The sequence below is a fragment of the Caloenas nicobarica genome, chromosome 14, assembly GCF_036013445.1.
Source record: "Caloenas nicobarica isolate bCalNic1 chromosome 14, bCalNic1.hap1, whole genome shotgun sequence".
Classification (NCBI taxonomy): Eukaryota; Metazoa; Chordata; class Aves; order Columbiformes; family Columbidae; genus Caloenas; species Caloenas nicobarica.
This window is the reverse complement of record NC_088258.1, coordinates 17,868,628-17,939,779: the sequence shown is the minus strand read 5'-3', so window position 1 is coordinate 17,939,779 and position 71,152 is coordinate 17,868,628. Positions and strand designations below refer to the sequence as shown.

General features: G+C 48.9%; 1 protein-coding gene across 1 annotated transcript; it reads left to right on the top strand.

Annotated features, from left to right (window-relative positions):
- Nucleotides 1-40,531: 40,531 nt before the first annotated feature.
- LOC135994166 (ral guanine nucleotide dissociation stimulator-like 1) lies at nt 40,532-70,821 on the top strand. The gene is given in 19 exon segments (XM_065644501.1): nt 40,532-40,673; nt 50,984-51,060; nt 51,146-51,321; nt 59,290-59,467; nt 61,106-61,314; nt 62,568-62,645; nt 63,085-63,269; nt 64,136-64,260; nt 64,914-65,129; nt 65,555-65,658; nt 65,992-66,132; nt 66,515-66,611; nt 66,913-66,945; nt 68,203-68,324; nt 68,567-68,656; nt 69,086-69,224; nt 69,749-69,946; nt 70,411-70,522; nt 70,703-70,821. Coding segments are annotated over 19 exon segments (2,541 nt in total).
- Nucleotides 70,822-71,152: the final 331 nt, after the last annotated feature.

Genomic DNA, 71,152 nt, shown 5'->3' with positions numbered 1-71,152 from the left:
TAGTAGTCCCCAGCAAGTAGAGCCCCTGAGCCCCCTAATCTTCTTTAAACATTTGCTCATCTTGCATACGCTCTCTACAATTTCTCCTCATGTGTCCCTTCTTTTGACAGTAAAAGCACTCGACTTGTCTTAAATCTCTTCTGCTGCCCTGGTCCCTCTGGGGTCTTTCTTGTGTTCTTTCCCTTCGCCCATGGGCACCACATCCCCCCGTGCGGGGCAGTGCACCCCACTGCCCCTCCCGGACAGCTGCCACCAAAAACCTGGCTTGTCTCTTCTGAGTTTCTTCTTCCCTCCTCACGTACTCCTTCTGAGCTTCCCTTAACCATTCATCTAACCCTCGTTCTTGCCAGTCTTCTAACTTTTCCAATTTCTTTCTTACATCTATCCATGATTTTGCTACAAACTGCGTTTTTAACAAGGCTTGCCCTACTTGAGAAGCAGGATCTAGCCCCGAGTAAAGCTGCAGGTTTTTTCGTAACCTTTCTAACCACTCAGTAGGGGTTTCATCTTTCTTTTGGTGTTCTCTAAATGCTTTATTAATATTCTGTCCTCGGGGGACAGATTCCTTGATGCCCTGGACAATCATAGTCCGCAAGTCGGCCACATGGGCTCTGTGTTCGACATTTTGGTTATCCCAATTGGGTCGCTGTAGCGGCCACTTCATGTCTGCGCCTGGACCATGCTGGTGCTGCTGATCCCAAACTCTCATCCCTGCTCTTCGAATCATCTCCCTTTCTTCCACTGTAAAGAGTATGCTTAAAATTGCCTGCAATGTATACACCTGCAGGTGTATACATTAGGACCTAAAAATTGATCCAACCTTTCAGATACTCCTAGAGGATCCTCTAACAGGTTCCCCATCTCTTTCTTAAATTCTCTTACGTCCTCTGAGTTCAGGAGTACTGACACAAACCCCGTGCCAGGCTGTGGACCTCCCACAGCTATTTCCCTTAAAGGATATAGCCCTCTTTCTGACTGTTCTTTTTTCCTAGCCTGACTCCTTGTGATTCTCTGTGTCTCCTCAGGGGAACTACGAGGGTCTAATTCTGGGTCCGGTGCTGTCGGGGAAGAGGAAGAGGACGGGATCGGGTCTGGCATAGGTACAGGAGGAACATAAGGGGGAGGCGAGAAACAGGAAGTTCCTCAGGGGTTTTATTCTTTTTCTTGAATTTGCTTTGACTTAAAGCAAACACATGGATTTTGGTGTCTGCCCTTATCCATAAACTGGCATATTCGCTTTCTTCTAGACTGAAGGGTTCCTTAGAATTCACATATATATTTAAAGCTTGACCTATCCAATCCTCAAATAACCCAAACCCAGGCCAAAATACGCGATCCTTTCTTATCTGTTTACCACCCCACACCTGCATACAATAGTGTGCCATCTTTTCCCTACTTTTACCTTGCCTAAATGGCCACTCATCCCAATGGGCAATCATTAATCCCAAGGGGGAATCCTGCGGGATATCGCGCAACCCTATCTTGGGACCCCCTCCCATGGAGTCAGGCGGCTTGCTTTTTTTTTTTTCTTTTTTTATTCCGAAGTGCCTTCTCACACACACACACGCGCACTCCTCGTTCATGGCTCATGCCCTCGCGGGTAATGAGAACCGCACTACAAGAGGGTCCGCACTCACTTCGCCCCTCTCGGGAGCGTCTAATTCATGCGCGCTTCGGGAGACCCACCCCGACCGAACGGAATCACCTTTTATACTCACTCTTCCCAGAGTCTTCGTTCGGCTCTTCGTGCACAGAAATTACGGGGTACTGCAGTAATCTTTTGCCTGTTTACCAAATTTAGGGTTCGGAAGTAAAGGTCTCGGAAAGGATATCTTTGACTCCGGGGCCATCCAAGGATGCGGTGCCCCGCTGGGGTCTCGGAACCCAAGCCAAGGAGCCTTTATCTGAGTCACGGCACGAAAATTGTTATAAACGAGGATCGCGAATCATATGCCAATCTCAATTATCATTAATCCAATTAGAATTTATTAAGCATGCAGTAAACAGGCAAAACAGCGCTGGGCGGCCGGGGCGTCTCAGCTCTACCAACAGCATGCAACCCACCCTCACAGAGTCCCTCCTTTTATAGATTCCTTGTATCCAGGTAGATTTCAAGCTGATACAGTCTTCTGCGGCTGCACGTCTGGTTGCCAGGGGGGGGTCTCCTCAGGCTCTCTGGTGGTCGCGGGACGGAGGCAACATTTTCCCTCCACACCGCAGGCGGCGACCCCACCCCTCCGGACACGCGCAGCTCACCTCACCCACACAACTCCAATACATTTCCCCAGTTGTACTGTTTCATAAATGTTTGCACAAGATAACATACCGGTTTGATTAACAAATTTACAACATGGGTTTATTACACCTTGTTCCACCCCATGGACGTCAGGCTCAGGTCCCACATGATCCAATACGTCCTCACCAACCACCGCTCCCCTTCCCGCCCGTTGATGCCACACACAGACAGTTGCCCTGAGTCCATGGGCCGCCCCTGTGAAACGTCCATAAAATGTCACAACTCCCCTGGAGTCCGTGGCTTTGGGCTCCGTCTGTTCCGTGGCCACTCCGGACAGCACAGGTGTCCGTTCCGTGGGATCACGGGCACCAAACCCAGCTCGGGTGGGAACCAAGAGGGTTCCCACATGTTCACGGCCCAAAGCGCCATCAGTAGCATCTGCCCGTCCTTTTGAGTGCCCAGAGCCTCCTTCTCGGGGCCCAAATCCTCACGTTTAGGGTCCCAACGTGTCTTCTATCACTCACGGCCTTTGTTCAGGGCCCAGAGTTTCATTTTGAGGTGGAGCTCGTTGCCTGGCAACAACCAGCCAGAAGTTGGTGGGGAGTCAGTGGACCCAGGACAGCCAATGGCATTTGAGGAGGCGGGGCAAGTCATGTGATTGATAGGTAAGCAGCCAATCAAACTTTGAGGCCTCCAGGAAAGGTGGAGAGAGTTGAACAACCTGGGCAGCGTTCAGGGGCGGGCTGTGCTGGCTGCACCAATCACGCCTGGTGGGAGTGCAGGACATGGATGATTGACACACAGTCTGCCCAATCACTTGATGGGCGGGCGAATGGGAATCCCAGACAGCCAATCAGAGGAAACATCAGTGCAGGGGAGGAGACTGACAGCCCTCCCGCCCAATGGCAGCGCAGCCCAAGCTGAGGAGGCGGTGGCTCTGCGGGCGGCCAGGCTGAGCTTTGCCGTGGTGCCCCTGGAGCTGCCGAAGGCTGAGCAGCCCCCGGGCCAGCCCTGGGGCCCTTTTTCCTCCAGCTGGGGCCCCGGAGACGTTGTTGCTGCATCGGGACTCCACGGTCTCTTCCAACCAATAGCTGTATTTCTGATCATTAAGTGGTGCTTCTAATCATTAAGAAATCACGGGATCTGTATAGCTTAGGAAAATCTAGGAGCGTAGCAAATTTTTTTCAGACTATCCAACCACAATGTTCTTTGTATAAGCAGAACTCGTACCCGAGGTAACTTTGTGCTTAGTAATTGCACCCTGTCGTTAGAATTGTCACAGATTTACGGCATATTCTTCTGAAACAAGACTTATTATTTAGAAATAGAACCTGGAGCAGGATGCTGATGTAATAATTAACCAATTAACCAATGTTGCTTAGTGTTGCTTAACGGACGAGCTTGTGTGAACAGATATTTACTGCATTTGTTCAAAGAGCTGCAAATGCGGAGAGTTCAGTGATGAAGATGAGAGACGGCCCCTGAGGAGGAAGAAACGGCCCCCAAAAGGGCCGTAACGCCCACAGAAAGGTGTTAGACGGCAGCAGAGACCGGAGAATATGCACATGTTTAATTAATTACATATTTATGTGATTAATTCTTGGAATAGGTGTGTGATATGTTAATGGTTTCTAAGAACTGTAACACATCTGTAATTTTTCTGTCAATATGAGACAAGTAAGAACAATCAGTCAGTGACGCGCTCAGGGAGAAGCATCCTGGTCCCAGTGCCGAATGTAAGGAAGGCTACTTTTAAAAACCTTAAAAAGTGGTTTTAAGAGATTATTAATTTACCGTTTTGACAGTATCACAACCAAAATTATTCTGTCTGGCTCAGGTGTGCATGGGCTGCTCTGGACTTGTTCTCCTGGGCGGGGGAAAGGGGCAGGGGGGCACTTGTTGGCTTTGGAGGGGAGCTGCTGCAGCTGGAGCTGGAAAGAGCAGGAGAAGGTGAAGCAGCTGGAGGATGAAGTGCAGGGGATCCCCACAGCTGCTGCTCCAGCTGCACAAGAGGCAGCTGCCCCTGTGGGTGAGGAAGGGTCCCTGTGAGCAGCCTCAGCAGAGCAGATCACAAACGTGCCCTGCGGGTCTGTGTGAGCGAGGAAAATTCCAGTGCGGCCATGTAGCGTGTGTGTGTGTCTGGGAAGCCTCGTGCTGTGAGAGCTGTGAGACACCCATGTGTTCTCTGTGGTGGAGGACGGGCGAGAGACTGGAGCTACAGCAGAGGAAGTGAGAAAAGGACAGACAGACACAGACAGGAGGGCCTGAGCTCCACAACTTGCCTGGCCATGCAGAGAGCAGGAGCTCTGGCGAGTCCTGGCCCTTGGGGTCTTGTCACCTCTTCTGTGTCCCAGTCCTTCCCTGCGCCCTCCCCTTTCCTCCTGCTCCCTCTCCCTCTTTCTGCCTCTCTTCCTCTTTCCCGGCTGATTCTTTTTGCATCTCCGTCCACATCCCTGTCCCTTTTTCCCTCTTGCTGTTCTTGTGTCCTTTTTTTATTTTCTGTCTTTCTTTCCTGTCCCCAGTCCTGTCCTTTCTCACTATATTCCCCTGTCCAGCTGGTGGCCCCTTCTTTCCTCATTCTCTTACTCTATTTTTCCTCTCTCCATCTCTTTGTCCTGCTGCCCACCATAGCTGTTTTTTTCCTTCACTGCTGTCCTGCCCCCTGTTCCTTTGCCTGTCCCTGTTCCCTGTTCTGTCACTCTGTCCCAGTCCCAGTGTATTTTAAAAATTTTTTTCATTTCATTTTCTTCTTTCTACTGCTTTGTCCTGCTCCCTGCCCCTGTCTTTGTCTCTCCTTCCCTTTGTTCTGCTGCCCATCTCATTTTCCCTTCTTGCTCGAGCTCTCTGTTCCGCTCCCTGCCCCTCTCATTCCCCCTCTGTTTCTCTACCCTTCTTCCTGTCTGTCCCCAACTCTTGTTTTCTGTCCTGCTCCCTCTGTAGTTTTTCCACTCTCTCTGTCACTCTCTCCTGCTCCCTGTCACTTTAATTTCTCACTCGATCTCTGTCCTACAACTCAAAGCTGTTTTTTGGTCTCCATCTCTGTCCTGCTACCTAGCCCAGGCTTTTTTACCTCTGTCTGTGCCCGGCTGCCTGTCTCTTACTTTTACCCATCTTACTGTTTGTGCTGCCTTCCTGACCCATTTTCCTGCTCCATGTCTTTGTGTTTCTCTGACAATCCATCTCCTGCTTCATTTCCTTCTCTGTTTCTCTCCCATGAACTTCCTATCAATATTCTCTTCTCTTCTCTTCTCTTCTCTTCTCTTCTCTTCTCTTCTCTTCTCTTCTCTTCTCTTCTCTTCTCTTCTCTTCTCTTTTATTCTCTCCTTTCCTCTCCTCTCCTCTCCTCTCCTCTCCTGTCCACCAGTCAAATATCAAAGAGACTGTTTGCCTGAAAGGACAGAGGGGTTTCAGTTCCAAAATCAATGTCAAGGACACATAACACAATGAATTTTATTTTCTTTTGTTCTTAATTTATTAATTTTCTTGATTTGATGTTATTTCATGTTATGTTTCTTCGTGTCATTTTTTTTCCCTTTGTGACTCTGTTTCAGAACCCAGGCTCACAAGCATTAGCTCAAACCCAAGTGTAGCCAGGAGTAGGCTGATGCATTCTTCAGTTTAGCATGAGAAAACATCCCTTGCAGGCTGGCAAAGGCAAGTCCCAGAGCTGCAGAGAGCAGCAGCAGGAATAGAGGCCAAGCTGTCTGCGGTTCCTGCAGAGGGAGAACCTTGACAAGGAGTTGTGGGACTGACCATGCACAAAAGAGGAAGAAGAAGAAGAAGAGGTGAGTGGTCCCGTGGCATCTTTTCCAAAGCGTGACACGTAGCGATGACGAGCAGACTTTTTGCCTTCCACAACTTGTTTGGCTGCTGTGCTTCTTGGGCAGGGATGCATGAGAAGCGCTCTGGTCCCTGCCAGGCGCTTGTATTGCCCGCAGGAGGAGCTGAGAAGTGGCAGCTGCGGCTGCCAGCATGGTGGAGCATGAGCAGCAGGCTCCCAGGCCAAATGGCCCAAAGAAACGGTGGCAAGGGGCCGTGCTGAGAAGTGCAGAGGAAGGCAAAAAGCCTCCGGGGACCAGTGCCAATGTGCCCCGGGAGAAAAAATTCCTTGCTGAGCCCAGTGCTGGCCATGGGCTGTTCCCTGAGCATGTGAGCCAGACCTGGCTCCTTGTCCCACAGGCTGCTCATGCTTCCCAGGAGCTGCCCAAGCCCTATCCTCCCTTGAGCTGGAGCTATGTCGCAGACTTGCAGAGTGCCCAAGTGCCTCTGAGCTGATGGACCTTGTGGGCAAGAATCCTTGCTGTCCCTGTGTAGGACACCAGTGGGTGTTCCAAAGCACTGCAAGCCCTTGCAAGCCCACGACATCCTATCTCTTACGACTCCTGAATGTTGCTCCGTAGGAGATGAGGATGGTGAGCTCTGCAGTGCTCCTCAAGAAGGAATTGCCTTGGTCTTGCCACTGCTATCCAGCTGAAAAGGATTTGCATCCATGAGCTGAGCTTGGAAGGTGGCCCTGCCAGCAGGTTGTCTTGCAGCGGAGAACCTCCAGCAGCCTCATGCAAGGTTTTGTTCCCTCAGGCCCTGGCCTGTGATTACAGCAGCTCCTCAAGTGCTTCCTGTCAGCTGTGTTGGGGCTGCCCCCGGGCCAGCTCTGGCAGTGGACACGGGAGGCTGCTCCTCTGGATCCTGCGTGGGGCCTGGTGCCCACTGCGTTGCCAGGTGCTGGCATTGTGACATGGGGGTGACACAGCCGCATATGTGCAGCCCTTTGGAGGAAGCCTTTGGGCTGCTGGCTCCAAATCAGTCCCTGTAGCTACAAAATAGGGGAGTAAGCAACCTAAGAGTGTCCCTTTTTTGCAAAAAGACAGTGTGGATTTGTTGCCAGCGCAGCCTTCCTTCCAGTAGCAATACCGCCTGTGGTATCATGTATGGAGGCCTCAGGGCTCGCTCAGGGCTTGTCACGCAGAACTGCAGGCCTGACAGAGCAGAACTGCTCTCCTCTCCTCTCCTCTCCTCTCCTCTCCACTCCTCTCCTCTTCTCTCCTCTCCTCTCTTCTCCTCTCCTGTCCGCCAGTCAAATATCAAAGAGACTGTTTGCCTGAAAGGACAGAGGGGTTTCAGTTCCAAAATCAATGTCAAGGACACATAACGCAATGAATTTTATTTTATTTTGTTGTTAATTTATTAATTTTCTTGATTTGATGTTATTTCATGTTATGTTTCTTCGTGTCATTTTTTTTCCCTTTGTGACTCTGTTTCAGAACCCAGGCTCACAAGCATTAGCTCAAACCCAAGTGTAGCCAGGAGTAGGCTGATGCATTCTTCAGTTTAACATGAGAAAACATCCCTTGCAGACTGGCAAAGGCAAGTCCCAGAGCTGCAGAGAGCAGCAGCAGGAATAGAGGCCAAGCTGTCCGCGGTTCCTGCAGAGGGAGAACCTTGACAAGGAGTTGTGGGACTGACCATGCACAAAAGAGGAAGAAGAAGAAGAAGAGGTGAGTGGTCCCGTGGCATCTTTTCCAAAGCGTGACATGTAGCAATGACAAGCAGACTTTTTGCCTTGCACAACTTGTTTGGCTGCTGTGCTTCTTGGGCAGGGATGCATGAGAAGCGCTCTGGTCCCTGCCAGGCGCTTGTATTGCCCGCAGGAGGAGCTGAGAAGTGGCAGCTGCGGCTGCCAGCATGGTGGAGCATGAGCAGCAGGCTCCCAGGCCAAATGGCCCAAAGAAACGGTGGCAAGGGGCCGTGCTGAGAAGTGCAGAGGAAGGCAAAAAGCCTCCGGGGACCAGTGCCAATGTGCCCCGGGGGAAAAAGTTCCTTGCTGAGCCTAGTGCTGGCCATGGGCTGTTCCCTGAGCATGTGAGCCAGAGCTGGCTCCTTGTCCCACAGGCTGCTCATGCTTGCCAGGAGCTGCCCAAGCCCTATCTTCCCTTGAGCTGGAGCTATCTCGTGTACTTGCCAGAGTGCCCAACTGCCTCTGAGCTGATGGATCTTGTGGGCAAGAATCCTTGCTGTCCCTGTGTAGGACACCAGTGGGTGTTCCAAAGCACCGCAAGCCCTTGCAAGGCCTTGCAAGCCCTGGACATCCTATCTCTTAGGGCTCCTGAGCGTTGCTCTGTAGGAGATGAGGATGGTGAGCTCTGCAGTGCTCCTGAAGAAGGAATTGCCTTGGTCTTGCCACTGCTATCCAGTTGAAAAGGATTTGCATCCATGAGCCGAGCTTGGAAGGTGGCCCTGCCAGCAGATTGTCTTGCAGCGGAGAACCTCCAGCAGCCTCATGCAAGGTTTTCTTCCCTCAGCCCCTGGCCTGTGATTCCAGCAGCTCCTCAAGTGCTTCCTGTCAGATGTGCTGGGGCTGCCCCCGGGCCAGCTCTGGCAGTGGACACGGGAGTCTGCTCCTCTGGATCTTGCGTGGGGCCTCGTGACCACTGCGTTGCCAGGTGCTGGCATTGTGACATGGGGGTGACACAGCCGCATATGTGCAGCCCTTTGGAGGAAGCCTTTGGGCTGCTGGCTCCAAATCAGTCCCTGTAGCTACAAAACAGGGGAGTAAGCAACCTAAGAGTGTCCCTTTTTTGCAAAAAGACAGTGTGGATTTGTTGCCAGTGCAGCCTTCCTTCCAGTAGCAATACTGCCTGTGGTATCATGTATGGAGGCCTCAGGGCTTGGTCAGGGCTTGTCACGCAGAACTGCAGGCCTGACAGAGCAGAACTGCTCTCCTCTCCTCTCCTCTCCTCTCCTCTCCTCTCCTCTCCTCTCCTCTCCTCTCCTCTCCTCTCCTCTCTTCTCCTCTCCTCTCCTCTCCTCTCCTCTCCTCTCCTCTCCTCTCCTCTCCTCTCCTCTCCTCACCTCTCCTCTCCTCTCCTCTCCTCTCCTCTTCTCTCCTGTCCGCCAGTCCAATATGTAAGAGACTGTTTGCCTGAAAGGACAGAGGGTTTTCAGTTCCAAAATCAATTTCAAGGACACATAACACAATGAATTTTATTTTATTTCCTTGTTAATTTATTAATTTTCTTGATTTTGTGTTAGTTCATGTGATGTTATTTCATGTCATTTTTTTTCCCTTTGTGACTCTGTTTCAGAACCCAGGCTCACAAGCATTAGCTCAAGCCCAGGTGTAGCCAGGAGTAGACTGAGGCATTCTTCAGTTTAGCCTGAGAAAAGATGCCTTGCAGGCTGGCAAAGGCAAGTCCCAGAGCTGCAGAGAGCAGCAGCAGGAATAGAGGCCAAGCTGTTTGCGGTTCCTGTAGAGGGAGAACCTTGACAAGGAGTTGTGGGACTGACCATGCACAAAAGAGGAGGTAGAAGAAAGAAGAAGAAGAAGAAGAAGAAGAGGAAGAAGAGGAAGAAGAGGTGAGTGGTACCGTGGCATATCTTCCAAAGCGTGACATGTAGCGATGACGAGCAGACTTTTTGCCTTGCACAACTTGTTTGGCTGCTGTGCTTCTTGGGCAGGGATGCATGAGAAGCGCTCTGGTCCCTGCCAGGTGCTTGTGTTACCTGCAGGGAGAGCTGAGAAGTGGCAGCTGCGGCTGCCAGCATGGTGGAGCATGAGCAGCCGGCTCCCAGGCCAAATGGCCCAAAGAAATGGTGGCAAGTGGTGGTGCTGAGAACTGCAGAGGAAGGCAAAAAACCGCCGGGGACCAGTGCCAATGTGCCCCGGGGGAAAAAGTTCCTTGCTGAGCCCAGTGCTGGCCATGGGCTGTTCCCTGAGCATGTGAGCCAGAGCTGGCTCCTTGTCCCACAGGCTGCTCATGCTTCCCAGGAGCTGCCCAAGCCCTATCCTCCCTTGAGCTGGAGCTATCTGGCGGACTTGCCAGAGTGCCCAACTGCCTCTGAGCTGATGGACCTTGTGGGCAAGAATCCTTGCTGTCCCTGTGTAGGACACCAGTGCGTGTTCCAAAGCACTGCAAGCCCTTGCAAGCCCTTGCAAGCCCTTGACATCCTATCTCTTAGGGCTCCTGAGTGTTGCTCTGTAGGAGATGAGGATGGTGAGCTCTGCAGTGCTCCTCAAGAAGGAATTGCCTTGGTCTTGCCACTGCTATCCAGTTGAAAAGGATTTGCATCCATGAGCCGAGCTTGGAAGGTGGCCCCGCCAGCAAATTGTCTTGCAGCGGAGAACCTCCAGCAGCCTCATGCAAGGTTTTCTTCCCTCAGCCCCTGGCCTGTGATTCCAGCAGCTCCTCAAGAGCTTCCTGTCAGATGTGCTGGGGCTGCCCCCGGGCCAGCTCTGGCAGTGGACACGGGAGGCTGCTCCTCTGGATCCTGCGTGGGGCCTGGTGACCACTGCGTTGCCGGGTGCTGGCATTGTGACATGGGGGTGACACAGCCGCATATGTGCAGCCCTTTGGAGGAAGCCTTTGGGGTGCTGGCTCCAAATCAGTCCCTGTAGCTACAAAATAGGGGAGTAAGCAACCTAAGAGTGTCCCTTTTTTGCAAAAAGACAGTGTGGATTTGTTGCCAGTGCAGCCTTCCTTCCAGTAGCAATACTGCCTGTGGTATCATGTATGGAGGCCTCAGGGCTCGCTCAGGGCTTGTCACGCAGAACTGCAGGCCTGACAGAGCAGAACTGCTCTCCTCTCCTCTCCTCTCCTCTCCTCTCCTCTCCTCTCCTCTCCTCTCCTCTCCTCTCCTCTCCTCTCCTCTCCTGTCCACCAGTCCAATATCAAAGAGACTGTTTGCCTGAAAGGACAGAGGGGTTTCAGTTCCAAAATCAATGTCAAGGACACGTAACACAATGAATTTTCTTTTAGTTTGTTGTTAATTTCTTCATTTGCTTGATTTGATGTTATTTCATGTGATGTTATTTCATGTCATTTTTTTTCCCTTTGTGACTCTGTTTCAGAACCCAGGCTCACAAGCATTAGCTCAAGCCCAAGTGTAGCCAGGAGTAGGCTGATGCATTCTTCAGTTTAGCATGAGAAAACATCCCTTGCAGACTGGCCAAGACAAGGCCCAGAGCTGCAGAGAGCAGCAGCAGGAATAGAGGCCAAGCTGTCCCCGGTTCCTGCAGAGGGAGAACCTTGACAATGAGGCGTGGGACTGACCATGCACAAAAGAGGAAGAAGAAGAAGAAGAGGTGAGTGGTACCATGTCATCTCTTCCAAAGCGTGACACGTAGCGATGATGAGCAGACTTTTTGCCTTGCACAACTTGTCTGGCTGCTGTGCTTCTTGGCCAGGGATGCATGAGAAGCTCTCTGGTCCCTGCCAGGCGCTTGTGTTAGCTGCAGGGAGAGCTGAGAAGTGGCAGCTGCGGCTGCCAGCATGGTGGAGCGTGAGCAGCAGGCTCCCAGGCCAAATGGCCCAAAGAAACAGTGGCAAGGGGCCGTGCTGAGAACTGCAGAGGAAGGCAAAAACCCCCCGGGGAGCAGTTCCAATGTGCCCCGGGGGAAAAAGTTCCTTCCTGAGCACAGTGCTGGCCATGGGCTGTTCCCTGAGCATGCCAGCCAGACCTGGCTCCTTGTCCCACAGGCTGCTCATGCTTCCCAGGAGCGGCCCAAGCCCTATCCTCCCTTGAGCTGGAGCTATGTTGCGGACTTGCCAGAGTGCCCAACTGCCTCTGAGCTGATGGAGCTTGGGGGCAAGTATCCTTGCTGTCCCTGTGTAGGACACCAGTGGGTGTTCCAAAGGACTGCAATCTGGAGGATTTTCTGAAAGAAAGAGGTCATGATTTGTCTGTCAAAGCTATGGACAAGCTGGAACTTGACTAGGGGGTAGGAATATAAGCCTTAGGCTGTACAAAGTTCGTGAGTTACCACAGGACAGTAAAGCGCTTACTAGTAATAAACAAGACCTGGCACGAATGGCGTTATCTTCAGCCTCATGAGAAGAAGAGCATTATCAGCACGGCGGGGGTGGGATGCATAACTATTGTAAAGTAACCAATTAACATGTAACCTCTCGGATAAGCATTGTCTAAAAGGGTATAAACTGATTGCTTATACTAACAGTAAACGACTTCGACATCATACTCATATTGAGCCTGTGTCTTTGTCCACCTCGGTTCATTGCCGGACTCAAAGAGACTCACCGTGCACTTTACCCTTCGTTCTCCACACTGCAACCCCTTGCAAGTCCTTGCAAGCCCTTGACATCCTATCTCTTATGGCTCCTGAGCGTTGCTCCGTAGGAGATGAGGATGGTGAGCTCTGCAGTGCTCCTCAAGAAGAAATTGCCTTGGTCTTGCCACTGCTATCCAGTTGAAAAGGATTTGCATCCATGAGCTGAGCTTGGAAGGTGGCCCTGCCAGCAGGTTGTCTTGCAGCGGAGAACCTCCAGCAGCCTCATGCAAGGTTTTGTTCCCTCAGGCCCTGGCCTGTGATTCCAGCAGCTCCTCAAGTGCTTCCTGTCAGATGTGTTGTGGCTGCCCCTGGGGCCAGCTCTGGCAGTGGACACGGGAGGCTGCTCTTTTGGATCCTGCATGGGGCCTGGTGACCACTACGTTGCCGGGTGCTGGCATTGTGACATGGGGGTGACACAGCCACATATGTGCAGCCCTTTGGAGGAAGCCTTTGGGGTGCTGGCTCCGAATCACTCCCTGTACCTACAAAATAGGGGAGTAAGCAACCTAAGAGTGTCCCTTTTTTGCAAAAAGACAGTGTGGATTTGTTGCCAGTGCAGCCTTCCTTCCAGTAGCAATCCTGCCTGTGGTATCATGTATGGAGGCCTCAGGGCTCGCTCAGGGCTTGTCACGCAGAACTGCAGGCCTGACAGAGCAGAACTGCTCTCCTCTCCTCTCCTCTCCTCTCCTGTCCTGTCCTCTCCTCTCCTCTCCTCTCCTCTCCTCTCCTCTCCTCTCCTCTCCTCTCCTCTCCTGTCCGCCAGTCAAATAGCAAAGAGAGTGTTTGCCTGAAAGGACAGAGGGGTTTCAGTTCCAAAATCAATGTCAAGGACACATAACACAATGAATTTTCTTTTAGTTTGTTGTGAATTTCTTCATTTGCTTGATTTGATGTTATTTCATGGGATGTTATTTCATGTCATTTTTTTTCCCTTTGTGACTCTCTTTCAGAACCCAGGCTCACAAGCATTAGCTCAAGCCCAAGTGTAGCCAGGAGTAGGCTGATGCATTCTTCAGTTTAGCATGAGAAAACATCCCTTGCAGACTGGCCAAGACAAGTCCCAGAGCTGCAGAGAGCAGCAGCAGGAATAGAGGCCAAGCTGTCCCCGGTTCCTGCAGAGGGAGAACCTTGACAATGAGGCGTGGGACTGACCATGCACAAAAGAGGAAGAAGAAGAAGAAGAGGTGAGTGGTACCACGTCATCTTTTCCAAAGTGAGAAGTGGCAACGGCGGCTGCCAGCATGGTGGAGCATGAGCAGCAGGCTCCCAGGCCAAATGGCCCAAAGAAACGCTGGCAAGGGGCCATGCTGAGAAGTGCAGAGGAAGGAAAAAAGCCCCCGGGGGACCAGTTCCAATGTGCTCCGGGGGAAAAAGTTCCTTGCTGAGCCCAGTGCCGGCCAAGGGCTGTTCCCTGAGCATGTGCGCCAGACCTGTCTCCTTGTCCCACAGGCTGCTCATGCTTCCCAGGAGCTGCCCAAGCCCTATCCTCCCTTGAGCTGGAGCTATGTCACGGACTTGCCAGAGTGCCCAAATGCCTCTGAGCTGATGGAGCTTGGGGGCAAGAAACCTGGCTGTCCCTGTGTAGGACACCAGTGGGTGTTCCAAAGCACTGCAAGCCCTTGCAAGGCCTTGCAAGCCCTCGACATCCTATCTCTTACGGCTCCTGAGTGTTGCTCCGTAGGAGATGAGGATGGTGAGCTCTGCAGTGCTCCTCAAGAAGAAATTGCCTTGGTCTTGCCACTGCTATCCAGTTGAAAAGGATTTGCATCCATGAGCCGAGCTTGGAAGGTGGCCCTGCCAGCAGATTGTCTTGCAGCGGAGAACCTCCAGCAGGCTCATGCAAGGTTTTCTTCCCTCAGGCCCTGGCCTGTGATTCCAGCAACTGCTCAGTTGTTTCCTGTCAGATGTGTTGTGGCTGCCGCCGGGCCAGCTCTGGCAGTGGACACGGGAGGCTGCTCTTTTGGATCCTGCATGGGGCCTGGTGACCACTGCGTTGCCACGTGCTGGCATTGTGACATGGGGGTGACACAGCCACATATGTGCAGCCCTTTGGAGGAAGCCTTTGGGGTGCTGGCTCCAAATCACTCCCTGTAGCTACAAAATAGGGGAGTAAGCAACCTAAGAGTGTCCCTTTTTTGCAAAAAGACAGTGTGGATTTGTTGCCAGTGCAGCCTTCCTTCCAGTAGCAATCCTGCCTGTGGTATCATGTATGGAGCCCTCAGGGCTCGCTCAGAGCTTGTCACGCAGAACTCCAGGCAGAACTGCTCTCCTCTCCTCTCCTCTCCTCTCTTCTCCTCTCCTCTCCTCTCCTCTCCTCTCCTCTCCTCTCCTCTCCTCTCCTGTCCGCCAGTCAAATATCAAAGAGACTGTTTGCCTGAAAGGACAGAGGGGTTTCAGTTCCAAAATCAATGTCAAGGACACATAACAGAATGGATTTTCTTTTAGATTGTTGTGAATTTCTTCATTTGCTTGATTTGATGTTATTTCATGGGATGTTATTTCATGACATTTTTTTTCCCTTTGTGACTCTGTTTCAGAACCCAGGCTCACAAGCATTAGCTCAAGCCCAAGTGTAGCCAGGAGTAGGCTGATGCATTCTTCAGTTTAGCATGAGAAAACATCCCTTGCAGACTGGCAAAGGCAAGTCCCAGAGCTGCAGAGAGCAGCAGCAGGAATAGAGGCCAAGCTGTCCGCGGTTCCTGCAGAGGGAGAACCTTGACAAGGAGTTGTGGGACTGACCATGCACAAAAGAGGAGGAAGAAGAAGAAGAAGAAGAAGAAGAGGTGAGTGGTCCCGTGGCATCTTTTCCAAAGCGTGACACGTAGCAATGACAAGCAGACTTTTTGCCTTCCACAACTTGTTTGGCTGCTGTGCTTCTTGGGCAGGGATGCATGAGAAGCGCTCTGGTCCCTGCCAGGCGCTTGTGTTAGCTGCAGGGAGAGCTGAGAAGTGGCAGCTGCGGCTGCCAGCATGGTGGAGCATGAGCAGCAGGCTCCCAGGCCAAATGGCCCAAAGAAACGGTGGCAAGGGGCCGTGCTGAGAAGAGCAGAGGAAGGCAAAAAGCCTCCGGGGCCCAGTGCCAATGTGCCCCGGGGGAAAAAGTTCCTTGCTGAGCCCAGTGCTGGCCATGGGCTGTTCCCTGAGCATGTGAGCCAGACCTGGCTCCTTGTCCCACAGGCTGCTCATGCTTGCCAGGAGCTGCCCAAGCCCTATCCTCCCTTGAGCTGGAGCTATGTCGCGGACTTGCCAGAGTGCCCAACTGCCTCTGAGCTGATGGAGCTTGTGGGCAAGAATCCTTGCTGTCCCTGTGTAGGACACCAGTGGGTGTTCCAAAGCACTGCAAGCGCTTGCAGGCCCTTGCAAGCCCTTGCAAGCCCTTGACATCCTATCTCTTACGGCTCCTGAGCGTTGCTCCGTAGGAGATGAGGATGGTGAGCTCTGCAGTGCTCCTCAAGAAGGAATTGCCTTGGTCTTGCCACTGCTATGCAGTTGAAAAGGATTTGCATCCATGAGCTGAGCTTGGAAGGTGGCCCTGCCAGCAGATTGTCTTGCAGCGGAGAACCTCCAGCAGCCTCATGCAAGGTTTTCTTCCCTCAGGCCCTGGCCTGTGATTCCAGCAGCTCCTCAAGTGCTTCCTGTCAGATGTGTTGTGGCTGCCCCCGGGCCAGCTCTGGCAGTGGACACGGGAGGCTGCTCCTTTGGATCCTGCGTGGGGCCTGGTGACCGCTGCGTTGCCGGGTGCTGGCATTGTGACATGGGGGTGACACAGCCGCATATGTGCAGCCCTTTGGAGGAAGCCTTTGGGGTTCTGGCTCCATATCAGTCCCTGTACCTATAAAATAGGGGAGTAAGCTGATAGAAGGAATTAACTAGTTATCACTTGACTAATCAATACTTAAAGAACTAACACTTAAGGAGCTAATGCTTAGAGATCAAACCCTTAACTCAGAACGCTTAGAACCCTTATCCCACGTTACAATTGCCTAGCTTTGCTTAGCCTTGTATATGATAAACAGAAGTTTATTGACGTCTTTATATGCCTTGCAGGGAGACAAGATCTTGGATGCATCCTTGGTGCATCCTTGGGTGGATTAGATAACCAAAACTTGGACACAGGGCAGGAGATATGCTAGCTCAGCAATCTGAGTCCCAGCCAACTCATAACACCAGGCCAGAGGTGAACATTTACAGAGAAGATGACCCCGATCCACGATCACTGCGCAGGCGCAACCAGGAGGGGCCAAGGGTGGAGACTATGGAAATGAGTTCCCAGAACTCATTGTAATAAGAACCGCCTTCTCAGGGACAGGTTATGAATATGTATAGGCGTTCCTAGAACTTTCATGAATATGTAACACTTTACAGTATTTAACTAAGCTCACAGTTACTGGAAATTTGCACACGTCTTTGGTGAAAATTATTTCCCCGTGTGTCCAGCGCTGAAATAAACATACCTGCTTTACAATCTTACAGGTTGTAAGGTCACTTTCCGCATTTCATTTGGCGAGCCAGCCAGGAGGGAGTTCTGCCTGGCTGCATGAACAGCTGAGAACGTATGACTTTGGCGCGCCCCAAAGCTTTTCTTTCGGAAGACCTCCGCTCCCAGCTGGTCATTGCAGGAGTAGACTGAGACCTCTGGCTTTACAGCGGGTAAGGTATGTTGCAATAAATTGCAATTGCATTTTAACGCGGGGAGCCAGTAAGTCGTAGTGGGACGCCTTATGCGTGGCCAAGGTTTCCGCAGTGGTGTACCCGGGAAGTGGTGGGGGTTTGCTGTCCGAGAGTCGGCCGCTAGTGATCCTGGGAGTGGATTGAGCAACCCTGAGATTCTGCATCCCGGTTTCGGGAGCCAGGACGTACCTCTGCTAATGATTTTAGCAAAGAGGAGAAGGGTAATGCAGAATCAGTTTTGCAGCTGCTGAGAAGTAATAGTCATTTTGTAGCTGTGTGTTATTTCTTGTAAGTGCCCGGGCATTCCATGCATTCCATTCTAAGCAGTATCTGAGATAGCTATCTGTCGTAAAATGAGCCAGCTGTTGAAAGTGTCTGTGTGTCTGTGTGAGTGTGTGTGTGCTAATTACAGTAATTACTGTTTAAATGTATGGTGGTACACTTTAGCCTGTGATCTGTATAAAGGGGAAGACGAGCTTTAAACACCTCGATTTAAGTCATGTGGCAAGAGTTAAATTACAGTGTGCGCGGTGTAAGAAAGTATATGCAGATATGTTTTTCACCCTCTGAAACCAGGGACTTAATAACAAAATGGGAACCGGTTCCGTTAAAATATTAAAATACCATTTTCCTCCCCTTAGGATGCATCCTTACACATTAGAGTAACTGGGGCAATCCTGATAAAAGAAAGTTTGAAACAATATTGTATTCACTTGTGGCTTGAATGTGGGATTATAGCAACTAGTGGCAATTAATGTTGTTCTGCAGAACTTGGGAAAAATAGGATGAAGTACAGTACTGAAGTTAATTTGCTCTTATCGTTATCTAATAATTTTGAGACCAGAAAAGGATTTAAGTTATTAAACTCTGATTCGTAGTGAATTTATGTGCTAGTCAGAGATATGGAAAAAACAACAAACTAAATGTTATGATGGATGTGAGCTTGGGAGAGGTTGTATTTAAAAGTGGTTTAAAAGTGGCTAGAATATGAACTGAATTGGATCTAGGAAAATGGAAGTAATGGACTTATGTTTAATATGCTGTTTTTCTGGCATTTGTAAGAAATTGCAAAAGGTAAATGGGACTGAGGAATGTAACTATTGCTGAGCTAATTGGAATTGCATATAAAGTGTACTATGACTGGAATTAAGTGGAAAAACAAAAAAAACACACACAGAAAAAAAAGAAGAAAGTGAAATATCCCAGGCCTGGGCTGTACAGCTTGAACATAAATTTCAGCCCTATGCCAAGCTGTAAGACAAGCTCAACCTCCTCCGTCCACGTGGCCTTGCCTTGTGTCTAAACTGCAGCAAGAAGAAAATAGAAAAAAAAAATAGAGAAACCGCTGCTAGAAGCGGCGAAGGTGGGGGAGGAATGCGGAGCATCAGGGAGGATGGGACCATGGTGGGGGCAGTCGGATACCTCTCAGGGTAGCCCTGTATCCTCTCACACCCGAAGCAAGGAAACATTGCAAGCTCCCCTCAGAGGGGCAGTGGCCCAGAGGGGGAGTCAGTCTTAATAAGGGTACCTTTCTCTTCATTTGATCTTGAAACACAGAAAACAGTAACCAAGAATTATCGGAGCAATTCTGTGGGGGTCACCAGACATTTCCAGTTTTTGATCGAACAACATAACCCCAATTGGAACGACATACAATTGTTATTGGAACGTATGACATAAACTGAAAAACAGCTAATATTGAAAACAACCCAAGAGCTGGCTATTAACCAGATTGGCGATGCAGGAAGAGATGTGAAAAACTACTTCCCTTTACAGGATCCCCATTGGGATCCAAATAGGGGACCGCACATGGGATTATTAAACCAATATAGAGACTGGGTTGTGAAAGGGATGGAACGAGCCATCCTGCAAACGATTAATTGCTCAGCCTTGTACAGTATCAGGCAAGGGCCAAAAGAAACCCCCACAGAACTCCTAAATAAGTTGCGAGATACCATGAGAAAACATACACCTCTTGACACGGTTTCAGAAGTAGGGATACAGCAGTTAGTGTCATTATTTACAGGTCATTCAGCAGATGAAGTTACAGAAACTGAGAGCAATAGGAAGTAGAAATTTGGAAATGTTGTTAGATGAAGCTTTATTTATTTAGTAACAGAGAAGAGTAAGGTTGTCGAAAGGATAACAGTAGGGAACTAAACAAGTTGGAAGGCTTTGAAAGCCTTTAGAGAGAGATCAACATACAGTGGGAAAACGAATGTCAGGGAAGGTACAGAGGAAGTAGGCAGAGAGAGAATTGGACAGTAGCAAGTTTTGAAAAGGACTGACGGGACGGGAACCTGGGGAACCTAGCGGATCCATTAGTTATAATGAAGCTAGGGAAAGAACAAAAACAAGTGGAATTTTTGGTAGATTGCCAATAAGTAACAATTACATAGTAGGTAAAGGGAGTCACTGGCCAAAGTGAAAAAGCATATTTTGTGAACCTCTGAAATACAAATTGGATAAACAAGTGGGCAGTCATAAATTTTTATATATGCCCAATTCCCTGAAACCTCTTTTGGGGAGAAATCTGTTGGAACAAATGGGTGCAGATTTGAAAAAGGAGAAATTACTCTGGAGGTAAATGATCAGCAATATGTGCAAATAATGAGCTTGCTTTTAGCAACTATTCCCACAGAGGGCAAGATTAATGGAGAAGTCGTGAACCAAGTGTATCCTGGGGTATGGGCTACTGATGTACCTGGAAGGGCCAAAATTGCTCCACCTGTCGAGGTAAAAATCAAAGAAGGACAAAAACCGGTAAGGATAAAACAATACCCTTTGAAAAGGGAGGGAATTCGGCTGGTGATAGAGAAATTCCTGCAAATCGGGTTATAAACAAAATAACAGAGGATCTTTACCCAGTGGTAGCAAACCCATGCACCATTCTGACTGTATTAACCCTGATTTGGTATACTGTTTTAGATTTAAAGGATGCCTTTTTTTTGCCTCCTTCTCCATGAAGCCAGCCAGACAATATTTACGTAAAACCCAGCTCACATGGATGGTGTTGCCACAAGGATTTAAGAACAGCCTGACAATATTTGGAAATCAACTTGCTAAAGATCTTGAATCTTGAGAAGCCCCGTCTGACGAAGGACAGATGCTACAATACGTGGATAATATTTTGATCGCTACCAGAATAAAGGAGATGTGCATAACCTGGACCTCACAGAACAGAAACACCTACAATGGAATAAAGAAGCTATGCAAGCCTTTGAAGAACTTGGTAAGGCTTTGATGTCAGCCCCTGCTTTAGGACTCCCAGATGTGAATAAACCATTTTTTCTATTCTCGCACGAGGAGCAGAGAATAGCCTTGGGTCTTGGCCCGTACCGATGAGAAGTGGCCTGGATGCCTATGGGCAGTTGCAGCGGTGGTACTGAACATACAGGAGGCCCGGAAATTTACCATGGGTCAGAAAATGACTGTGCTAGTATCCCACATGGTATCTACAGTTTTGGAAGCAAAAGGGGGACATTGGTTTTCCCCACAAAGATTTCTTAAATATCAGGCTATAATGGTGGAACAGAATGAGGTAGAAATCATCGTCACTAACATTGTCAACCCAGCTTCTTTCCTCAGTGGTAACATCAGAGAACCAGTTCATCACGGTTGCCTGGAAACCATCGAAGCAACATACTCCAGCTGACCCAATCTAAAGGACAATTCTATGGAAAACACTGAGGACTGCTTTACGGACTGAAGCAGCTATATCCTGAGCAGTGAAAGGCATGCTGGTTGTGCTATAACGACTAGCCACGAAGTGATGGAATCTGGACCTCTGCCTAGAAGTACTTCCGCACAAAAGGCAGAAATAATCACCCTTGCTTGTGATCTGGAACTAGCTCAAGGTAAAACTGTGAACTTTTATATGGACTCTAAGTATGCTTTTAGGGTCGTGCATGCGCACGGAGCAATTTGGAAAGAAAGAGGACTCTTGAACTCTCAAGGCAAACATATCAAACATGCAAACGAGATCTTGAAATTATCGGAAGCAGCAACTTCCTAAGAAGGTGGCAATCATGCATATCAAGGCACACCAGAAAGTAAGCTCAGAATTGGAAAAAGCGAACGAGTTGGCGGACAGAGAGGCAAAATTGGCAGCTAAGAAAAAGGTAAAAATAGAAAGTGCCCTAGTCCCTGACGGGCAGGTCTCTTTGGAAGGTAAGCCAGAGTATGCTAAGGAAGACCGGAAACTTCTTATAGATTTAGAAGGATCATATGATAAGGAAGGGTGGGCTCACACCCCACAAGGAAAACTTATTGTTCTCTCCTATTTAGTTTGGTCTTTAGTAAAGGAAGAGCACAGAAAGGGACATTGGGGAGCAGAAGCACTATATAAACATTTGATCAGAAAATAATAGCTAGAAATTTGTATACTACCATAAGACACAGCAATGTGATCTTTGCCTCCAGACTAATCCCAAGAATACACCCAAGCCAGAAATAGGTCAAATTGGGAAAGGAAAAGGACCTGGGCAACAATGGCAAATTGATTTTTCGGAACTCCCAAGAAAAGGGGGGTACCGATATTTGTTGGTACTGATTGATACCTTTTCAGGTTGGCCAGAAGCATTCCCTACCAGAACAGCAGGAGGTAACTAGAACATTAGCACAAGAAATAACACCAAGGTTTGGAGTTCCAGCTGTCATATTCTCTGATAGAGGGCCATATTTTATTTCAAAAGTTATACAGCAAGTCAGTCAGCACTTGGAAATAGACTGGCAGCTACATACCCCTTACTGTCCTCAATCCAGTGGCCAGGTAGAAAAAATGAATCATCTAATTAAACAACAAATTGTAAAACTGAGGCAGGAGGTGAACTTAGCTTGGCCTCAATCTTTGCCTTTGGCCCTCTTGCGTATACGAACAAGGCCAAGAGCAAAGGAAGGGTTAAGTCCTTTTGAAATCCTGTATGGGAGACCCTATAATGTACAGAAGCGGATGTCTACACAAATAGGGGATGAAATTATGGCTTCTTACATGGTGACATTGGGTAAACAACTTAACAAAATTGGGAAACGTGTTTGGGACTTGGAGCAGGAGTTTGGATGGGCCAGTACATAACATCCAACTGGGAGATTATGTGTATGTGAAGTCTCTTGCAGAAAAGACTTTGGAACCACAATAGGAAGGTCCATTTCAAGTCCTCCTGACATCTTTCACTGCTATCAATATTAAAGAACAGAATGCCCGGATCCATCATTCTGAAGTGAAGAAAGCCTGCAAAGCACCATGCAGGGTAACCCAGGTGCAACCTGGAAAATTGTATTTCTTATGGTCATAGCCTTAGCACGTGGGTGGGATGAAAATCGGCACGGGCAAAATCTGAATAAAACCATGGGGGGACACTTTAAATTGGTGCTTTGGAATCAAACCAATCAGAGTATATATGTTACATTGCCCACTTCTGCAGGAGAGAGTTTGTAAGGTTGTAAGGTCATTTACTGTGTGTCAATCTTATGTTGTTTTAGGATGTTCTTTGGCATTTCACCACGTTTCAGATGTCAGACCAGGGTCAATCAACACGCTGCCCAAAGTACTCTTGCTCTGAAACAGCTCGTAAAAGGCAGCATGTTTGCATTCGTTAGAACTTTCTCTTAGAATACATGCTGGGAGATGCAGACAAATGTCTGCAGGGGAAATTGGTGATTTGTGCATTAGAGCCTTTGTTCCAGCCCCATGAAAACATCTAACGCCAGCAAACCCTGCACAAGCCTGGAAAACACCGGCACAATCTGGGAACACAGGCACAACCTGGAAGCACAGGAACAACCTGGGAACACAGGAACAACCTGGAAACACAGGCGTGAGCTGGAAACACAGGAACAACCTGGGAACACAGGCAGCAGGAGCCCAAGACACGAGCGTGGAGAACTGCCCAGAGTAGGAGGAGGGGGCTCGGTGACCACAGGGTTCTGCTGGTGGCCAGAGGGCAGGGGTGGCCATCGGACAGGGCAGTATTCACAGGCCAAGGGAAGAGCAAAGTCTGGGTCCAAGCTCAAGACATTTGAGAACATCCGCTGCCTCAGGCACCTCTGGGGTAGAGACATCTCACCTGAGGTCGAAGTGCCTGTGGCTTCCACATTTCAGTTTTAAATTCCAGAGCTTAATAGGAAATATTTAAACATGTTTATATATGATATATATATTTAAGACCTGGAGGAATTCAGATGATCAGGGGAAAAGAAGAATTACAAATTGGAAAAGGATTCCTGAAAGTTTCCTTTGCAAAGAAAGGGCAGAGACCACTCAAGCCTGGATGAAGGGGGAAACTGTTCAGAGCCCAGACCAGCACATCCAGATGCTGAAGGCTGTTTCCCTTCCCTGCAGCAGCTGAGCTGTGTGGAAAAGCCTGTTCCAAACAGCTAAGGAAAGAAGGGCACAAGGACTCTGCCTTGGGCAAAGCAGCTCTGTTCCACTCCCCTCCACTGGCCTGGCGCTCAGCCCAGGCTGCTCTGCTCAGCCGCGTGTTTGCTCTGATGTGAAGGAGAAATTCCAATTGTAACCACTCGGCAGTGGTAATTTGTGACCAGGGAAGCTCTGCTTCTCTGCCTTTTTGCAACAGCAACTGAAGCTCCTCAGCTCTCCTCATGGAGGATGAGAAGGGGCCAAGCAGGCTGGAAGCAGGAATGGCAGAGCCAGAGGGGCTCCATGTCAGGGAGGGAGGTTTCTTTGGCTGGCAAGGGGAGAAGCTCAGCAGTTCTCCTTGTCCTGTAGCTGTGGTGCAATGTGGGGGAGCTAACGACACCTTTGGCCAGCAGAGCTGGCACTGGAGCATGGACTCTACACCAGGCTGAGGCACCCCATGCTGCTGCCCAGCAGATCAGCGTTGGTGCCGGTCTCTGAAGAACAGCCACAAGCAGCTTAAAGCTTCTTGTGGGTAAGAATCAGAGACCAAGTCAACAAAGGAAACCATGTGGATGGTGTCTACGACAGGCCCCCTGATCAAGGGGAGACTATTGATGAAGCCTCTTAGTCCAGCTGCAGGAGGCATTGTGCTTGCAGGCTCTTGTCCTGTGGGGACTTCAACCGTCCTGTCACCTGCTGGAAAAGTAGCATGGTGAGCTGTAGGCAATCCAGGAGCATCCTGGAGTGCATGGAGGATAAGTTCTCCAGCCAGGGAATAGCCCCGGGGGATGAAAGATTGGACATGAGCTGGCAATGCATGCTTGCAGCCCAGAAGGCTTGTTGTATCTTGGGCTGCACCTTGGGCTATGAGGCCACAGAGCTGTGCTGTGTCACGTCCTGATGTGCAGCGCTGTGCCGTGGCACCGCTCCAGCAGTGCTGGCAGTGGCGGCAGCAGCAGTGGTGGCAGTGGCTGAAACATTGGCAGCAGCAGCAGCAGTGCCATGCTCCAGACACAGGGGGCCGTAACCCCCACTCTACTCTTTTTCCTCCTCCTGGTGGCCCTGCAAGTCCAGGACGTCGGGGCTGCTCTGTGGCAAGGACGGGGATTAGGTAGGGGGCAGCAAGGGTCAGCACCCAGGCCTGGCAGCAGCTGGGGGTGACAGTGGGGCTGGGCTGTGGTGGGGCAGGGCTGGGAGAACATGGGCCGGGCTGGGCCAGGTGAGCCGTGGCAGCTCCGTGGGCAGTGGGAGGCAGATGCCCCGCAGAGAGGTCCAGGGGGCTGCAGCTGCTGTGGGGGCATTTTCCAGCTGAAAGGTGGGGCCGGGAGCAACGCTGCCAGGAGACAAACTGTCCCTAGAGCTGTCCCTGTGCCACCCTGCCCTGGGGCAGCCTTCCCCCAGCCTGCATGTTGGGGCTGGAGCGGCACCGCAGGGCCAGGCAAGAGCCTGTGGGAGCACTTCATCCCCAGGCTGCTCACAGCCGTGCTCGGGGCTGTGGCTCTGATGTTTCCCAGCTGGGTCCTGCCTTTCAGCCCCGGGGATGTCTGTCCCTGGGAGATGTCTGCTTAGGAAAACAGGAGCACTCCTGCTCTTGCCCTGCAGTGCTCTCCTTGGGGCAACCCAGGTCCTCATGGGACACAGCCTGGGGAACAGAGGGGGCAGCGCTGGTGCAGCCTCTCACTGCCAGCGGGTTCTTCTCCATGAGATGTGGGAATGATCATTTTTTTCCTCCAGTGCTTTCGTGTGGGCTTCTTTTGTGCACAGTAGAGATCTCCCAGTCAGATATCCCTGAGGGATCATATGATTGTCCTTGAAGTGTGTTGCACATGGCCTGGAAACAGTATTTTGAGAGCTGCCAGGTGCCAGCAAACAGGTCACCCCAGCTCCTCTGCAGCTTTGGGTATCTCCACCCACGTCTGGGTGCCCTGTCATTACCTGACCCTCCCTCCAGTCACTGCAGGTCACTGAGAAAGAAGTAGATGACAAGATCTAATGGAAATGTGCTTGGTTACAGCTGTGCCTGGAGCAAAGGGCCACCCAACTTCCCAGCCGGATCTCGTCTGGGAGCCTCAGGGCAATCCCCCAGGTCTGTCACTTGAATCAGTGAGCCTTCAGGTTTAAATATCCTGTTCATATGAAATTTTATTTAATATTTTCTTGGTCTATGCTCGGACATGCAGAAGAGCAGGGAGGGAATGGGTGAGGCCCAGTGATGTGCCCCGGGGCACTCTGCCTTGCAAAGCTCTTTCCCAGCCTCTCTGACCCTGCGCTGCTTCCAGTGCCTGCTGCAAAGCAGGTGGGTATGAGGGAAAGAATGATTTGGGGAGGACAGGACACTTTTCATAGCCGTCACGTGTTTTGCAACATGGTGTTTGTGGGTCCCTGACAAGACGATCACAGAGGTGGTGGCTGGGGTTCTGTGATGGAAATGCTTTTGTTCTGGTATTGAAGCCCAAATCGCCTCTAACAGTCTTAGAGCAGTGAATCTGGAAGTGTTGGTTTGCCTCAGCAGGCAAAGCCTCTGCTCCCCAGCGGAGCTCTGTGACCGCTGTGTCACTTGTCAATACCGTCACAGAGTTCAAGGGCAGTGTAAATACCGGGTGCTTTGGAAAGCTCCCCCGCTCTCTGCTGACGTTCCAAATCTGTCTCATGTGCACCCTGAAAATACGCATTGAGGCAGGAAACCAGGCCTCAGGAAGGTCTGGCCCTGCAGGCTGGACATCCCCAGCCCTGGATCAGCCAGGTGATGCAATAGCACAGCCTCCCGATGTCATAGTGCGTTTCCATGACGGTCCCAGGCTGTACCCAGGGTCCCCTGGCCGCTGACACCACAACCTTTCTTGCCAGATCTCTGGCTGCCCTCACTGCTCGCCACGCTCTGTGCCACAGAGACAAAGCAGATGCAGACATTGTCGTCCTCACCCCTTTTGACGGCCACGGCTGAGACAGGTAAAGTCCTGAGACTCCTCCTTCCCTGCCCTAGTTCAGCATCAGGGATGAGCTCCATTGTGCCTGAGGGGATTTGCATCCCCAGGCCGTGAACAAATCCACTGATGAGGAATCCACAACTGCTCTGGGCAACCTGTTCCAGGGTCTTGCCAACCTCACAGTAAAAAATGTTCTTTTATCGAGAACATTTGTATTCTCTGGTGAGAAAAGACTCTCACGGTACAGGAACAAGATGTCACCAGTGGGTGATTGAGATGGCTTAGAGAACCCTCTCTAAGCCCTTTCACCAATTTTGTTGCTCTGCTCTGGATGTATTGAAGGACCTTCACGTCCTTGTTGTAATCACATGCGGGGCCCAGAACCGCACACAGCCCTCAAGGTGAGGCTGCACCAACGCTGAATACAGCAGCATAGTCACCTGTTTTGACCACATGGCCATGTTGTGTTTGATGCACCCCAGGATGTGGTTTACTGTCTTGGCTGCCAGGGACAGTGTTGGCTCCTATTGACCCTGTGGCCAACCATCACGCCAGATCCCTCTCTGCAGGGCTGCTCTCCAGCCACTCTCTCCCAGTCTACACTTGCACTCAGTGTTACTCTATCCCAGGTGAACAATCCAGCACTTGGACTTGTTCAATTTCATGCCAAGTGCCGGCTCCTGCAGTTGGGTCACAACCACCCCATGCAACACTACAGGCTCAAGGAAGAGTGGCTGGAAATCTGCCCAATGGAAAAGGACCTGGGGGGTGTTGATCAACAGCCATCTGAACATGAGTCAGCATGTGCCCAGGTGGCCAAGAAGGCCAGCAACATCCTGGCGTGCAACAGCAATAGTGTGGCCAGAAGGACCAGGCAAGTGATCATCCTCCTGTTCTCGGAACTGGTGAGGCTGCACCTCAAATCCTGTGTGTGGTTTTGGGCCCCTCACTACAAGACAGACCTTGAGATGCTGGAGTGAGTTCAGAGAAGGGCAACAAAGCTGGTGAGGGGTCTGGAGAACAAGTCAGATAGGGAGCAGTTGAGGGAACTGGGACTGTGTAGCCTGGAGAACAGGAGGCTGAAGGGAGACCTTATCACTGTCTACAACTGCCTGAAAGGAGGTTGTAGCATGGAGGGTGTTGGTCTCTTCTCCTAAGTAGAAAGTGATAGGACAAGAGGAAACGGCCTCGAGTTGCACTCAGGAAGGTTCAGTTTGCATATTAGGAAATTTTTTTTCACGGAATAGATTGTCAGGCATTGGAACAGGCTGTCCAAATATTGGTTGAGTCACCATCCCTGAAGGTATTTAAAAGACGTATATATGAGGTTCTTAGGGACATGGTTTAGTGCCAGAGTTGGGTTAATGGCTGGATAAGATGATCTTGAGGGTCTCTTCCAACCTAAATGATTATATGATCTCATTGGGATGAGAAACATCATGGGGCAGCTCACCCATATGGAGTACCAGTATGGATGTACGGATGGATGGATGGATGCATGGATGCACAGGTGCGTGGTAGGATGGTCAGATAGATGGATTGGGACAGAGAGGAGGATCAGACTCCCTATCAGCCCAAGGGCTGGGACCAGCTACGGCATGATGGAAGCAAGGCCAGTACCCCTTTGTCCCCTGCTCTTGTTTTCAAGAGATCCTTTACACCCATTGCTGGCAGCCCTCCTGTGCCAGCCCCTCTCACCAGCACAAGACTCCTGGCCCAGGAGCTCTTCATGCTGCTCCTGCTACCGCAGTGACAGAGCAGCCTGCCCTGAGCTGTGGAATTCAGAAATAGGTTTCTGTTGGTCATTTATTCCCCTGTTGAAGCACAGAGCACTGGGAGCAGGCTGTGGTGCCTGAAAACCACAGCGAGGCAGTCCAAGGCAGATCACTGAAGGTCCTTCACCACCTCCAGGAACACTGGGCACCCACAGATGAACACTCGAACCAGTACCATGACATAACATGTTGCCTCATGTCCTCCCCTGAGCCCATGAAAAACCCAAGCACAGCAGCATGGCCTTGTGGGGGAAATTTATTCAGGCTGACCACAGCTTTGGAAGAAGAGCCCAAGCTCCAAATACAGAAAGTGAGGAAATCCCCTTTTACAGGGTGTTTCAAAAAGATGGACCCAATTTCAGAGATACAGTGATTTCGAAATGCGTCCATCTTTTTGAAACACCCTGTATTACAGAGATCCAACACAGGACATCGTGGTCCCAGAAACAGGTAAACAGACCTCTGAGTCTGAGAGGCTGGCTTCATGCCTCTGGAGAAGTGCCACGGATGAAGAAATTCCTTGACAAACATGGCTATCACAGATAAAATGCTCAACACAAAGGAGGTTCCTGAGATGAATTGGAAATCACTTCTGAAGAGACATGGGTAACATATTGCTGCTGACAGAAAAATGATTGAATCACCTTCTTCAGTGCCACTTTCAGCTCCTGGTTCCTCATGCTGTAGATGAGGGGGTTCACTGCTGGAGGCACCAGTGAGTACAGAAAAGAGACCACCAGGTCCAGGCTTGGTGAGGAAATGGAGAGGGGCTTCAGGTAGGCAAACACACCAGTGTTGACAAACAGGGAGACCACAGTCAGGTGAGGGACGCACGTGGAAAAGGCTTTGTGCCGTCCCTGCTCAGAGGGGATCCTCAGCACAGCCCTGAAGATCTGCACGTAGGACAGCACAATGAACACAAAACACCCAAATGCTACAGAGACACTAAGCACAATAAGCCCAGCTTCCCTGAAGTAAGAGAAGCAGGAGAGCTTGAGGATCTGGGGGATTTCACAGAAGAACTGGTCCACAGCATTGCCCTTGCAGAGTGGCAGTGAAAATGTATTGGCCGTGTGCAGCAGAGCATTAAGAAACTCAGTGCCCCAGGCAGCTGCTGCCATGTGGACACAAGCTCTGCTGCCCAGGAGGATCCCGTAGTGCAGGGGTTTGCAGATGGCAACGTAGTGGTTGTAGGACATGACGGTGAAAAGGGCACACTCTGCTGAAATCGCAAAGAGAAAGACCTGGGCAGCACATCCTGCATAGGAGATGGCCCTGGTGTCCCAGAGGGAATTGGCTGTGGACTTGGGGACAATGGTGGAGATGGAGCCCAGGTCGAGGAGGGAGAGGTTGGGAGGAAGAACTACATGGGGTTGTGGAGGTGCTGGTCACAGGCTATGGTGGTGATGATGAGGCCGTTGCCCAGGAGGGCAGCCAGGTAGATGCCCAGGAAGAGCCAGAAGTGCAAGAGCTGCAGCTCCCTTATGTCTGTGAATGGCAGGAGGAGGAACTGGGTGATGGAGCTGCTGTTGGACATTTGGTTCCTCTGGGCATGGGGCACTGTCCAAGGAGGACCTCAAGGGCCAGGGCTTTTGTGCTGGTCTGGGGAGATGGGATGGCATGGAGGGGCTGAGGACCTCTCAGGATATCCTGGAAAGGAGAGCAAAGGACGCAGGTGCCTCCTTTTCCTTTTGCCATGCGTGTTCACGCACCTCCAGGGCTGACCACTTTCTGATCCCCAGGAGCTGCTGTGCCCTTCAGAGGGGCAGAGGCTGTGGGGTGACTGCCCAGAGCACCTGCAATGGGCACTGGTGTGGGACCAGCCCCGACTGGGCTTTGCTGGGGAGAGGGCATTGAGGGTGGAGAGAGGGCAGGGGAGGTGGGAGAGACTCGTGGGAGCTGGGCTGGGCTGGAAAGTACCTGGGAGAGAAAAACATCAGCCTGTATCTCGTGCTGCATGACCATGCAGGGGGAAGACTCACACCAGGGGCTGTGGTGCAGAGCCAGGGTTTGTGGGAGGGATCAATGTCCTGCAGGTGCAGGAGAGAGGAGGCTGCTCTGTGACCTTGGTGGCATGGACAGACCAGGAAGGTGGCCCAGGGCCTTTGGCACTGCCCAGCCACTGGCCACCTCTCATGGGTCATTTCCAGCACTGGCCGCTCAGCCCAGGTTTACGGGTGAGGTTCCCTGTGAGGCCATCTCCATCCTCCTGCTGGGCTCAGGGCCCGTCTCAGGGAATGGCCAGCACTGGCCAGCCTCTGTCCTGGCCCAGACCCTGGCAGACCCTGGAGCAGGGCTGTCTGTGAACCCCACAGCTGGCACGGCCTCTCCAGGAGCTTGGAGAGGCTGCCACGCAGGAAGGCCATGGGGTGAGAAAGCACCAAGGACCATGTGGGCATCACACCGGGAGACCGTTCCCCACCCCAAATGCACCCTGTCCTGTGCTGTGCCTGCACCGTGGGGCTGTGGGACCATGTGTGGGGCAGCAGAGCTGGGCTGTCACAGCACAGGGTGCAGACAGGGGCCACAAAGCAGCTGCCAGGGGTGACAGCAAGGACAAGTACAGACAAGGAGTCTATGTGCATCGCCTTTGCTGTGCAGGGATGACTTTGGGAAGGGCAAAGCTCACCTGGACTTGGTGGCTGCAAGAAAAGAGACCACTGCATCAGAGACCAAGGCAGAACAAGGGAAATGCGGGGCTGTTACTGGGTGGGGAGGGGAATTTAATAACAGCAGAGAGCGATGCTGGGACTGAGGGACTCAATGCCTTCTGTGTCTGGGTCTTTACTGGAACACCCAGCCAGGCCTCTGTGCTCAATGAAGGGGTTCAAGGAGGAGATCACATCTTGGCAGGAACCTCAGGAAGCCCCAGAAGGACAAACACCCATGTCTGCCCCTGCAGGAGACTCACCCTGGCAATGGCACAGGCTGGGGCTGCCTGGCTGCGAGCAGCTCTGTGGGAAAGGTCTGGTTGGGCAGAGAGCTGGGCAGGAGGCAGCGTGTGCCCTGGTGCAATGGAGGCCAGGAGCACCCTGGGCTGTGCCACCAGGAGCACGGCCAGGAGGTGGAGGGAAGGGATTCTCTGGAATACTCCATCCAGATCTCAGATCCCAATTCAGGAAAGATATTGGCAAGCTGGAGTGGGTTGAGCAAAGGGCCCTGGGGACAGCCAGGGACTGGAGCACTTTGCCTGTGGGCAGAGGCTGAGGGAGTCGGCTGAGGGAGCCGGGCTTGTCCGTGCCAGAGAAGGGAACGCTGACAGGGACCTCATCACAGCCTGCCAGTGCCAACGAGGAGGTGATGGAGAATGCAGAGCCAGGCTCTTCACTGTAGTGCATTGCAGAAGGACAAAAAACAATGGGTGGAAGGTGAAAGACGTGAGGTTCAGCCAGGACATAAGGAAAAGTTTTTTCCCTAGAACAGGGGTGTCAAATTCACTTTCACCGGGGGCCGCATCGGCCTCACGGTTGCCTTGAAAGGGACAAATGTAATTTTAGGACTGTATATATACAACTATTCCTACATTTATACAGTCTTAAAATTACAGTTGGCCCTTTGAAGGCAACCGTGAGGCTGATGTGGTCCTGGTGAAAATGAGTTTGACACCCCTGCCCTAGGAGCTCAGCCAAGTGCTGCCTCGGGTCACCCAGAGAGGCTGAGCAGCCTCTGTCCTTGGAGGTTTTCAAACTCTGATTGAATCAGGGCTTGAACACCTTGGTCTGACCCAGTTTGTGACAGGTTGGACTGCAGACTCCTGAGGGCCCTTCAACCTCACTTCTCATATGATCCCATTGTGATGTTGGGCTCTGTTTCTAACTGGTCAGAGCAGACGATTATGGGCCATGAATCCACCTGTGCTGTGCATCTAAACCAACATCTCAACCAGTGAACCAGACAACGTCTCAGTGTGACTCGCTCTGGGCAAAGTGTGAAGAGTCCTGGGCAGGGAAGTTTTAGAGGGCATGGGGCGCTATACAAGACAGAAAATGATCTTGGCTTAATGCCTGTAAGCCCATCACATGTCAGCTGATGTCAATGAAAATTAAAATAAGAACTGAAGACAAAGATTCAAAGCAAAGAAAGATGTCAACATACTTTGGGTTTTTTTAAGTCTTTGGGAGGTTTTCTTTTCTTCAAAAAGGAAAGTGTTTTCCAGAAACAGAAATGGATATGATGCACACATCTTCAGCTACACGGATAAGCTTTTTACGTATTACTTTTTTACATATTTTTAAAAAAAGTGAATTACCGGAAAGCGTACTAAGGAGAGGAGAACATTGGTCTTCCCCTGTACTTCTATTACCAACACTCTATTATTTCATCTCCCTTGTCATTCAGGAGTTTCCAGCTCTCCTGATTCAAGGTCCATGTCAAAGGAAAACTTTTCAGCAGACTGTCTGGACACACACCCTTCCCAGCACTCTCAGGTTTTCTCCTCCACTTCCTCTTTGGTCATTCAGTTGCCTCTCAACTGTTTGGTTTCTGCTTGGAGCTTCAGGGAGTTACAAACTTGCCCCATTCTTCAGAGCTCTAATTAACATGGCAGTCAACACATTATTTGTGTTTGTATCTACCCTTTCCTAACTCTGCCTAAAACAGTTCTTGTCTGGATGTCCCTTGTGGATGGTGGACCCCATTAGAGCCAGCTTAGACAGCTGTGGAAAGTGTTTTACTCTATTAAATTGTATTGTGTTTCCTTGTTGGCATCGAAGAGAAACCTTTCTGTGCCTGAGTGCAGCCAGGTCTCTAAGGAGAGCAGGTGGGAGCTGGTGTACAGGAGCTGCACCATCCACCTGCAGACCTCAGTGGAGCAGTCTGATGTGAGGAAAAGTGATGCAAGTCCCAGGTGGCCAAGGAGGGAACTGGCAGACTGGGCGGGGAGGGATGAGGAGCAAGGTTGTCCATACAGTGTCCGACCTTAAGGGACAGCTTCTCCTGCCTGTCCCGGTGTATTCAGGCGAGCCTCTGGATCAATGCCCAGTGTAGAATGCTGCTGTCACTTCTATGAAATCAAGAATGATAGAAAGTACCTTTGAAAGAAAAAACCCTCCCTTATGAAATCTTCTTTGAAATCTTCATCACAAAGTAACCCAGCGAAACCTCTCCAATTAGTTGTACAAGTCTTGCAGACTTGAAGAAAATGACAGGAAAAGACATGGCCCATTAGGGCTTTTTGTATTGTAATGAGCCCCATGGCGTATTTGGTGCTGAGTCCATGAACCTCAGATACCAAGAGCAGACTGAAGAATCTCCTCAAGAAGTCCAAGTCAGAAGCAAACTCCAAAGTTCCTTGAAGCATTAATGGGTGCCACTGAGGCCATCACTGACAAAGCCTCCCCAAGGACTCCTTGGAGCAGATAATTGGAGACTGTGATTACATCAGGCAAAGGCAAAGTGCAGCAGCTCTGATGCTGAGAAAACCCTTGGTTGGTTTGATGAAGGAGGATGGTCAAACCTTGAACTTCTGCCCCTACAAAGGGAGATCCTGTCCCTCACGTGTGTCTCAGGGCTCTTCCTGGGGTTGTGGGGAGTGCGATGCCAAGTGAGGGACAACAATGTGACACCTCCCAACCTCTCTTGGGGAGGCACAAGGAGCAATGAGGCCCCATGGCCATGACAATGATGAGTCTCCTCTTAGGGCTCAGTGGCAGGGACGTCAGCCATAGCCAAGGGGACAAAGACCTTGGGCCTTCCAGGGACATTCAGCCTCACCCTTGGCCATCTCCACCACAGGCCGTTCTACACTGTCCCAGGCCTGTGGCTGTTTCCCTGCCGGCTGCAGACACCCCATGCGCTTCCCCACCTTGTTCTCTCCCCAGTGTGTCCCCTCCTGTGCTGCTGTCTCTCCATCCTCCCCAGCTGTTCCTTGAAACACAAAGCCATGGCTGATCCAGACTCCTCTGGATGTCCACAGCACTATGCTCAGAATGACATTTCTTTATCCTCAGGTCCACTCTGGACCTCCAGAGCTGCAGTTTTTTATGGCTTTCCTTTCTCATGCTGTTTCCCACCACCAAAAAGAGTGTCAGCATCTTGGAAAGTGATTTTCAAGATTTCCCGAGCTACTATTATTCTTCCCTGCCATGGTTTTACCCCAGCCAGCAACTAAGACCATGATAGTTGGTCACATACTTCCTCCACCCCGCCAAAGGGGGACAGGGGAGAGAAGTGAAAGGGAAGGGACAAACTCGTGGGTTGAGAAAAAACAGTTTAATAAGACAACAATGTAATAGTAAAATACTACTAATACTAACGTACAAATACTAGAGCGTCTTTCTTATGAGAGGGGACTGAGAGAGCTGGGTCTGTTCAGCCTGGAGAAGGATGAGAGGTGATCTCATCAATGTTTATAAATATCTTAAGGATGGATGTCAAGAGCATGGGACCAGACTCATTTCAGTGATGCCCAACGATAGGATGACAGGCAACAGGCACTGAAGCACAGGAGGTTCCATCTGAATATGAGGAAACATTTCTCTACTTTGAGGGTGACAGACACTGGAACAGGCTGCCCAGAGAGGTTCTGGAGTCTCCTCCTCTGGAGACATTCAAACCCACTTGGACACTTCCTGTGAAATCCACTCTAGATGATCCTACTTTAGCAGGTGGGTTGGATTAGATGATCTCCAGAGGTCCCTTCCAACTGCAACCATTCTGTGATTCTGAGTATAAACCCACAGTGAGATGCCCCAATTTACTCAGCTGGATGCCCTCCCTTGGCAGGACTAAAGGAGATCCATTCCTGACCCTCCCTGGGTGTCCTGACCAATGATGGGACAATGAAACGGTGATTTCTGGACCTAACTCTAGTTTTGACAGGTGAAATGCCATAGCTGGAAAGAAGTGGAATGCCTTCTTTGCCTCAGTCTTTTACAGTCAGACCAGTTGTGCTCCAGGTACACATCCCTCTGAGCCAGAAGACAGGGACAGGGAGCAGAATGTAGTCCAATAATCCGAGGGGAAATGGTTGGTGACCTGTTACACCACTTAGACACACACAAGCCTATGGGGGCAGATGGGATCCATCCAAGGCTGCTGAGGGAGCTTGCAGACGTGATCACTAAGCCACTTTCAATTCTGTATCAGCAACTCTGGCTAACCGAGGAGGTCCCAGTCGACTGGAAGTTGGCGAATGTGATGCCCGTCTACAAGAAGGGTCAGAAGGAGGATCCAGGGAATTACAGGCCTGTCAATCTGACCTCGGTGCCAGGGAAGTTCAGGGAACAGATCATCCTGAGTGACATCACATGGCACACACAGGACAACCAAGCAATCAGGCCCAGTCAGCATGGGTTTATGAAAGGCAGGTCCTGCTTGACCAGCCTGATCTCCTGTGACAAAGTGACCTGCTTACTTGATGAGGGAGAGGCTGAGGATGCTATGTACTTAGACTTCAGTAAAGCCTTTGACACCGTATCCCACAGCATCTCCTGGAAAAGCTGCAGCGCATGGCCTGGATGGGTGTATCTGCAATAGATAAAAAACTGGTTGGAGGGCCGGGCCCAAAGAGTTGTGGTGAACGGAGCCAAATCCAGTTGGTGGCCGGTCGCGAGTGGTGTCCCCAGGGCTCAATATTGGGGCCAGTTCTGTTTAATCTCTTTATCAATGATCTGGATGAGGGGATTGAGTGCACCCTCAGTATGTTTGCAGATGACACCATGCTGGGTGTGAGTGTTGATCTGCTGGACGGTAGGAAGGCTCTAAAAAGGGATCTGGACTGGCTGGATGGTTGGGCTGAGGCCAGTTGTCTGAGGTTCAACAAGGCCAATCGCAGGGTCCTGCACTTGGGTCACAACAACCCCAGGCAGCGCTACAGGCTCGGGGAAGAGCAGCTGGAAAGCTGCCCAGCAGAAAAGGACCTGGGGGTGTTGATTGACAGCAGCTGAATATGAGCCAGGGTGTGTCCAGGTGGAAAAAAGGCCACCAGCATCCTGGCTTGTATCAGGAATAGTGTGGGCAGCAGGACCAGGGCAGTGATCGTCCCCTGTACTGGCACCGGTGAGGCCACACCTTGAGTCCTGGGGTCAGTTTTGGGCCCCTCACTATAGAAAAGACCTTGAGGTGCTGGAGTGAGCTCAGAGAAGGGCAATGGAGCTGATGAAGACTCTGGAGCATAAGTGTGATGGGAGCGGCTGAGGGACCTGGGGCTGTTCAGCCTGGAGAACAGGAGGCTGAGGGGAGACCTTCTGATCTCTGAACTGCCTGAAAGGAGGCTGGAGCATGGAGGGCATTGGTCTCTTCTCCCCGGTAGCAAGTGATAGGACAAGAGGAAAAGGCCTCAAGTTGCACCAGGGGAGGTTTAGATTGGATATTAGGAAAAAAATTATTCACAAAAAGGGTTGTCGGGCATTGGAAGAGGCTGCCCAGGGAAGTGAGGGAGTCACCATCTCTGGAGGGGTTTAACAGACATACAGATGAGGCTCTTAGGGATATGGGTTAGTGCCAGAGTTAGGTTATGGTTGGAATTGATGATCTTGAGGGTCTCTTCCAACCAAAATGATTCTATGAATCTGTGATGGCAGATTTCAACTTTTCATTGCAACAGCTCAGCCTTGCAGCAGCTGTGACCTCCTAGAGGAGATCCCCTGGAGCCGTTCCCATCAGTTCTCGCCGGCTCTTCACACTGCCAGGTTGCCAAGGGACCAATCTCGAGCACGATGGGAGTTCATGTGTACGGCAGCAGAGCACCGGGGGTTTGTGATCATCACTGGGTATTCCCCAAGGCTTTTAAATTCTGCAGGAATGTAAAGGATTTGGAAACGCCATGGCCCTTCTATTGCAAGTTGGTGGAGGTGTGGGCAGCCATTTTTCTCTTTGTGTGTTTTTGTGGCCACTGGATGTGAAATCCTGATCCTAAGTAGCTCAGAGCAGATGCCTGAAAGAAGGCATCTGTTTTTCTGCCAGAAATATGTTTCAGGAATTGCTCTGAGGATTCTTCTCCTCCACCTTCATCTCCACTGCCAGCTCTCCACAGTGACAATCAAGCAAAGTGAATTCAACCCGCAAGGACTAGGAGCAGAGATGAGGCTTATCTCAGAGCAGGAGGGAGATTCCCATGAGAGCTGATGAGCGCTACATCAGCAAAACTGAAACTGTTAGAAAACAAGGGACAGCGGTGGAGGCAGAGCCTCCCCTGTCCTGCTGGAATGGCAGGAGAATCCTGTGGCCCTGCCAGCGGGCACGTGCACTCTTGGGTTCTGCTCCTATTGCAGCCAAGGATGTGCAAAGAAAGGATCCTGCAGGCTTTGCAGCTCTTCTGCCATGAGGAGAGCAGAGCAGCTTCAGCTGACGTTACAAAAAGGCGGAGAAGCAGAGCTCACCATGGCGAGATTGGCACTATAGTGATTCTGCTGACTCTTCCACCTCATGGAATCGCACGGGCTGGCAGCTGTGTGCACCGTGCTGGGGCCCAGCACCCTGGACAACATGTAGGTGCTTGGACCTGCAAGAGGAATGGGAAGAGAAGAAACCTCTGCGGCAGAGACAGGCACCCTGCAAAGGCTGCTGTGGCAGCTGCACGTCCCCCTGAGATCTGGAGCCTTCACTGAGGCAGTTGATGGCTCTTTAGCACCTTTCATGCCCCACTGTGCCTGTCCCCACATACACACCAGAGCAGTACCAAGGTGCTGTCAGTCACATCCTCCCCTACCCCATCTGACCAGACTATAAAACGGGGTTCCCACAGAAGACCCCTTTGAGTCGTCTTCTCGGAGGTGCGGGTCTGTGAATTGGAGCCCTTTCCTTAGACTGGGACGCCGTCTAAGGAGACTTCCCGGGATTGAGAGCGCCTCAGCTCCTCGTTTGGTGAGTGGTTATTTACTGGATAGATCCTTGAATGAGTCCTTGTCTAACCAGGCAAGTGTGAGCCCTCGCCTAACCCAGGCGAGTGATTATTTCTTGTGGGTTCCCTGGACTCAGAGGCCTCTGGTTTTGTTTCTTGTGACTGAATGCATGCATGTTGTGCATCCTCGTTATTCTTATGTTGTTGTACCACAATAATCCCCTCAACTGATATCTGAACCTGTATTTTATGTTGTTGCAGTGCTAACTAATTGTATAAACCCTGTTTCTAGTCGGTATATTTGCTACACTTTTCCGGCCAGAATAAAGTCTGGTTTGAACTTGTTGTTCACCTAAAACTGACTTTGAGGTGCCTCCGTGACATCTGCTCAGAGGAGCAGGAAGGATGTCTGCCCCCTTTCCCAATCCTTCCACCTTCTGCCACGCTGGGGCACTGTTGGCAGCTCCGAAACTGAGCTGTCAGTGCTTCTGTGGGATGAGATGAGTTTGTGCTGGAACTGCAAGAACCAGGAAGAAAAAATCCCCGAGGGGTTCACTGGAACTCCACAGCTCTGGTAAAACCATCCGCCCGCTGTACCCCTATGTCCTCAGAGCCAGCAGCACAGCTTGGGTGGGGGAAAGGCACAGATCAGACCTTGGGGCTGAGAGATGAGCACAAGCACCTGCCAAGGCAGCTGCAGCCAACCAGGAGCACTCCCCACTGGCTTCTACTGCACATGAAGGAAGCTTGTCAGGAAACAGCTGTGTCCTGCAGTGGAGGCTTTGAACTGGCCCTGGTTAACAAGCTGAGCAGCAGATTGTCAGTAGAGGATGCTTGAGCTGCAAGGGTGTGGTGGTATTCTGACATCGAGCCTGTGAGAAACCACAAGAGTCAATGGCGGGGGAAGAAGCGTTGGTGGAAAAACAAGAAGCAAGGACTGTACTGACTGATACATTAAGGCCAGAGGGATTGATACAGGACTGATACATCAAGGACAGGGGGTAACTTGTAACATCAAAAAATGCTTTTCTGGTAGCAACTTTGGTAGGAACACAAAATATATCGCTTATGTAATGCCTAACTTAGCAAATCAGCAATGCTTGAGCAAGCATCCTATCAAGTATAAATACAAGTCTGAATTTGTAACAAATGTCTCTCCCTGCACCTTATCGAGAGTCCGTGCCTCACATGCTACGCAAGGGTAGGCGTCTCCCCGCAGTCACTTACCTGGAGGGAGGTCGGTTTTGATGCCCCTGTGCCGGAAGGACATGGACTGCCCAGGAGGGCACTTAAGGACGTGTCTGTTGGACTTCTCAGGGCAGTAATCGCCTAGGGCAGAGGACAACAGCACAAAAGCAGTGAAGATGTGGCCATTTTTCTCAAGCCAAGGAGGCAATTTCAACAAGAGCTTCTCTCCTTAACCGCTGCAGAAGTGCCAGCTGCTGGAAAACATCTACAGCTCATTGAAGGGGTGAGCTGAGCCTTTTGTACCCATCTCTCTTTTGCACCCATCTAACTTTTGTGCCACTATTGCAGGGAAATGTGAAAATATCCTAGTCTTATCTGAACAAACAGTTGGAGAAATGTTACTCACTTGGTCCAAGCATGATCTCGAAGTTTATCTCGGGAAGTCCACCCATGGGAGAGGCTGGAGCCACGTACTCCCCATTCCTGGCCATGGAGGCTCCACACAATATCAAGGACCTGGCGAGCAGCTGCCTTCTGCAGGAGGTTCTGCCCCTTGACAGGGGTAAGTGGGGGCTTTGGGAGGTTGTGGTTCAGGTAACCTATGAAGAACAGCACATGAAAGGCGACCTGCAGGCAACCCCATTTCAAAGCTCCTTTGAAGCTGCAGGAGACTGAGCTGCCGAGCTCACAAAATTCCCATCCTTTTTCCTCCAAGAGTAGTAAAGGTGAGCTGTACTGTGCCTTGTAGTAACAAACAGTAAATCTCTAAGCATAAATGCTTCTGCAACTGCATTGCTAAATAATCTTAAAGAGAAACTGGACCGCCTGACAGTCTGGCTCCAGTGATAATCATAGAGAAATAAAAATTAAACAACAAACAAACAAACCTCACATGTACTGGGTTTGCGTGGGAAGGTTTTAGGAGCAGGGGGCTTCTCTGAGAAGGGGGAAAAAGGGAAACAGGTTTGTAGCTGATTTTACCACGAGTGAGCTCAACATACCACTCTGATCCTTGTTTTACCTGTTGTTCCTTGGACTGAGTATTTGGGTCCAGGGCTGGTGAACTGGGCCACGATGGGGCCCCATGGGCCATGAGGTCTCCAAGTCCCCACCCGGGCTCCGTCCATGCTGCGAGATGCTGATAAAGCCTGAGGAAAGAGCAGAAGAGTGTCCTGCTACTTTGATCTGTGCCTTAGGAGTTTTCAATCACTGTTCAAATGATTGTGCCATACAGTAATAGAGTGAACTTGCCATCGAACTTGGTTAAGTTGCACTTTTACAACATCATATTAAAAGCACTTTCGCTAATATCTTTGACAGGGGTTCTCTAAGCCATCTCAATCACCCACTGGTGACATCTTGTTCCTGTACCGTGAGAGTCCTGTCTCACCAGAGAATACCAATGTTCTCGATAAAAGAACATTTTTTACTATGAGGTTGGCAAGACCCTGGAACAGGTTGCCCAGAGCAGTTGTGGATTCCTCATCAGTGGATTTGTTCACGGCCTGGGGATGCAAATCCCCTCAGGCACAATGGAGCTCATCCCTGATGCTGAACTAGGGCAGGGAAGGAGGAGTCTCAGGACTCCACCTGTCTCAGCCGTGGCCGTCGAAAGGGATGAGGACGACAATGTCTGCATCTGCTTCGTCTCTGCGGCACAGAGCGTGGCGAGCAGTGAGGGCAGCCAGAGATCTGGCAAGAGAGGTTGTGGTGTCAGCGGCCAGGGGACCCTGGGGACAGCCTGAGACCGTCATGGAAATGCACTATGACATCGGGAGGCTGTGCTATTGCATCACCTGGCTGATCCAGGGCTGGGGATGTCCAGCCTGCAGGGCCAGACCTTCCTGAGGTCTGCTTTCCTGCCTCAATGCGTATTTTCAGGGTGCACATGAGACAGATTTGAAACGTCAGCAGAGAGCGGGGGAGCTTTCCAAAGCACCCGGTATTTACACTGCCCTTGAACTCTGTGACGGTATTGACAAGTGACACAGCGGTCACAGAGCTCCGCTGGGGAGCAGAGGCTTTGCTTGCTGAGGCAAACCAACACTTCCAGATTCACTGCTCTAAGACTGTTAGAGGCGATTTGGGCTTCAATACCAGAACAAAAGCATTTCCATCACAGAACCCCAGCCACCACCTCTGTGATCGTCTTGTCAGGGACCCACAAAAAACCGTGTTGCAAAACACGTGACGGCTATAAAAAGTGTCCTGTCCTCCCCAAATCATTCTTTCCCTCATACCCACTGGCTTTGCAGCAGGCACTGGAAGCAGCGCAGGGTCAGAGAGGCTGGGAAAGAGCTTTGCAAGGCAGAGTGCCCCGGAGCACGTCACTGGGCCTCACCCATTCCCTCCCTGCTCTTCTGCATGTCCGAGCATAGACCAAGAAAATATTAAATTAAATTTCATATGAACAGGATATTTAAACCTGAAGGCTCACTGATTCAAGTGACAGACCTGGGGGATTGCTCTGAGGCTCCCAGATGAGATCTGGCTGGGAAGTTGGGTGGCCCTTTGCTCCAGGCACAGCTGTAATCAAGCACATTTCCATTAGATCTTGTCATCTACTTCTTTCTCAGTGACCTGCAGTGACTGGAGGGGGTGTCAGGTAATGACAGGGCACCCAGACGTGGGTGGAGATTCCCAAAGCTGCAGAGGAGCTGGGGTGACCTGTTTGCTGGCACCTGGCAGCTCTCAAAATACTGTTTCCAGGCCATGTGCAACACCCTTCAAGGACAATCATATGACCCCTCAGGGATATCTGACTTGGAGATCTCTACTGTGCACAAAAGAAGCCCACACGAAAGCACTGGAGGAAAAAAATGATCATTCCCACATCTCATGGAGAAGAACCCGCTGGCAGTGAGAGGCTGCACCAGCGCTGCCCCCTCTGTTCCCCAGGCTGTGTCCCATGAGGACCTGGGTTGCCCCAAGGAGAGCACTGCAGGGCAAGAGCAGGAGTGCTCCTGTTTTCCTAAGCAGACATCTCCCAAGGACAGACATCCCCGGGGCTGAAAGGCAGGATCCAGCTGGGAAGCGTCAGAGCCACAGCCCCGAGCATGGCTGTGACCAGCCTGGGGATGAAGTGCTCCCACAGGCTCTTGCCTGGCCTGCGGTGCCGCTCCAGCCCCAACATGCAGGCTGGGGGAAGGCTGCCCCAGGGCAGGGTGGCACAGGGACAGCTCTAGGGACAGTTTGTCTCCTGGCAGCGTTGCTCCCGGCCCCACCTTTCAGCTGGAAAATGCCCCCACAGCAGCTGCAGCCCCCTGGACCTCTCTGCGGGGCATCTGCCTCCCACTGCCCACGGAGCTGCCACGGCTCACCTGGCCCAGCCCGGCCCATGTTCTCCCAGCCCTGCCCCACCACAGCCCAGCCCCACTGTCACCCCCAGCTGCTGCCAGGCCTGGGTGCTGAGCCTTGCTGCCCCCTACCTAATCCCCGTCCTTGCCACGGAGCAGCCCCGACGTCCTGGACTTGCAGGGCCACCAGGAGGAGGAAAAAGAGTAGAGTGGGGGTTACGGCCCCCTGTGCCTGGACTATAGCACTGCTGCTGCTGCCGCCAATGTTTCAGCCACTGCCACCACTGCTGCTGCTGGCACTGCCACCACTGCTGCTGCCGCCATTGCCAGCACTACTGGAGCGGTGCCACGGCACAGTGCTGCACATCAGGACGTGACACAGCACAGCTCTGTGGCCTCATAGCCCAAGGTGCAGCCCAAGATAAAACAGGCCTTCTGGGCTGCAAGCACGCATTGCCAGCTCATGTCCAATCTTTCATCTCCTGGGGCTATTCCCTGGCTTGAGAACTTATCCTCCATGCACTCCAGGATGCTCCTGGATTGCCTACAGCTCACCATGCTACTTTTCCAGCAGGTGGCAGGATGGTTGAAGTCCCCACAGGACAAGAGCCTGCAACCACAATGCCTCCTGCAGCTGGACTAAGAGGCTTCATCGATAGTCTCCCCTTGATCAGGGGGCCTGTCGTAGACACCATCCACATGGTTTCCTTTGTTGACTTGGTCTCTGATTCTTACCCACAAGAAGCTTTAAGCTGCTTGTGGCTGTTCTTCAGAGACCGGCACCAACGCTGATCTGCTGGGCAGCAGCATGGGGTGCCTCAGCCTGGTGTAGAGTCCATGCTCCAGTGCCAGCTCTGCTGGCCAAAGGTGTCGTTAGCTCCCCGACATTGCACCACAGCTACAGGACAAGGAGAACTGCTGAGCTTCTCCCCTTGCCAGCCAAAGAAACCTCCCTCCCTGACATGGAGCCCCTCTGGCTCTGCCATTCCTGCTTCCAGCCTGCTTGGCCCCTTCTCATCCTCCATGAGGAGAGCTGAGGAGCTTCAGTTGCTGTTGCAAAAAGGCAGAGAAGCAGAGCTTCCCTGGTCACAAATTACCACTGCCGAGTGGTTACAATTGGAATTTCTCCTTCACATCAGAGCAAACACGCGGCTGAGCAGAGCAGCCTGGGCTGAGCGCCAGGCCAGTGGAGGGGAGTGGAACAGAGCTGCTTTGCCCAAGGCAGAGTCCTTGTGCCCTTCTTTCCTTAGCTGTTTGGAACAGGCTTTTCCACACAGCTCAGCTGCTGCAGGGAAGGGAAACAGCCTTCAGCATCTGGATGTGCTGGTCTGGGCTCTGAACAGTTTCCCCCTTCATCCAGGCTTGAGTGGTCTCTGCCCTTTCTTTGCAAAGGAAACTTTCAGGAATCCTTTTCCAATTTGTAATTCTTCTTTTTCCCTGATCATCTGAATTCCTCCAGGTCTTAAATATATATTATATATAAACATGTTTAAGTATTTCCTTTTAAGCTCTGGAGTTTAAAATTGAAATGTGGAAGCCACAGGCACTTCAACCTCAGGTGAGATGTCTCTACCCCAGAGGTGCCTGAGGCAGCGGATGTTCTCAAATGTCTTGAGCTTGGACCCAGACTTTGCTCTTCCCTTGGTCTGTGAGTGCTGCCCTGTCCGATGGCCACCCCTGCCCTCTGGCCACCAGCAGAAGCCTATGGGCACTGAGCCCCCTCCTCCTGCTCTGGGCAGTTCTCCACGCTCGTGTCTCGGGCTCCTGCTGCCTGTGTTCCCAGGTTGTTCCTGTGTTTCCAGCTCACGCCTGTGTTTCCAGGTTGTTCCTGTGTTCCCAGGTTGTTCCTGTGTTTCCAGGTTGTGCCTGTGTTCCCAGATTGTGCCAGTGTTTTCCAAGCTTGTGCAGGGTTTGCTGGCATTAGATGTTTTCACGGGGCTGGAACAAAGGCTCTAATGCACAAATCACCAATTTCCCCTGCAGACACTTGTCTGCATCTCCCAGCATGTACTCCAAGAGAAAGGTCTAACGAATGCAAACATGCTGCCTCTTACGAGCTGGTTCAGAGCAAGAGTACTTTGGGCAGCATGTCGATTGACCCTGGTCTGACATCTGAAACATGGTGAAATGCCTAAGAACATCCTTAAACAACATAAGATTGATGCACGGTAAATGACCTTACAACCTGTGAGACTGTAAAGCAGGTATGTTTATTTCGGCGCTGGACACACGGGGAAATAATTTTCACCAAAGACGTGTGCAAATTTCCAGTAGCTGTGAGCTTAGTTAAATACCATAAACTGTTACATATTCATGAAAGTTCTAGGAACACCTATACATATTCATAACCTCTCCCCGAGAAGGCGGTTCTTATTATAATGAGTTCCGGGAAATCATTTCCATAGTCTCCACCTTTGGCCCCTCCTGGTTGCGCCTGCGCAGTGATCGTGGATCGGGGTCATCTTCTCTGTACACGTTCACCTCTGGCCTGGTGTGATGAGTTGGCTGGGACTCAGACTGCTGAGTTGGTTAGAACTGGCGTATCTCCTGCCCTGTGTCCAAGTTTTGGTTATCTAATCCACCCAAGGATGCACCAAGGATGCATCCAAGATTTTGTTCCCCTGCAAGGCCTGTAAAGTCATCAATAAACTTTTGTTTCTCTTACACAAGGCTAAGCAAAGCTAGGCAATTGTGATGTGGGTTAAGGGTTCTAAGCGTTGTGGGTTAAGGGTTTGCTCCCTAAGCATTAGCTCCTTAAGTGTTAGTTCTTTAAGTATTGATTAGTCAAGTGTTAACTAGTTAATTCCTTGTATCAGCCCCCCCTTTTCTAAGAGGTTAGTAAATTCTTTTACTAATATGATGATTCTTTATCTATGTTTTCTCTGACTACAGGTAAGAAGGGTACTTCTACCTGAGAAAACCCATCTCTATCCTTCAAAGAACAAACAGATTTTAATGTTAATGCAAAAGTCAGGCTCCCAGTGTTTGCCTGCCATGCTGCTAAGCTCTTTTGGGGCAGCTGGCGATCATATGGCTAGTGCTCCGGCAGAAACGGCATCTTTTGGGCTGTGTCGGGAGCTTGCATTCTTTGGCGTGGTGACCCCGCTCACTGCAGTTGTAGCATTTGTCTCTTCTTTTGGGTTTCTTCTTGCCGACGTACTAAGTGCCACCTGAGCCGGTCACCCATAAGGACCAGAAGGACCAAAAGGACCAAAAGGTCACCCAGAAGGTCCAGAAGGACCAAAACATGTCAAGGTGGATGTAACCTAATTTCTTTGATAGAATTTCAGAAATATTTTGGTTAATCACCACAAACTTAAAACTCTCTCCTGCAGAAGTGGGCAATGTAACATATATACTCTGATTGGTTTGATTCCAAAGCACCAATTTAAAGTGTCCCCCCATGGTTTTATTCAGATTTTGCCTGTGCCGATTTTCATCCCACCCACGTGCTAAGGCTATGACCGTAAGAAATACAATTTTCCAGGTTGCACCTGGGTTACCCTGCATGGTGCTTTGCAGGCTTTCTTCACTTCAGAATGATGGATCCAGGCATTCTGTTCTTTAATCTTGATAGCAGTGAAAGATGTCAGGAGGACTTGAAATGGACCTTCCTATTGTGGTTCCAAAGTCTTTTCTGCAAGAGACTTCACATACACATAATCTCCCAGCTGGATGTTATGTATTGGCCCATCCAAACTTCTGCTCCGAGTTCCAAACACATTTCCCAATTTTGTTAAGTTGTTTACCCAATGTCACCACGTAAGAAGTCATAACTTCATCCCCTATTTGTGTAGACATCCACTTCTATACATTATAGGGTCTCCCATACAGGATTTCAAAAGGACCTAACCCTTCCTTTGCTCTTGGCCTTGTTCGTATACGCAAGAGGGCCAAAGGCGAAGATTGAGGCCAAGCTAAGTTCACCTCCTGCCTCAGTTTTACAATTTGTTGTTTAATTAGATGATTCATTTTTCTACCTGGCCACTGGATTGAGGACAGTAAGGGGTATGTAGCTGCCAGTCTATTTCCAAGTGATGACTGACTTGCTGTATAACTTTTGAAATAAAATATGGCCCTCTATCAGAGAATATGACAGCTGGAACTCCAAATCTTCGTATTATTTCTTGTGCTAATGTTCTAGTTACCTCCTGCTGTTCTGGTTGGGAATGCTTCTGGCCAACCTGAAAAAGTATCAATCAGTACCAACAAATATCGGTACCCCCCTTTTCTTGAGAGTTCCGAAAAATCAATTTGCCATTGTTGCCCAGGTCCTTTTCCTTTCCCAATTTGACCTATTTCTGGCTTGGGTGCATTCTTGGGATTAGTCCGGAGGCAAAGATCACATTGCTGTGTCTTATGGTAGTATACAAATTTCTAGCTATTATTTTCTGATCAAATGTTTATATAGTGCTTCTGCTCCCCAATGTCCCTTTCTGTGCTCTTCCCTTACTAAAGACCAAACTAAATAGGAGAGAACAATAAGTTTTCCTTGTGGGGTGTGAGCCCACCCTTCCTTATCATATGATCCTTCTAAATCTATAAGAAGTTTCCGGTCTTCCTTAGTATACTCTGGCTTACCTTCCAAAGAGACCTGCCCATCGGGGACTAGGGCACTTTCTATTTTTACCTTTTGCTTAGCCGCCAATTTTGCCTCTCTGTCCACCAACTCGTTTGCTTTTTCCAATTCTGAGCTCACTTTCTGGTGTGCCTTGATATGCATGATTGCCACCTTCTTAGGAAGTTGCTGCTTCTGATGATTTCAGTATCTCGTTTGCATGTTTGATATGTTTGCCTTGAGAGTTCAAGAGTCGTCTTTCTTTCCAAATTGCTCCGTGCGCATGTACAACCCTAAAAGCATACTTAGAGTCCATATAAAAGTTCACAATTTTACCTTGAGCCCTAAAAGCATACTTAGAGTCTATATAAAAGTTCACAGTTTTACCTTGAGCTAGTTCCAGATCACAAGCAAGGGTGATTATTTCTGCCTTTTGTGCGGAAGTACTTCTAGGCAGAGGTCCAGATTCCATCACTTCGTGGCTAGTCGTTATAGCATAACCAGCATGCCTTTCACTGCTCAGGATATAGCTGCTTCAGTCCGTAAAGCAGTCCTCAGTGTTTTCCATAGAATTGTCCTTTAGATCGGGTCAGCTGGAGTATGTTGCTTCAATGGTCTCCAGGCAATCGTGATGAACTGGTTCTCCGATGTTACCACTGAGGAAAGAAGCTGGGTTGACAATGTTAGTGACGATGATTTCTACCTCATTCTGTTCCACCATTATAGCCTGATATTTAAGAAATCTTTGTGGGGAAAACCAATGTCCCCCTTTTGCTTCCAAAACTGTAGACACCGTGTGGGATACTAGCACAGTCATTTTCTGACCCATGGTAAATTTCCGGGCCTCCTGTATGTTCAGTACCACCGCTGCAACTGCCCGTAGGCATCCAGGCCACTTCTCGTCGGTACAGGCGAAGATTCTGTGCCAGTATACCCAAGGCTATTCCCTGCTCCTCGTGAGAGAATAGAAAAAATGGTTTATTCACATCTGGGAGTCCTAAAGCAGGGGCTGACATCAAAGCCTTACCAAGGTCTTCAAAGGCTTGTGTAGCTTCTTTATTCCATTGTAGGTGTTTCTGTTCTGTGAGGTCCAGGTTATGCACATCTCCTTTATTCTGGTAGTGATCAAAATATTATCCACGTATTGTAGCATCTGTCCTTCATCAGACGGGGCTTCTCAAGATTCAAGATCTTTAGCAAGTTGATTTCCAAATATTGTCAGGCTGTTCTTAAATCCTTGTGGCAACACCATCCATGTGAGCTGGGTTTTACGTAAATATTGTCTGGCTGGCTTCATGGAGAGGGAGGCAAAAAAAAGGCATCTTTTAAATCTAAAACAGTAAACCAAATCAGGGTTAATACAGTCAGAATGGTGCATGGGTTTGCTACCACTGGGTAGAGATCCTCTGTTATTTTGTTTATAACCAGATTTGCAGGAATTCTCTATCACCAGCTGAATTCTCTCCCTTTTCAAAGGGTGTTGTTTTATCCTTACTGGTTTTTGTCCTTCTTTGATTTTTACCTCGACAGGTGGAGCAATTTTGGCCCTTCCAGGTACATCAGTAGCCCATACCCCAGGATACACTTGGTTCACGACTTCTCCATTAATCTTGCCCTCTGTGGGAATAGTTGCTAAAAGCAAGCTCATTATTTGCACATATTGCTGATCATTTACGTCCAGAGTAATTTCTCCTTTTTCAAATCTGCACCCATTTGTTCCAACAGATTTCTCCCCAAAAGAGGTTTCGGGGAATTGGGCATATATAAAAATTTATGAATGCCCACTTGTTTATCCAATTTGTATTTCAGAGGTTCACAAAATATGCTTTTTCACTTTGGTCAGTGACTCCCTTTACCTACTATGTAATTGTTACTTATTGGCAATCTACCAAAAATTCCACTTGTTTTTGTTCTTTCCCTAGCTTCATTATAACTAATGGATCCGCTAGGTTCCCCAGGTTCCCGTCCCATCAGTCCTTTTGAAAACTTGCTACTGTCCGATTCTCTCTCTGCCTACTTCCTCTGTACCTTCTCCGACATTCGTTTTCCCACTCTATGTTGATCTCTCTCTAAAGGCTTTCAAAGCCTTCCAACCTCTTTAGTTCCCTACTGTTACCCTTTCGACAATCTTACTCTTCTCTGTTACTAAATATTCTCCAAGCTTCATCTAACAACATTTCCAAATTTCTACTTTCTGTTGCTCTCAGTTTTGGTAACTTCATCTGCTGACTGACCTGTAAATAATGACACTAACTGCTGTATCCCTACTTCTGAACCCGCGTCAAGAGGTGTATGTTTTCTCATGGTATCTCGCAACTTATTTAGGAGTTCTGTGGGGGTTTCTTTTGGCCCTTGCCTGATACTGTACAAGGCTGACCAATTAATCGTTTGCAGGATGGCTTGTTCCATCCCTTTCACAAACCAGTCTCTATATTGGTTTAATAATCCCATGTGCGGTCCCCTATTTGGATCCCAATGGGGATCCTGTAAAGGGAAGTAGTTTTTCACATCTCTTCCTGCATCACCGGTTTGGTTAATAGCCAAATCTTGGGTTGTTTTCAATATTAGCTGTTTTTCAGTTTATGTCATACGTTCTAATAACAATTGTATGTCATTCCAATTGGGGTTATGTTGTTCGATCAAAAACTGGAAATGTCTGGTGACCCCCACAGAATTGCTCCGATAATTCTTGGTTACTGTTTTCTGTGTTTCAAGATCAAATGAAGAGAAAGGTACCCTTATTAAGACTGACTCCCGCTCTGGGCCACTGCCCCTCTGAGGGGAGCTTGCAATGTTTCCTTGCTTCGGGTGTGAGAGGATACAGGGCTACCCTGAGAGGTATCCGACTGCCCCCACCACGGTCCCGTCCTCCCCCGACGCTCCACGTTCCTCCCCCCCACTTCGCTGCTTCTACCAGCGGTTTCTCTATTTTTTTTTTCTTTTTTCTTCTTGCTGCAGTTTAGACACAAGGCAAGGCCACGCGGACGGAGGAGGTTGAGCTTATCTTACACCTTGGCATAGGCCTGAAATTTATGTTCAAGCTGTACAGTCCAGGCCTGGGATATTTCGCTTTCTTATTTTTGTTTTTGTTGTTGTTGTTTTTTCATTTAATTCCAGTCATAATACACTTTATATGCAATTCCAATTAGCTCAGCAATAGTTACATTCCTCAGTCCCATTTACCTTTTGCAATTTCTTACAAATGCCAGAAAAACAGCATATTAAACATAAGTCCATTACTTCCATTTTCCTAGATACAATTCCGTTCATATTCTAGCCACTTTTAAACCACTTTTAAATACAACCTCTCCCAAGCTCACATCCATCATAACATTTAGTTTGTTGTTTTTTCCATATCTCCAACTAGCACATAAATTCAATACGAATCAGAGTTTAACAACTTAAATCCTTTTCTGGTCTCAAAATCATTAGATAACAATAAGAGCAAATTAACTTCAGTACTGTACTTCATCCTATTTTTCTCAAGTTCTGCAGAACAACATTAATTGCAACTAGTTGCTATAATCCCACATTCAAGCCACAAGTGAATACAATATTGTTTCAAACTTTCTTTTATCAGGATTGCCCAAATTACTCTAATGTGTAAGGATGCATCCTAAGGGGAGGAAAATGGTATTTTAGTATTTTAACGGAACCGGTTCCCATTTTGTTATTAAGTCCCTGTTTTCGGAGGGTGAAAAACATATCTGCATATACTTTCTTACACCGCGCACACTGTAATTTAACTCTTGCCACATAACTTAAATCGAGGTGTTTAAAGCTCGTCTTCCGCTTTATACAGATCACAGGCTAAAGTGTATCACCATACATTTAAACAGTAATTACTGTAATTAGCACACGCACACACTCACACAGACACACAGACACTTTTACCAGCTGGTTAACTTTATGACAGATAGCTATCTTGGATACTGCTTAGAATGGAATGCATGGAATGCCCGGGCACTTACAAGAAATAACACACAGCTACAAAATGACTATTACTTCTCAGCAGCTGCAAAACTGATTCTGCATTACCCTTCTCCTCTTTGCTAAAATCATTACCAGAGGTCCGTCCCGGCTCCCGAAACCGGGACGCAGAATCTCAGGGTTGCTCAATCCACTCCCAGGATCACTAGCGGCCGACTCTCGGACAGCAAACCCCCACCACTTCCCAGGTACACCACTGCGGAAACCCTGGCCATGCGTAAGGCATCCCACTACGGCTTACTGGCTCCCCCGCGTTAAAATGCAATTGCAATTTATTGCAACATGCCTTACCCGCTGTAAAGCCAGAGGTCTCAGTCTACTCCTGCAATGACCAGCTGGGAGCGGAGGTCTTCAGAAAGAAAAGCTTCGGGGCGCGCCAAAGTCGTCCGTTCTCAGCTGTTCATGCAGCCAAGGAGAACTCCCTCCTGGCTGGCTCGCCAAATGACGGGCGGAAAGTGACCTTACAACCTGTAAGATTGTAAAGCAGGTATGTTTATTTCAGCACTGGACACACGGGGAAATAATTTTCACCAAAGACGTGTGCAAATTTCCAGTAGCTGTGAGCTTAGTTAAATACCATAAACTGTTACATATTCGTGAAAGTTCTAGGAACGCCTACACATATTCATAACCTCTCCCCGAGAAGGCGGTTCTTATTACAATGAGTTCCGGGAAATCATTTCCATAGTCTCCACCCTTGGCCCCTCCTGGTTGCACCTGCGCAGTGATCGTTGACCGGGGTCATCTTGTCTGTACACGTTCACCTCTGGCCTGGTGTGATGAGTTGGCTGGGACTCAGACTGCTGAGTTGGCTAGAACTGGCGTATCTCCTGCCCTGTGTCCAAGTTTTGGTTATCTAATTCACCCAGGCATGCACCAAGGATGCATCCAAGATTTTGTTCCCCTGCAAGGCCTCTAAAGTCGTCAATAAACTTTTGTTTCTCATACGCAAGGTTAAGCAAAGCTATACAATTGTAATGTGGGTTAAGGGTTCTAAGCATTGTGGGTTAAGGATTTGCTCTCTAAGCATTAGCTCCTTAAGTGTTAGTTCTTTAAGTATTGATTAGTAAAGTGTCAACTAGTTAATTCCTTGTATCTTCCTCTTCTTCTTCTTCTTCTTCTTCTTCCTCTTTTGTGCATGGTCAGTCCCACAACTCCTTGTCAAGGTTCTCCCTCTGCAGGAACCACGGACAGCTTGGCCTCTGTTCCTGCTGCTGCTCTCTGCAGCTCTGGGACTTGCCTTTGCCAGCCTGCAAGGGATGTTTTCTCCTTCTAAACTGAAGAATGCCTCAGCCTACTCCTGGCTACACTTGGGCTTGAGCTAATGCTTGTGAGCCTGGGTTCTGAAACAGAGTCAGAAAGGGAAAAAAAATGACATGAAATAACATCACATGAAGTAACATAAAATCAAGGAAATGAATAAATTAACAACAAAATAAAAGAAAAACCATTGTGTTATGTGTCCTTGACATTGATTTTGGAACTGAAACCCCCCTGTCCTTTCAGGCAAACAATCTCTGATATTTGACTGGCGGACAAGAGAGGAGAGGAGAGGAGAGGAGAGGAGAGGAGAGGAGAGGAGAGGAGAGGAGAGGAGAGGAGAGGAGAGGAGAGGAGAGGAGAGGAGAGGAGAGGAGAGCAGTTCTGCTCTGTCAGGCCTGGATTTCTGCATGACAAGCCCTGAGCGAGCCCTGAGGGCTCCATACATGATACCACAGGCAGTATTGCTACTGCAAGGAAGGCTGCACTGGCAACAAATCCACACTGTCTTTTTGCAAAAAAGGGACACTCTTAGGTTGCTTACTCCCCTATTTTGTAAGTACAGGGAGTGATTCGGAGCCAGCACCTCAAAGGCTTCCTCCAAAGGGCTGCACATATGCGGCTGTGTCACCCCCATGTCACAATGCCAGCACCCGGCAACGCAGTGGTCACCAGGCCCCACGCAGGATCCAGAGGAGCAGCCTCCCGTGTCCACTGCCAGAGCTGGCCCGGGGGCAGCCCCAGCACATCTGACAGGAAGCACTTGAGGAGCTGCTGGAATCACAGGCCAGGGCCTGAGGGAAGAAAACCTTGCATGAGGCTGCTGGAGGTTCTCCGCTGCAAGACAATCTGCTGGCAGGGCCACCTTCCAAGCTCGGCTCATGGATGCAAATCCTTTTCAACTGGATAGCAGTGGCAAGACCAAGGCAATTCCTTCTTGAGGAGCACTGCAGAGCTCACCATCCACATCTCCTATGGAGCAATGCTCAGAAGCCATAAGAAATAGGATGTAAAGGGCTTGCAAGGGCTTGCAGTGCTTTGGAACACCCACTGGTGTACTACACCGTTGGGGAAACTAAGGCGGGTCCATGGATTCCCTGACAGAAGGTATGGGAACAGACATCAGCCTTGAAGATATTAAGGTTTACCCATGAGAGACATGGGAGTAAAGGAGTATCCGGAGATATTAAAGTGTACCCGTGAGAGAGAAGGGATGTACCCGTGAGAGAGAAGGGAGTAGAAAAGTAACATTGATGATAGCAACTTAGCCAATGAGATGTTACTGCTGTAACTTTTAACCAATGGTGAAGAAACACATGAGTTGGTAAAACTGTATAAAAATGGACTTGTAGCAATAAACGGCATCTACTACTTTCATCCTGGAAGAACTTGGTCCATGTCGCTCGTCCGTCTCAACCGCGACATCTGGTGACCCTGACGTGATCCTCCATGAAGAAGGATCTCGCATGAAGAAGAGACAGCGGTGAAGCTGTGACAGCCGATGAGGAGCTGGGGAGATGGAGCCTGGTACAGCTAATAGAGCAGCAGGGGGGAGCTGCCAAAGATCTGGATCCTTGAAAAGACACCACGCCAAGAGTAGGGGAGCTACTGGGAACATGGAGGAGAATTTATGTAAAGAAGAGGGGGTTATATTACCTATATGGAAGCTGCTTCTGAAGAAGCACGGTATTAGCCTTCCAGAACTGACTTTCTGAAAAATGTTACTATGGGGCAAGACACAAGGTCTAGGGGTTAATACGGTGACAGCATTTAGTGTGTCACAATGGATGGACTTGGGAAATAAACTGTTTGATAATGCTACCCAAGGGTCCAAAGAAGCAACTGAACTGTTAACAACGTGGCGCTTGCTACTAGAGACTTTGAAAGGGTTAAAAGAACAACGGGATCAGGCAGAGGCAGCGGAGCGGGATGGTCTTCCTGGTTCTTCTGGGCTAGCTTCGGAGGAAAAGGCAACATTATGTTCTATTCCAAGCCCCCCTGTTACTGAAGATTTGTCAACACTGCTCAAGTCCGTGTTATCTGATGATTTGGATAAGGGTAAGAGTCCACAGCACTCTCCTGCAAAGTTAAAAGGAATAGATGAGGAGCGTACATGTGTGGCCCTGAGATCAGGCAAAAGCTTTGAACGACTCATCTACATATGTGTGGCCCCGAGACCAAGTAAAAGCTATGAAGGACTCACATGAAAAAGCAGCGTTGAGTCATATATAGTCTCGGTAGAGGCCCCCTGAGCACGAGTCAGGACAGTGTGTTCAACCGCCTGTTCCACTGCCATCGATCACGGTTCAACCTTCTGCTGCGCCGCCGTTAATCACGGGTCAAGCTTCTGCCCCGCCGCTACCAGTCACGGAAGAAAAAAGTGGACATTTTTTTTATACCCTCCCTTGCCTAGGGATTCAGATGGGGAAGATAGTCTTGTGGTGATCCAGAACAAGCCCAGGGACGTAATTCTTAAAAATCCTAGTCCCCCCAGCCTGCCCCCTCCCCCCTCCCCCGCTGCTGTGGAGCAAATTCCTGAGGGTGGGGGTGGACTTTTGGGGCGTAAACCGAACTATCCAAAAAGCTGGGATTTACCTCCAGCTTCGGTTACAGTTAAACTGCGAGACCCTGTGCACTTTTGGAAAAAGGTGAAGGCTAAAGCTATGGAAATAGGGGACTGGGATCTATCGGAGAATATATCGGTTCCTTCCACCGTTGCCGAGCCGTCGCTTGTTGAATCTGCCAACTCTGTGCCATTTCCTGTACTATATCGTAATCCTGCAGGTGAGGATGCAAATCCTTTTCAACTGGATAGCAGTGGCAAGACCAAGGCAATTTCTTCTTCAGGAGCACTGCAGAGCTCACCATCCTCATGTCCTACCGAGCAACGCTCAGGAGCCGTAAGAGATAGGATGTCGAGGGCTTGCAAGGGCTTGCAGTGCTTTGGAACACCCACTGGTGTCCTACAGAGGGACAGCAAGGATTCTTGCCCCCAAGGTCCATCAGCTCAGAGGCAGTTGGGCACTCTGGGAAGTCCCCGAGATAGCTCCAGCTCAAGGCAGGAGAGGACATGGGCAGCTCCTGGGAGGCGTGAGCAGTCTCTGGGACAAGGAGCCAGGTCTGGCTCACATGCTCAGGGAACAGCCCATGGCCAGCACTGGGCTCAGCAAGGAATTTTTTCCCCCGGGGCACATTGGCACTGGTCCCCGGGGGTTTTTTGCCTTCCTCTGCAGCATTGAGCATGACCACTTTCCAGAGCTCCTCTGGGCCGTTTTGGCTCGCTTCCTGCCTGCAGCTCAAGAACCAGGAAGATGGCCTCTCATGCCCTGCAGCTGGGGGGAGGAAGCCTTTCTTTTTCCCCCCATGTGGGACAGCAAGTCTCTCTGGGGGTTTTTTGCCTTCCTCTGCAGCGCTCAGCACGGCCCCTTGCCACGGCTTCTTTGGGCCATTTGGCCTGGGAGCCTGCTGCTTGTTCTCCACCATGCTGGCCCTAAACCTACCTACAACAGCCTACCTAAAACAAACCAACATAGAACAACTAACCTCAACCAGCATTCAATGATTGGAAACAACCAACCTTCAAGAACCTCAACCAATCCACCTTCAAAATCTTCAAAGAACCAGCCATGAACAACCTCAAAAGAACCTTAAACAATCTGCAACATACTACCTCAACCAACCTCAAGCAACCTCAAGCAACCAACCCCAACCAAAAACAAACAAGTAAGCCTCAATGACCTAAAAGAATCCAGCTTAAACAACATGAAACCTCTGACAAACAGACAACCTACAAACACACAACCAACCTCATACAGCACAAAACAACTCAAAACTACAAACCTCAAACAACCCAAACAACTAAACCAACCTCAACCAAATGACCAAAAAAACCTAAACCACCAAACAAAAACAAAACTACCAAAAAACCCAAACTGGACCACCTATTCAACCTAAACCACCACCAAACACCTAAACAACCTCAAACAGCCTACCCAAAGCAAATCACCTAACCCAACCTACCTGAAAACAAGTCAAACAACCTCAAACAAATAACCTCAACAGAACCCTCCAAGCAACCTCACTCATGGAAATCCAACCTACCTAAACCAACCTACCTAAAAAACACAGACATCAACCAACCTACCTAAACTGCCTACTGAAAAAAAAGAAAAAAAACAAAACAACCGAATAAATCACCCAACCTAAAATCATCTAAACAACCTCAACCAAACCACCTCAACCAACCGAATCCAAACTACTCAAAACAACCTCACCGAAAACAACTTTACATAGCCCACCTAAAACAACCAAGGGAAAGCAACTTCAACCAAAAATCACCTACATTGAGCAACCTAAACCCAGCAGTCTGGCAACTCCTCCTTAGCACCAGTGATTACAGCACTTGCGTGGCCTTGGTTATAGATACACTGCAGCGAGAAGAGAAAGAAAAAAAAATAAAAACCTGGTTGCCCGCTGCTAAGTGGAGAAATGCGGGCTTTATTTCCCCCTCCTCTGTCTTTTTTTCCTGGAGTGTTGTTATCTGTCCTTGTTGTGGCACTGTGTTCCTTCTCGGCTCTAAATCAGGGGTTGTTGGTGCTGTTTCTTTTTGCTTCCATCTTGTCTCTTAGGTTCCGGCACATCTGGGTAAGGAGCTCATCGTTTTGCCTCCTTGCTGAAGTTGGTTTTTTCACGCTGGTCAGCTTTGGGGATCAGAGTGCTGAGTGCTTCTCTGGGTCAGACTGGTGCTGATTTGGGTGTGGATTGGAACCAAGCTGGTCTGATGTGGAGTTTGGACTGATTTTTCATGCTGGGCTAGAGATCTTACCATCTCATACGGAGGTGAGAGGGAGGCTTTATTCACACCACACCCACCCCCAGCAATGTTACTGCTACAGAACTGTAATACTGCATGAAGGAGTCTGAGGGTGAAATTTAAAGGCATTGCCAGTGGATTCATAGTTCTAATGAAGCTGGGAAATTAAACCAAAAAGTTTGTTTTAATGGACTTATTCTGTGGTAACTAGTTGTAAGAGACTTCTTAGTAAATTCACTGTGCTAGTTTTTGAGATCATGGGAGAGAAAGAAAGAAAGAAAGGCCATTTTTTGAAACCAGTGGGATGACAAATTTGGAACAAAGTTTTAATAACTGGATTCTATATTTGCCAGAAAGCCCTATACCTCTCTTAGGTCAAGATTTGTTAATTAAATTGTAAGCTCAAATAACATTTTCTGAGAATTCTGTTTAGTTGCATGTCCTACAAGAAGCTGCTTGGATGGTGCAGATCTGCTTGCTTCAAGTGAGAAATCTCCAAGGAAATTTCGAATGCTGTATATCCATCAGTATTGGCAGCCAATGTTTCGGTAAAGCCAACACCACATTGATAGAACTGAAACAGGACTTCAGTCCAGTAAGGGAAAACAATATCCAGTAAATATGACAGCCAAAATGGAGTTAGAGACTTTGATGAATAAATTTTTTACAACCTTACAGACTAACTGCATTCAATTGGACTTGCAGATTTGTCTATTTATAGCTACAACATAGAAACAACCTGTGGCTATTGTGGGACAGTATGATGAGAATGCTAACAGACTGATATACTGATTGTTACTCTGATCAAGAAATGCAGGGAATGAATTTAAGTCTTAATAGGCCATGATCCTTTTGTCATATACGTACCATTTGTGAAATCTAATTTTGATTTTTTTTATTTGCAATCTATGTCCTTGTAAATTGCACTAGCTGATTTTCTTAACAGTATAGCTTTTGGCATGCCTAAATGTAAATTGCTGCAGAACCTACAAGACTTTCATATCAGGCCACAGACCATGCTTGTATTTGGTCTGATCTCATATGCTTGCATAGTTTTTTCTTGATGGTTCAGGGTAATCTCATAAAGCTGTAGTGGTCTGGCATGAAGATAACAATTGGCATCATTCTGCAAAAATTATTGAAGGTTCAACCCAATTAGTAGAACTTGGCTCAGCTTTACATTACTTAAAGCTTTTTAAGGAGGAATCTCTAAATTTGATTTGTGATTCTGAGTATGTAGTCAAGGTCCAACATATGCATTTGATTCTGAATTTTTTTTTAAAACAAAAAGAGGGAGAAGTAGAGGAAACATCACAAAACTGATTGTCAAAAGCATTGTATGTGATGAACCACCTATATCTAAGTAGTGCAGCCCAAATTCCCCCTGTGATGAAAAACTTTACAAGTATGACCCAAACACATGCTAAATCAGAAAGAACCTACATTAGTTATGGTCAAATCACTAGTTAATGGTCAATGGGAAGGGCCAAATCAAATGATAACCTGGGGGAGAGGCTATGCTTGTGTCTTTACAGATCAAGGGCCGCGATGGTTGCTGGTGTAAATTTGAATCCTGCGTTATCTTCCTGACGATGATTGCTGCGGCTGCTGCGTTTTGAATGCCTGCACAGACAAAGACTAACATGTGGATTACTTTAGCCAACACGACTGGCCAGGACTCTATATGTCTAGCTATGGCATCTCCAGAAAACCTGTTCCACACATGCTTGGTTGGCATCCCCCTTGATGACTACAGGAGCATCACACGATTGTTTCAAAATAGCGGTCGGTGCAGAGGCATTGCAACAAACTGTAATAACACAAACATGGCACTTTGGATTAATTGCCTCCTGGAAGCAGATATTGAACCACAGCAACTTGAATTACTGGGATCTATGCCCAGGGATGCTTGTATTCAGCTGGTTTGTGAACAGTGTGAGAACAATATACAAGAGCATGAATGGATAAAACTGCAAAATGTAAATGCTACTCTTGGTAACTAGAGAAATGAAATTTAGTTGCTCAAGATGTATGTTTGATGAAAAACATTATGTGGTTGCAGAGGGACCAGTATATGTATTTCTAAAGTTAATTGTTACGTCTATTTTCAATTCTCTTGTTCTTTGCTCCTCAACATGTATCAGCATGTTAATGCAGTGGCTGTTAGTGCTGGGGTTCAGGAGATCTGTACTCTCTGGTTTAATTCTTGCCTCTTTCCTTGGCTTGTATGGTAATTTGTGCACTCAGCTCCTCTCTGCTTTCATTTATAAGTCCAAAAACCCCAGGTAACTAAAGGCAGCCAAAAAGCAGCAACTTAAGTGAGTGTTTTTGAGGCGGTTTGAGATCCTCGTGTTGGCATGCTGGTGTCTGCAGCTGGTGCTTGTGCAGGGACCATGTTCCTTTCTCTCTTACTTGCTTTTCTTTGCCCTTTTCCTGGCAGAGCACAACTGAGGATGGAGGTGAAGCAGCACAAGAAGGAGCTGTTTACTGTGACACCCTGAAAAGAGGGCAGATCCAGCAGACTGCCAATGAAGGAGCAAGATGGCTCAGGGTAAGTAAAGCTGGCACGGTGGCATTTTGCATGGCTGCTCACAGACTTTGGAGCCTGTTCCAGGGAGCTGAATTCCACACGGATCATTATGATATTAACTTTTAGTACTGACTGCTCCCACCATAAAAAAAAAAACCCAAACCAACAAAACACTGAAGTTGTGTGTCTGTATCGTCTGAAACAACTCTCTGCTTGTGTTGACTCTTCTTTTTTTCTTGATGTGTAAAGCAGATTTGACCAGTAGTGGCTGTGGGTCAGATGGTACTTAGTGCAGAAATAAGAGTTTAACTCATGGCCTGAGAAGTTGAACATTTGTCAATTATTTTGGACTGGCTGTGGCTCATTTCTGCTGTTAGGAACCTGTCTCAGGTCTCCCAAACAAATAGTCTCGGTCTTTTGACTAACGAAGGTCTCTGAAAAGTCAGTGGAAAATTCCTCAAAACTTAAGTGAATATAGGTTTGGGTCTTATTTTCATATTGCTTTCTCAGCCGGCTGAGAAATTAATTGTCTGCCTTTCTGCAAGAATTACAGCTGTGTACTGTTTTTCAAAGGTATTTCCAAGCACGAAGGCTTTAGGGGTAAGTGCAATGAGCTGAAATGCACAGGCACTCGGTTTGGCAGCTGCTGCTGCCTGCACCGTTGTGTCCAGGTTGGTAGTATAAAGACTTTGAGTAGCAGATTTCCCATCTCTGCCTCCTGTTATTACCAGGAGAAACATTAGAAAGTATTTTTGACCTCCCAGCTGATGGTTTTGTGCAAGAGGTGGGGAGCATTTTGAGCATGTCTGTGTAAAGATACTTTAGAAAAGTAGAGTTTTTTCCCGTTTCGGGGGTCTTGTTCCTTGTACGTAGAAGGAGTTTGCCAGGTCTTGGTCACATTCTCAAGGGAAGAGCTCTTAGTGATGCTGCATGTGTAGAGTGATTTGGAGGCTTTTCAGCTGAAAAGCGTGAGATGGTAAATTATTGGATGTGTCTGAGAGAAATGCAGCTCTAACTGAAAATTTCACAGAACCCGTGTTGAAAGGAATATACAAGTTTTCGTTCATTTTGAGTGAGTTGGACTTTGTTACCAGTTCCTTTAAGTACTGAGAAGCTTGAAATCTTGCTTAGTAAGTTCTTGTAGAGGTACCATTAAGTGAAGGAACTTAGATCTTTTGTGCTTCAAGAAGTCTAATAAACCTGATAAATCAGATGTTTCTGAAGTTATTTGTAGATGTCGAGGTAACAGAGAGTCTTAACAAAACTTGCAAAGACAAAGGTGACTTGTGGAGATGCTGAGAGAGAACACCTCCCTCTGTTGGAAGAGATGGAAACCTGCGGTGCTTCCAGAAATTGTCTTACAGCTTGTTTCTATTAGATAATAATATGTGATGGGATCATAAGATAACGTGATAGCAGTCGGACTATGTAATATTTTGTGGAGCATGTCAGAGAAATTTCTTAAACTCATTAAAATCCTCCAGTATTTGACACAGCATTTGGTGTTTGGAGAGCCAAAACTGACAAAATCGTTTAGTAACTAGAGATGCCCTATTCCTGTGAAAAGATGGAATTGAATCTGTGTTTCACTGTGCAAGCTATGTTAGGGATCTGGCTTCTGTCTGAGCTTTGTGCTTTGTTTTTATTTCCACTTTGTAGGCTGACGGGGACCAGTTACCTGCAGAACACACTGTCAGCCCGGACGAGCTATGCAAAAGCAGGACCCTGAAAGCTGGAACTTTGGAAAAGCTTGTGGAGACCCTTCTGATGGCCTTTGGGGATAATGATTTTACATACATCAACATCCTCCTCTCCACATACAGGGCCTTTGCTTCCACCAGCACAGTCCTGGAACTGCTCCTGGACAGGTAAGAGCCGGGACAGAATGGAAGCGGAGCCATCGTTTATTACACATGACAGGGGGATGTTGACAGGAATTTCTTCTACTACTTTTAGTAGACATGGACTTAATAACCTGGTGGACAGAGGTCAAGAACCCTGCAAAATTCAGGATTTCAGCATAAACACACAATGTGTAAATGCACGCTGCCCACATCCCAACTCTCATGAAAGCTCAGGCGCCAGGTGGGGAAAGTGTGAAGGGTCTGACTGCTGAGGAACCAAACTGGGACCGACACCAGAAAATCAATACAGCTTTTCCATTAAAATGTGCACACTCAGATGTATCCGAAACTCCTCCTAACCCGTATTTAAGGAGGTGCAAGGTGTGGTTTGAAAGGAGCTGTTCCAGCTGACGCGAGGGCTCTCCCCGCAGGTCTCTCCAGGCTCAGTGTCCCCAGCTGAGCTCCCTACGGCTGTGGCTGCGCCACTCCTGTCAGAGGGACCACAGATTTGCCTGATTTAGTCTGGGTTTGCTTTGCAGTGCACGGGGATATGTGCAAACCCTTCATCTCTGCCTCAGCTTCCCCAGCCCCGGTGGAATTGTCCAACATGAAGCCCTTGTCATAAGATTGTTGAAACTTTAGTTCCTCTTTTAAAGCCTTGGGCGGTGCTGAGGTTGTGAACCGTGGCAGGGCAGAATAATGCTGCCTGCAAGGAACAGGCCTTGCCTGGGTAGGTAAGAGATTCTGCTTTGCTCTTGGGGTTGTGCCCATGGTTTCCTCTTTCCCAGTGGCGTTTTCACGGCCCCACGGCCACGCCCAATGGTGACAACTGTGCCAGTAGTTTCGGCACAAGTGGGCACGTGCCACCTGGAAAACTTGGTGTGAAATCACCCTTGGAATGGGAAGGAATGGCAAATACTGGAGAAACAGAAGCTGCGTTGGAGAAAGCGGTTGTGTTCCAGCCTCCTTGTGTGCTGGAATGAAAATGGGCAGAAAGGGTCTTGGAGCTGTGAGCAGAGAAAATGTTTTGGTTGATTCCTCTTCTGTGCAGGCTGCTTCCTACGAATGAACAAGCTAGTTTGGAAGATACTGGCTGTTTCTTTAGGATTTTTTTCCTCTTCAAGCTCCTTAATTTTGCCTGACTCTTAGATTCCAGATTTGCAGTTTGAGCTAAAAACACTTTGTAGTTGTTGATGCTAATTGTATATGAATTACGCTATTTGGGATTTTGCTTTTACTCAGTAGATGTTCCTCTAAACACCCTTCTCATTTTTCAGATATGGAAACCTGGAGGTCTCAAGCTGCGAAGAAGTTGGAAGCCAGAATTCTCCCGAATCCACCACAGCGCTCAGGATGTAAGTTTGGTTTTGCACCGCCCAGCGAGCCCCAGTCAGGGTTGGGTGTTGGAGGAGGACGTGGGCAGCAGAGCTGTTGTTTCCTTGGACACTTCACAGCCCTGTTTGCTTCACGGAGCTTGCGTAAAGGCCGAATATCAACTGTCTCATAACACATCCAGTAATACAACCCAGAGAAAATCTTAGGGTTTTTTTAATGAGTGCACTGGTTTCTCAAGGTGTGAAGTGAAGAAGCAGCCTTTAGTTTCCTATGAAGCAATAGCTTAATAGTATTTCTTGCATAAAAAGAACAAATTAAATTCTATGCTCAAAGAAGTGTCCATACTGCCTTCACGTGGGGGATGAATGTCTCAGTGTTATTCTATCAGATACAGATCCATGCGATTGCATCAATACCTGCTGTATACAACCCATGTGTTCTCTTTGAATTTGCTCACAGTGCGATCGCATCGATTTTACAAGCCTGGCTCGATCAATGTGCCAAGGATTTCCAAGAGCCGCCGGACTACGTGTGTCTGCTGAAAGTGCTGGATTATCTGAAGAGACACATACCCGGCTCTGACCCAGAGAAGAGGGCGCAGAACCTCTTGGGGCAGTTCCAGAAAGAAGAACTGGAGAATGATGGTGAAGTACCTTTCTCTACTGTCTGTGTGTTCTCCCAGCATCAAGCCTGTGTTCTACAAGCGTCCTAGTTTTGATTAAACAAGACCAAATGTCTTTGAGTGAATTTTCCTTTCTGCTAAGTTCCTCTACATGCATTTTTCTCAAGTTGGCTGTGTGTTTTTCAGACCCCGTTGGCTCTGGAGTGGATAACGGTAGGATTGGTGTGCAGAAAGTCCCAGGCTTAGACTTTAGACAGGCCCTGCAGCCCTGAATCCAGCTCTGGTTTACTGCTGAGTCCAGCCCAGGGCGTCAGGGTGCCTGTCCTGCAGCTGCTGGAGCCACGATGGGTTTCGTATATTTTGCATTACTTTCTCTACTCGTTAGTATTACTAGCAAAGCATGTTTTAACTTTCCAACTGGTCTCTCTCCCTTCTCCTCCTCTTCCCTTAAAATCTGGACATAAGAGCATTCTCAAGGCAATATTTTGGGGGTATAATTGCAGTCTTGTCTCTTTACAGTTCAGCTGTTTTTCAGACTATAGAATGCATAAATACTGACAAGTAGATTATCAAAATTCTGCAGTGTTAATAAGGAATTGTTGTTGGGGGGTGGTGGGTTTTTTTGCTTCCAAAGAATGGTTAGTGAATGGGTTAAGGCACTTCTCAGCGAAGAGACTCTGAACAGCTCAATTCTCTCTGTTTCTTTTTCTTCCACCTTCTCTTTGCCAATTTAGTCTTCTGGTCCTTATCTTTCTCACTAAAATATGCAGCACAGTGAGGCCGTTACACCAGGCAGGACCCTAGTGCATGTAGTGATTTTTGAAATATCTGCTTTGATTCAGTGTTTGCTGTATAAATTGACTAACTCATGTTTTCCACGCTGGACAGATGGGTTCCACAGCCTTTCTCTGCATAACCTGGATGATGAAGAGGAACTGGAGATCAGCAGTCCAGAAGAATTCTCTTTCTTCCAAGAAGAACGTGTGGCAGAACAGCTGACATACATGGACGCGGTAGGTAGATCATATCTATTACTTGAAATGCTCGGGGAAATAGTTCTGGGCTTCTAATTTCTTTTTTTTTTTAAGTTATGTCAATGTAAGTCTAGTGTTCCAGAACAGCTCTGTTGCTGGGACACAGAATGCAGCTCTGCTGGGTTATGCAAACTTGCTTCATTCATTGGGCTTTTCCTTCACTTATTCTGAAGGTGGTGTTTGTCTTTTTTCTTAAAGTGTGAATGTAGACTGTGTAGCCTTTTTTGCAAAGTTTAATATTTGACCTCTCAGAAATAGCGTATTTTGACTCTATTTTAGGCTACCTCGCCTAGACATGTATAAGTACTTTTAACGGTAGTGCTCCGATTTGGTTGGTTTGTATCAATCTCCTTCAAGAATATAATTATATGGAAATTTTTCCCCTTGGTTATGCAAGTGATACAAAGGCCTCTCTTGTTTGGCCAGGACTGTTTAGCTGACAGTTCTTTTAGGGCATCAAGCCCTAACTCTATTTAGAGTTATGCCAAAGTGTATATTTTAAACTAAGAAAAAACAAATATTTCCCTTTTAATACCATAGTAGATTTAGATCCACGTTGTACTGTAAACATGCATTTCTTCCTGTGGGCAATAGCGATCCAGGCTGACTTGGACACCTCTGTTTCCCTCTAGACACCCTTCAAGAAAGTTGTGCCCCACCACTGTCTGGGCTGCATCTGGTCCCGAAGGGAGAAGAAAGAGAACAAGCACCTGGCAGGGAGCATCAGAGCCACCGTCTCGCAGTTCAACACCGTCGCCAACTGCGTGGTCAGCACGGTCCTGGAGAGCAAAGAACTCAAAACACAGCAAAGAGCCAAGATCTTGGAGAAGTGGATTCGCATCGCACGTGTAAAGCGTTTATTGGCGACCATTTAATGTTCCTTGTGCGGGTGCCGTGGAGCTGGGAGGGGAGAGGGGGGTTGTACGTGCTGGGCCCAGGCCAGGGAGCAGCTGAGCTCTTGTTCTTTCTGGTTTTGACCGACTGTCCCTGCCACAGCGCACGCAGTGTTGCTCTTCCTCCCCTCACAGTTGTAGTTTGGGCAGCATCGGCACAAAGAGATGAAAGTGAGGAAGACAAGGTGTAAATGCCAAAGCCCATCAAGTGTTTGGTGGCTGGAGGGGGCAGTGATATTTTTGACGCTCAATATTTGTAGAGCTGCCCACTTAGCAGGGAGAATGTGCAGCAAGCAGGACACGGGGCAGACAGAAGAGCACCGACCTATTGGTGATATTGACGTTTAATGCTCCTGTGTTTCTAACCACTCCTTTCACAGGAATGCAGGATCCTCAACAACTTTTCCTCCTCGAAGGCCATCATTTCAGCACTGCAGTCCACCTCCATCTATCGCCTGAAGAAGACTTGGGCCTGTGTTCTGAAGTAAGGCTGCCCCAGACAAAGGCAAAAAGCTCCGTGCTCTTTCTTTGTACCCATTTATCCACCTTCTTACAAGAATCTCATACCTGCAGTGTGACTGAGAACCCTCAGCAGGGTCAGCGTCCCTGCGGCATTTCTTTGTGTCAAATAGGGCCTGGGAGCACCAGAAGATCCCAGGAAGGTTCCTGGTAGATGTTCAGTGTGTCACTGGATGTGTTTTGGTGCCGCTATCTTTTATGCGCCCAACTGTTAACGATTCACAGGAAAAAAATAGGAACCTGATCTGATTTAGAGTGCTTACAGATAACTTGAATGATTTAATCTTTTCCTGTACAGGGACATAATGCTGATGTCTGAAGAGCTGTCTGACATCTTCTCCGACTGCGACAACTTCTCGACAAGCAGGGAGCTGCTGCTGAAGGTGGGAATGAGCTTGAGTTGCAAGGCTTGTGATCTCAATCAAAGCCGACCTCAGCGCTTTTCCTAACCAACTGGACTCCCGTATGCGGTGCTTTGGGGAAGACAGGTCTGTAAATCCTGGGCTTTTCTGCTGGGGCGAGAAGTGCCGCACAGCACAATTTGACGCAGATGAGTTACGAATGAGCATTTTGGCTTTATACCGCTCTGTACAGACATGAACCGCTGGCTAAGATACTAAGGATGGTGTCATGAAAGCGTCACTTACACGAGCACTGTTTGGTGAAGCAGACTAGTTGTATTTTGTTTGCTTACACAGGAATATTCTAGCATTCTTATTATCATTATCATCATCATCATCATCATCATCATCATCATCATCATTATTATTATTATTATTATTATTATTATTTCTGGGTCCATTAATCCACCATTGCTCTGATCGTTTGCAGGGAGTCACGCAAGGCACGGTACCTTACCTTGGTACCTTCCTCACGGATCTGGTGATGCTGGACACAGCCCTTCAGGACTATCTCGACGTAATTTGGGGCAATTTTTGGAATCCTAAATATCCTCCCTCCCTTCCCGGCACTGTGTCTGCTCCTATATCTTCCACTGGGTTCTAGTACGGTTCTTAAAAATGGAGGAATCTATTTAAAAAATAGACTCAGGTACACAAGGGCTGGGGTTTCTCCTAGAGCTGGAAACAGGTATTTGTAGAAGCCTTTGCTCAGGGCAGGTCTGGCCTTTCCATGGGTGTCGCTACTTCATCCTGTTTGTGATGAAATCCAACCGAGCCTGTGCTCTTCTCCTCTGATCCTTTCTCTTTCCTTCCAACAGGGTGGCCTGATCAATTTTGAGAAGAGGTGAAGGGTAAGGGGAACGTTGACTGTTCTGTGATCTTTAGTTACTGATGCTCTCTGCTAGAGCATTCTCTTGGCGAGGCCTGTTGTCTTTGCTCAGGCGTATCCGACAGCCGCTGATGTTAATGCAGTTTGTGAGGAAGGAACAATCCCTGGCCCGCTGTGAACCTCTGCCGGGCTGTGAGGGGCGGCGTGGGAAGAGAAATTCCTTTTAGATGCGGGCAGCGGGGGAAGAGGAGCTGCAGGGCACTCGCTGCCACGGGATTTACGTCTGGGGCGCGCACATTCCCCCCGTTTGGCGTTCACGGGAACACGTTACACGTGTGTGTTCTGTGTGCTGGGAGTGAATCAGACCTGCTGGCGTGAGACCTTTGCTTGCCACGAGATACAGTTTGTAACCATCTTCCTTGTGCTGCAGTAAATCCTTGTGGATAAAAGGTGCAGAGAGTGAACCAGGTATCTGGGACTGAGAAACCAAGGCTCAGCGTTTCCCTCCAGCCTGAGCCTCGTTGGTCAGAGATCAGTAGCAGCAAAGGTGCCGGAGTTTCCTCTGTCCGGGTGAAGCCGTGCCAGATCTCCGCTCTGGGGCCTGAAAGCAGACGTGGTTTGGCTGTGATGGAGCCGTTTCCTTCCCTCAGCTGCTCCCGGCTCCACAAACCAGCACTCGGACTTGCCGTGTGTGCAGAACCGCACGGGCCAGGGTGCTCATGAGAGACACGAGCTGCTCCGTGCTCATGGGTCCAGCTTCACACAAAGCAGCGGCAAAGCTGAACCACGCTGAGTGCTCAGCTCTGATTCTATAACCTGCTCTAACATGAGGGGTTTGTAAGAATTATTTTGGACAAGCGTGTGTGCAAGCGGAGTTGGGGAAGAGCATCACGTTCCAGTCACACGTTAGGGGCAGCGTTTTGTGTTCCTCTGGCGCAAGTGTGAGTGCACGACATGCAGAGCCGGAGAGGATCAGGCTCTGCTTTCATCACAGGCACCTCTAGTTATTTCTCTTGCTTAGTGCCTGAGAACCACCCACGTACAGAGCGTGATTCCTCTCTCAGCGCTGCTCTGGCCACGCAGGGTGAGCGGGAAGGATGAGCTGCAGAACTGCATTGTTTGAGAAACTGGTTCTTGAAAGAGTCACTTCTTCAACTGAAACTGAACTTGGGGTCAAACTCAGTTTGTCCTGGATCTGTTGCTGCGTGTGTTTAGTATATGAATGAGTCTGGCTTTATTTTTCTAATTAGAATTCCTATTTTATTATTTGTTTTCTTAGGAATTTGAAGTAATCGCCCAAATTAAGCTCTTGCAATCTGCATGTAACAGCTATTGCATGACACCAGATGCCAGATTCCTGCAGTGGTTTAGGAGGCAGCAGCATTTAAGTGATGAGGAGGGGTAGGGTCTCAGCCCAGCTGGCGAAGCAGCTTTTCTTCCCCCGCAGGCAGTTTCTCTCAGCCTTGAGCTCTGCGCTGCCAGGAGCTGCCGCACGCTGCTGCTCCCAGAGAGTGGAAATACACACAGACAGAGCTGCGTTCCTCCTTGTGGGGATGCAACCCTCTGTGAAGTGGCAATAACCAAAGGTCTCTCAGATATTGCCACTTGGAGATATATAACTAATAGTATTGCCTGTTCTGCAGTTTCCGCCTTTCCCGTGAAATTGAAGCAGCTGCTGACAAGAGCGTCACATCGACCAAAACTCAGAAGAGTGTGGTGAAGAGATTCAGCCTGTGAGTACAACGGGGCGAGGGGGGTTTGGTGCCTGAATATGAACTGCAATAAATCAAACACCAGCTGACAAACCTGGCTGGGGATCCAGAGCACTGCAGTACTGTAAGGAGACAGCACCAGCTAGAAATACGTATTTCTGTCTGACGTTGTCCCTTTCTAGTGGTGCAAGTAGTCATGAGGGTTATTGACTAAAGACATTAGAAGTGACCTTAAGGTGTCAGACAAAGGAACAATTTTAGTGCTGGATTATAAATGCAAAGAGAGTAAATAAATATAGAGACTAATTTGATATACACATACAACAATAGGCCACTGGAGACAGGAAAACACAACACTCCGTCAGATTTTTGAAGCAAGTGACAGCTTTGCTCAGCCCAGCTCTGTTGTGCTTTCCCTCACCGGCTGTTGCGCTTTCTCTTCTCTCCTAGGCCGTTCCTGGGCTTGGGGGCGAGCGCCCACAGCACACCCGGCAAAGCGCAGCCCAAACCTGCTTCAGGTGGGAGCTCTGGGGACAGCAGTGTCACAATCGTCACTGTCACCGACACTGCAGAGGAGCCTCAGCACAAGGCAGGGCCTGGGCCCTGTTTTCAGCACACACAGCCTGCACGAGGCTGCCGACGCTGCCGGCGGTCCCAGGCGCTTGCCCAAGCCTGTAGGTCTTGACTACAGCGTTGCTTGCAGTGGAACAGAGGGACCTGAGCTCTGGGAAAGGCGTTTTTTGGGAGGAAAGCTTGTCTGCATAAGCCCAGCCTAATGCTGGGGCAGGCAGAGCAGCTGAGCAAGTGAGAAGCAGGTGAGGTCAGAGCTCAGCAGCCCTGTGGGTTGGAGCTGCCCAGAGGAAGCCTTGCCTGGGCTGGGTTCCGTTCCCAGGGAGCTTTGTCCTACAGACTCTGCTCTTTTGACCTAAACTGCCTTAACGGGATTGCTGAAGCCCTTGTCAAGGCTGTTTTGCTGAAGGGTGTCATATTTAGCTGATGGATCTTTTGAATGAAATTGTACCAAATATTCTTAAACCAAATGAAGCATGAGGTGCTGGACTCTGGCATCCATAACTGGTTTAAACTGTTGAGCTGGAGCAGTTGTTAGTGTGATTTCGATTGATCTCGTCCCCTCCCTTGCTGCCATCTGATGCCAAGTGCTCCAAGAAGTGCCCCGACTCCGTGACACCCGTTACATCAAAAGAAGTGCCTCCAGTGCAGCCAGTTTATAACCAGCAGAATGGAGACAGCTGCATCATCCGGACCAGCCTAGAAGATGACAGAAGTGGCAACATCTACAAGAGCATCCTGGTGAGTGGTGGGAACAGCAAAATGCTGTTACCGTGGGCGATGTTTTCACCCCAGGTGACTTAAATGGTGCTTTTAGTTTTGGAAACACCTGTTCACTGATCAAACCTCAGAAAGTATTTACCCCAGGAGACTAATGGATGTCTGCAAACAACAGCTGGGGCAGCGATTGCTGTGGAGTTGATGGCTGCTGAGAACAAGGTCTCACCTCTCCAGGTGGTTGCTCAGGAGAGCAGAGGCTGTGATTTCTAGAACAGTGTCTGTCGTCTTGAACTAAATCAACCCCCACGTGTCACAAAGAGCGTGTTTTAGTATCTGGCCGAACCTACCGCGCACTAACTGATCCATCAGTTCTCGGAAATCTTTTCCAAGACCGAGCAGTCTGCAGAAAGGCAGGCCTTTGCTAATTAGTAAGTCTTTAAAGAGAGAATAAAGCAGAAGCTCCCATTGCAACTCTCTCTTTCCAGCTAACTAACCAAGAGAAGGCTCCTGCTGTCATCCAGAGAGCCATGGAGAAGCACAACCTGGAGTCTGGCTCAGCTGATTATGAGCTGGTACAGATCATCACCGAGGCCAAAGGTGGGGAAGCAGAGCTCTGCTGCTGCTGCTTGAAGAGTTCTGCTGCATTTGGAAGGAAAGAGTAAAATGTGAAGCGACGTCAGAAACGCCATTGACACGTTGTCGCAGCTGCCAGTGAGAATAAACCCCTAATGCTAAGTGATGCGCAAATTAACGCTTGCTCTGCTCCCTCTCTTGCAGAGCTGGTGATCCCACCCAAGGCGAACGTGTTCTACGCCATGAACACCCAGGCCAACTTCGATTTCATCCTGAGAAGAAAAGCTTCAGCAAAGGAGGAGCCTGCAGTTAATACATGTTAATGTTTGATCTTTGTATCATATTTGACCTTGTATATAATTTACTATTTATATTATAAGCATGTAAACTTTTTTCCACCAGTTTTTGTCTGGAGTTAATATATTTTAATACTTGATGTTTAAATCATATTTCATCTTTACATACTTCTATAGAAACATTCAATATTATATAAACCTTTTTCCACTAATTTCTACCTGGAGTTAATATATTTTAATACTTCAGCTTCATATAATATTTGAGCTTTGTATAATATTTAATATTTATACAATAAGGACATAAAATTTTTTCCACCAGTTTTAGTCTGGAGTTAATGCATTTAAATGTTTTATCTTT